Source organism: Akebia trifoliata, chromosome 8, assembly GCF_017979445.1.
Source record: "Akebia trifoliata isolate Shusen 1 chromosome 8, ASM1797944v1, whole genome shotgun sequence".
NCBI lineage: Eukaryota > Viridiplantae > Streptophyta > Magnoliopsida > Ranunculales > Lardizabalaceae > Akebia > Akebia trifoliata.
The window spans coordinates 6,753,301-6,824,619 of NC_141382.1; the positions used below are offsets into that span (position 1 = coordinate 6,753,301).

Below are 71,319 nucleotides of genomic sequence, written 5' to 3' on the forward strand. Positions count from 1 at the left end.
CTAAAGTAAAGTAACCTTGTCTTCAACCTTTAGTCAAAATTTTGTAATTTTTTCTCCAATAAAATCTGTCATCTTCAAATTGTTGACTTCCAGGGTAAAATATTTTTTACCTAATCAATCTCATTTCCAATCCTTGATTTTTCTACCCAAAATCCATTGTTTTACTTTCCCAAAAATTCTATATTATTCTTGATATTTGAAGTTAGGAGACCGAATGTTTAGATTGAAGACTAGTTTACCTTATAAGTCTTTCATTTTCTAATTGTCAAACTATAAGAAATTATTTTTAAGCTATTCAAACCCCGTCTTTGATCAACAATCTTCAAAGTCTTGTAAAGACCCTTGATTTTCTTTCCCAAAAATCTATCTTTCTACTTTGTCAAAATTTAAATCTTGTTCTTAAAGTTTGAAGGTTTTATAAAATAGAATCTTAGAGTTGAAAGTGAAGATTTAAGATGATTAATTTTGGGAGAAGATCAAGGAATTTGAGTAGAGATTGAAGGTTAAGGCATTTATGTTAGACTCAAAGAAGAAGACCTATGTCAAGGAGACATGCCATGAGTTTGAAAACACAAAGGGTTTCTCTAAGATTGACCAAAACGTGGAGTGGCATGTCTAAACTTAAAAAAAGAAAAAAGAAAAAGAAAAAAAAGGATGAATGGGTGAGAATAGTCCATGCTTTCACTTTGGAAGAGAATGTTGGACTCATAACCCATTTTTTTCCCTTTGGTGGTGAAAAATCGAAGAGCATTGACATCGAAGAAATCGAAGGACATAGGTGTTATTGAAGTCGATATCAGATGTGCAATGCTTTTAGAGCATAAAATACAATCAGGAGACAAGGAAAATTGTAAAAATAAAATAAAATAAATCAATAGAAATGGCTATGTGAAAAATGATTTTTTTTTAAGAAAATCATTTTGTATATTTATTGTTTATCGGGGTACATGACTATTTCTGATTTTTATAGAAAAAGTATGGTAACGTAATTATTAACTGTCGGTTGACTATAATTTCCCCCTCCTTCAAGAAAATTGTGGTTTCATCTCGACTCTTGATAGAGTTTAATGATAAAATAAAATTTACATCACATCCTAATAGTTAGAATATATGTTGACAACGATGATGAATATGATTAATATTCAAGAAAAACGTACAATTAAATTATTACATTAAAATAGATTATGAATTATAAGGCATATACTAATATAAAGGGTTTGGAGTAAGAATCGATGATTAAGAGGTACTTAATCGAGCCTAGGTTGACCCTACTTGGTGTGATACTAAATCATTGTAAAACAAACATTTAGAGTTGTTCAATGCTACAACACCAAGTTGCTGAATCCATTAAAAACCTACTTACCGCCATAGTAACAAAAAATGACATTTTTTTGAAAAATAAAACTTGTCTTGTATCTCTGACGATTAAAACGATTAAAAAACATGACTTTTTTCATTTGTGACAAAAATATTATTTTATTTCCATTTTTTTTTTCACAGGAAAAAAAAATTAAATTACTTTCTTGTTTTTTTCAATATGGGATTTGATGCTAATAACTTGATGTTATGTGATCGATTGTAAAGCTTGCAATAAAGATGCAAAGATAAAGATTTGAACTAAGACTTTGGGCAAGTCGAATTCGCTCCACAGGGACAATGAGGATTCAAGGATTCATTCGGATAAAAATGCCAAAACAGAATTTAGAAACAAAAACAGATTAGTTTTAAAAACAAAACAAAGTTGTAGTAGAAACTAAATTGAAATCTAAACAGAAAATAAAGATTGAAATTCTAAGAGAGAGGGATTAGAGAGGTCAAGTAAACCTTTGCAAGTAATCCATAGTGTAGATAAATTCTGAAATTAACTCAATCCATGGAGCAAGTCATTGCTCATGGATCGGAAGATGGATCAATTAAATTTTTGAAAGAAATTAGAAGCTATTCATGAAAATCCTAATATGATGGAGATTGCCCAATTTATATTCTGATTATTCACATAGCATAGCCATTCTTGAACTTATCTAAGTAATGGCTATCTAAGTTGGATCAGAATTATAAGTTGGATTACCTTAATCAGAATAGAATTTTCAGAATTAAAACATGTAAGCAAAGCAAGAATTTAAATCTACACTAGAGGGATTAATTTGCTATGGTTTCCTTAACTTCTCTAATGAGAATTTAGCCAATCATTGCAAGCATTGTAATTGCAGAAAAATAATAAAAGAGAAAAGAGAGAATAGGTGAAGAAGATGAAGATGATGATCAATCAGAATTCTTCTTTTATAGCTCTCCCAACAATTTACAAAGAAAAAGAATTGAGCACTCTTGATGTTCTCACTACACTCAAGAGATCTCTCAATAGAAAATTACAGAAAATTAAAGAGAGGAACAATCAACAATTGGAGAAGAAGAGAACAAGGAGAGGGACCCTTTTCTAAAATCAACCCTTCAATTTATAACATTTGTATTCGGGTAATCGGGTCAACTTTTCGGATGATTTTCTTCGAACTACCCATTCAGTTACAACCACCGAAGCAATTGGAAGCTTCTGTGAAAATCTCGAGGGCAAATTCCTCGAGATGACCGCGGTGCGGTGACGTGGCGCTCAAATCCTTCAAGGTTTTTCTGGATGCTTCCTTTCGGCTCGTGTATTGTAACCGTATTTGTTTCGCGATTTGTTAGCTTCCACGTGCGCTACAATTAACACTAATATATCATTAGCTCTATTAATTTGGATAAATAAAATAATTTTGCAATTATTTAAAGGAACTAACATTTATGCAATGGTAATCTTAATGCAATTAAGGTCTAAAAATTGAATAATTGGGACCTTATCATTATGAATTTTCATTATATATATTCATTACTTTAAATATATATACATAGGAAACGGATCAAGGGACATATGTAAAAACAATGTAACATTACTAAATTTTCAAAATATGGGTTAGAAGTTTCGGATTGAGCTGATTTTTTGTGAGGATGATCTCTATGATGGGAAGATTATCCACAAAAAAAAAATCAGTCCAATCTGAAACTTCTAACCCCATTAAAAGTGATTTAGAATGTGGACCGTTGGTTTTTTGCCAATAATTTGTAAATCACTTTGGATGGATTTAGAAGTTTCAGATTGAGCTGATTTTTTGTGAGGGTGATATTCTCATCATAGTGACCATCCTCGCAAAAAATCAGTTAAATCCAAAACCTCTAACCCATGTTTTGAAAAACCATTGTTTTTATATATGTATGTACATATGTCCCTTGAACTACCCCCATATATATATATATATATATATATTATCTTTTATTTTTATCGTTTTCCCCCATTTTTTTTCCTCTTTTCAACTTTTTTTTTTCAAAGTTTTCCTTTGCCATTTTAAACCCATACCTCCGACTTTTGTGACTATGCTTACCACTCATAAATAAAAAAACAAATAATTGAGCTTAGACTCATGGTTGAGTTGGTTTAAAACATTCCAAAGAGCCTTCAAGGTCACGACTTCAAGCCATCACAAAACATTGCAATGTTTTGCATCGCCGCATAAATTTTCTTAAAAATGATGTTAAACTTGTCTATTAGAAAAAAAAAAAAAAAAAAAATTGATTTAATATACACCTCCACCTTTTGGTAAATATTTGAGATACCTTATGTTTTCAAATAAGTAACTTAAATGTTGTCACTATCAACATGTAGTTAAAAACACTTCGTTTTTCTCTCTGAAACTAATAACATTCAACTTTTGGGTAAAATTAATTTAACTTTTGAAGTGTTTGAAGTAAACATACTTTTAATAGAAAATCAAGTATAGTCACTTTTAACATCTCACGTATTCATATTTGGAGTATTAAATTTACATTGTGGGAAATCAGACGAAATATCTACACTAGCTTCACTAGAAAAAAGATGGTCTCAATATGATTCCTGCAAATGCATTCTCATTGCCATCTAAACAATTTGAGTAATACTATTAACCATAAGAATCAAGAATCTTACAAAAAAATCTGCTGAGCAACTTTCAGTAATACATTTTAGAGAGTTGGATAGGAACGAAGTTTCTCATATATTTCGGAATCAACAACATAAAAAAAAAATCAAGAGAGACCAATCCAATCATAAAAAAACGACCCCAACTTTTACAAGTGAATTTGTCACTTTTATAATTTACTAATTCGTTGATAAAATACTCACAATTTTGACATATCAACGATCTTTGTTGGTAATTTATCTACGAATTCGTTGATTATACAAGTGCAAAATTCAACTACAAAAACATGTTTTGAGAATAAAATGATTAGTGTATTAAAACCAGATTTTTGACATAAGTTGCACACATCTTCTTTTTACAGAGAGTCTATCCCACCACCACAAGTGTACTAATTGTGCTAATTATTTTTGACATAAGTGTGCTAATTATTTGTTGATTTACATATGAATTGGATTGGCATTAGCATAAGTTGGGGTCGTTTTTTCTACAAAAATCAAGATCCAAATAACAAAACAAATCAAGAGACAGTAAAAAAAAAAAAATTGTTCAAACAGAGGAATTCTGTAACAAGTAGAACAAAAAAAAAAAAAAAATAAACCTAATTTTTTTCAAATCGTTTGAGTCTTAAAAAAAAAAAAAAAAATCCATCCATCCACATTATCTTTCAAGTTCAAGAACTACAATAAATAATAAAACCCCAATCGATTTTCCTAAAAAAAAAAAAAGAGTTAAATATATACTTGATCGACCAAAATAAAGAGGGATTGACGGTGACGGCAAGAGAGGCTGAGAGAGCTCCGAAGATGATGAGATGCGTCGGGTCGTTCGATCTAAAACTTGAGAGAGAGAGAGAGATGGTTGAGAGAGCTCCGAAGACGAGAGAGTGATGGGAGCTGTAACTATAGAGAAAGAGAGAGAGAGAGAGAGCACGAAGAAGACGTTCGTTCTGTTTGAACGAAGAAGATGGTTCGAAGAGATAGAGAAGTGATTTGATAAGAGAGAGGGAGTTAAAATAGAATAAAAGAATTTTTGAGGGATCTGTTAATAATTACGATACGTTTTATAATAAAAGTGTAATATTAGATCCGAACCATCGGATGCGTTATAATCTAACGGCTTGAAAAGCTTGGCAAGAAGCTTGGAAGACATTAGGGCTGCTGAACCGCTCCCATATATATATATTATCTTTTATTTTTATCGTTTTCCCCCATTTTTTTTTTTCCTATTTTCAACATTTTTTTCAAAGTTTTCCCTCGTCAATTTAAATCCATACCTCCAACTTTGTGACTATGCTTACCACTCATAAATAAATAAATAAATAATTAAGCTTAGACCCATGGTTGAGTTGGTTTAAAACATTCCAAAGAGCCTTCAAGGTCACAACTTCAAGCCACCCCAAAACATTGCAATGTTTTGCATCGCCCCATAAATTTTCTTGAAAATGATGCTAAACTTGTCCATTAAATTTTTTTTTTTTTTTTTATTTAACATACACCTCCACCTTTTGGTAAATATTTGAGATACCTTATGTTTTCAAATAAGTAACTTAAATGTCGTCACTATCAACATGTAGTTAAAAACACTTCGTTTTTCTCTCTGAAACTAATAAATTCAACTTTTGGGTAAAATTAATTCAACTTTTGAAGTGATTGAAGTTAACATACTTTTAATAGAAAATTAAGAGTTTTTGCTAGAAGTTGAAGTGAGAGTATTTAAATAATTTTTCATCACTCTACAACAGAAGGCTAAGGTCAATGATCATTTCATCAACGTGAATTTTTGAGTTGTGATAAACATACACGACTGACGTGAATCATAGATCTTTTCTTCGGGATACACAAAGACAAAGATCTACGGTTCTATGCCCTTGCCATGCAAGTCACCTACAAACTGCGTATGTATCAGCGCATCGTTTGATCATTAATCAATTTTTTTTCCAAAAGCCCCAAAAGAAATCATCCCAAAGAGACCACACACCCCCAAAAAAAAAAAAAAAAAAAAAAAAAAAATCTTTCCTTTCTGTTTTTAACCATTGAAAGAGAATATAATTTTAGGTGGGCCTCGAATATAATTTCGTGGAGGATAGGAGAGGCATCACTTGAATTATTGTAGTATCTTTTCGTATCCCGTACTTCCGGGAGTTGAATTTCAAACATCACTCTTGAATCTTGTTGATCCTCTTTGACAATCAAGAAAGGTGGTAATTCTTTTTTACACGTTCACATAAATAAAGCTACGACATCAAAAAGTTGATGTCTACTATGATTTCTCACTTGTCTAACTTGCGCCATGTGATGACAAGCACTAATCATGCGCATAGGGAGAGCATAGGTGTAGCAAGAAGAAGAGGAAAAGTCCAAAGCGTAGAATAATCCAATTCATACGGTTTTAGAGATTTTCTTTTACTCTTTCTTTTTCATTGGTTAGAAGACAAAGTAATAAAAAATTATAATAAAAAAAAAGATGATTAGAAATGCACCTCCACACTTTGGTCAATATTTCTTATACTCCCATGTCAGTGTTTCAAACTCATGACTACCCTTTGAGCTAGGTCTCATTTGGTAGACTAAGGTAAATGACATATATGCCCTTACTTTCATTCTCTTGTTGATTTACCATCCTAGACCAATCATCTTTAACATTAGGGTAAGGGTTTTTTTTTTTAAACTAAGGTATCTAGGTCTCTTAGAGCACCAAACCACTCATCAAGGCTGTGCAACCCTTGCCCCCTCCCCTCCCAACATGCACCAAAAAATTTTCTAGGATAAATATCTGAGGGTGGCCCATAAGAAGGAGGGAGGGGGAGGGGGGTGGATTTGAACTGAATACCTTAGCTTATGGTTTTTATCTTCTTTTATGAGTTCAAGACATTATCTTATTAAATTTTCATATCATAAAAATAATATAAGATTTTTAGAGAAATAAAATTTCGATGAAATTTTGGTAGAAAATCAAGGATTTCTACGAGACATTAGAGACGAGATTGAATAAGTTAAAAATAGTTTGACTTAAAATTTAATAGCTCAAAGATTAAGATTTTTACCTTTGTCCCCCCAACCTTAAGATTTTATCTCCTTTAACCTCCAAAAGTCAAGAACAAAATAGGATTTTAGGAGGTGAAACAATTTTTGGGTAGAATTTTTTATTTATTTATAATCAAGTATTCCTGTGGATAGTCGACCATGCCTGTATTTGTGTTTTGCCCAGTTCATAGACCATAGTCTCGTCCAAGGATTAGTCCCGAGTCATGTACAATACCTACACATCATATACATAAGATAAGTGAGGGTGTACCCTCATGGGTGGCCCCCGAGGAATTAATGCTCATACTGGGTATCAAACTCATGACCTACGTGCATTAATTGTTTATTGGTATGAAATTACCATTGAACCAACCCCCTCAGGCTTAATTTTCTACAATACATTGACGACGAGGTTGAATAAATAATAAATATTTTTTTACACCAGAAGTTAATAATTGAAAAAATGCAGATTTCCTTGGAGAAAAGTGAAGAGGCTTTTTGCTTGAGGTTGATGACAAGGGCATTTAAGTCATTTTACATCAGTCTCTCCTCCTAAACCTAGGTCAAGGGGTATGCATCCAGTTTGAAAACACAGAGGTATATCTCCAATATTGAAAAAAAACCTAGAGGGGCATTTCTAAATCACCCATAAAAAAACATAAAAAGAATTCCTTTCTTTTGACTACTACTTTTCTTTTCCTAGGGTTTCTTCAGCTCTCTTCTCTCTTTATAGCGAGAGTTCTCCCTCTCAGTTCTTGATCTCTAATCTCTGGTTTTTTTTTTTTTTTCTTTCGATTTAATCGAGCTTTCTTAATGGAGGATTTCACTTCTGCGGTTGAGAATCCAGTCACATCGATGGCAGCATCTTCAGGAACTGATCAAGAAGATTTCGAAGATGGCTGTAGTATCTGTCTCGAATCTTTCTCTGTCGAAGATCCTTCAACTGTATTTCCATTGATGACCTTTACTCTCTCTATTTTTGTTTTTTATGTTTTTACTTAGTTGAATTTTATGAAATTAGGTATTTAGATGTTTTGATTTTGATACAAAGATGTGAACTTTTGTAAAAGTTTTGATCTTGCTTTATAATTTTTTTTGGGTCTAATTTAGAAATTAATATTTTGATTTGTGGGGATGTGGGATTCTAATCTTGTTATTTATTATTTGATCTTTGATGACCATGTTATGTATTCTATGGAAATTTACAAGATTAGGATTAGCGAACCAAATACGAGGTGTGATTTTAGGATATTTGATCTTTTGAACTATTGTTTTTTTAAATATATTTCAGTCGGCAGTTTATTATCTTTGTTTCAACATCAGTGCCGGCATTGGACTGCTTTCTAATATTGGGGCACGTTTGGATTGCCAAATTTCCCCATATTTTTTTTTTAAATTTAGTTTGTGGATGAAAAGCTTGTAAAAATATCCTTTTGTGGTGAAAAGATGGTGATCCAAACAGGACTTAGTTTTTTTTTTTGTTGTGTGTGTGTGATCATTTTCTGTACCATCTGACTGTTAGTTTATTTTTTTATATTTTGTTTAATCATTCAATAACAATTTCTTTATTTAGAATGTGCAAAAAGCACATGTATTGAAAGGGCTTATTTGGAATTTAAAATATTGATTAAAACGTTTTTGAAAAACTATCCAACATGTTTGTAGTGATGGGGGACTTCAATTTTCTTCATTTTAACCAAAACGCCCCTAATTATATTCTTTTTAAATGTAAAAGTAGGGGCATTTGTGGGAACCCTAGCACATGTATCGAAAGGGCTTGTTTGTAAATTAAAATATTGATTAAAGGGTTTTTGAAGATTTCATAGTAAAAAGACGATATGTTTGTCATTTTGAAAACTAACCAACGTCATTTTAGATCATGTGATTGCAATTTTCTTTATTTTGGGGCATTTGTGGGATCCAAATTTTGGTGTTGAACCTCTTCTATTCCGCCTTCTCTCATTATAATAGTAAAGAAGAAAATGATGATTATAATTTCCGAGAGCAACTATTGGCACCCCAACTTTTTCTTGTTACATCGCAATTAAAATAAAGAAAAATAAATCAAAGAATTAAGTAAAAGTTGTCATTCCTATATTTAGGATGCCTGTCTAATGGAGAGGCATGTCTTTAAAGAGAAGGATGCCTGGTCTATATGCCATGTCTCTAAAGAAAAAGATACCTGTATCTTCCTTTCTGTTGCGAACGGGTCAATAGGTGTCTTCGGACTTTGGTTTTATAAGAAACTTTAACGATTGAGAGATTCCAATGGTGACATCCCTTTTTCGTCTTTTACCTTCTTTTGACTCAACTATACCTTCGGAGGATTCCTGGATCTAGGTGGGCACTACCAATGAGAATTTTAGTGTGAAGTCGTTGTATTCTCTTCTAGATGTGCTTCTATGAACAATCTTTTCCCCGTCGAATCAATTTGACTGTCTTTTCTTCCTTCAAAAGTTTCCCTTTTCTTGTGGTTAGGGGTCTTGGATAAGCTTCTCACCCATTTCCATCTTAGAGTGATGGGTGTGGTCCTTGTGGATTTTTGTTTTCTTTGCATGTTTAATGGAGAGTCTGTAAACCATCTCCTCATTCATGGTGGGGGTGGCTCATCAGGTTTGGTCTTACTTTCTTTCCTTGTTTAATGTCTCCTAGTGCGCCCTCGCTCGATCTTGTTGTTGCTACATTGTTGGAGGTCCACAAACTTTGTTGGAAGAGAGGATTCTTTGGAATTTTATTCTGTCGGCCATTTGCTGGGGTCCGTGGAAAGAAATGAATGGGCGAATCTTTGATAGGAAGGAGAACTTCTTCAAGAAATCATCTTTAGCACTTTGGGTTTGTTGTTCTATTGGTGTAAGTAAGTTCACGATTTAGGGGGTTCAGGTTTGAAGATTTCTTGTTTAGGTGGGAGCTTGTTTGTTGTAGGTGATCCCTTTGTGGACGTTCGGTCATCAAGGATTTGCTTGTTTTTGTTTTTCTGTGCTTCTTTTCTTGCCTTCTTCTTAATAAAATATTTGGTTATGAAAAAAAGGATAAGTAAAAGTTGTGGTGTCAATAGGAACTCTCTCTCTCTCTCTCTATGTATATATATATATATATATATTTGTTTAGATTTCTATTTGCTAGATTTAGGATTATATATGAGCCTAATCCCAATTGTAAACAACTGAGGTAATAACTTGAACCAAACTTTTGTATGCTCAAATGGTGTGTTTTAATCTTTACTTAGGGTATGATAAATACTTTAAGAAATTGGGGTGTAATAAGTAAAAGTTGGGGTGCTAATAGCAGCTCTCCAATTCCCATTGTTTGGGCCATAAGAAGATAAATTAGTCAAAACAAAAAAAACAACTGACAAATTCTAACAGTTTAGAAATACACCAACATTTGCAAGATTATCTCCACCGCATTCTGTCTGAATGAGTTGTCGTTTGAAATCTTTTTGCAATTGTGCCCAAGTTGTATCACCTCGGTCATAACTCATGACCCTGGCACTGAGAACTTGTTCAAGAATAATTTTTTCCATGGGTAATTGTATAATAAACAGTTCAAGTTGTGGTATTGAGTGTTGATGATATTTTGAATCTGGCTTATTTCAGGTCACCAGTTGCAAACATGAGTATCACCTTCAGTGTATCCTTGAATGGTATATCCAGTAACTATCATGCTCATGTTATACTTGCAACATACATACATACATGTATGCAAAAAAATTACATAAATTGTTTGTTGAGATCTCAAGTTGATGAGTTTCCTCCAGGTCACAAAGAAGCAAAGAATGTCCGATATGCTGGCAGTTGCTTGTCTTGAAGGACCCTGCAAGGTATTATACTTTCTAGATGTTTATTTATTTTTGAATATTTCTAATGGCATCCTTCAGAACACTTAGTGGTAAACTCTTGAAAAAAGGTGGAGTTAATTTTCTCATCATATTCATGCAAGTTTAATCTATTTTTTATATAAATCTATTGTTTATCTTTATCTGTAGCCAAGAGCTGCTTGCGGCAGTGGAGATTGAAAGAAACTCAAGATCAAGGCGTGGATCTTCCAATACATCCGCATTTGCTCGCATTCCTACCGAGGACTTGGAATTTGACCATGTCAGTCTTTGGGTTTGTCTAGAATCTGAATAGCTTCAAATTGGTTTATACTGAATTTATTTGAAAACTAGCAATTGGAATTTTCAGGATGCACCATATATAGATGATTCAGATTTCGATGACCATATCATGCGTCAACTGGCAGCCTTGAACAGAGCCCATCATTTTAGTAGGAGGCAGAGGCATAGATCTTCTGGGATGGGTCCGTCCCAATTCCTTGTGTTTGCTGCTCCTTCTGATGGATCTGATGCACAGGAAACACATACAATTGCACCAATTGAAAGTCAAAGTTTGGGAAATTCGGCATCCCCTGAGAGGAATTTTCCAACAGCCGGTGTGTCTTCTGAAGCATATGACCAACCTCCATCATCTGTGCCTTCGTCTCGTGTAAATACGTCCCCAACCATAGCACACAACATACATGGTTCTTTCAATACTGGGTATCCTCCTCGCAAACTACTTTATTTTTATATAGATGTTTACTGTCATAATTTAACCTAACAGCTTTGTATATATTAGTTATTTATCTCACATAAAGGACCCTGTATTCATTGGAAAAAGATATTGTGTGGTGTCTATTGGCATGATAATTAGTAATTCAAATTATCTTTCTTGTCTTTAGTGGCTTTGAAATTATAAAACATGGATTTACAATAATATGCCTATGCATTCTATGTGACATATGCATAGCTTCATGCTATACATTTCTGATCCTTTGTTTCATATACATAATTTTGAAACAAACTTTTGTCCATGTAAATGTGGGTGGTTCTTGTGTTTAGAAGTTAGCATGATGTCTATGCTTGACATGGGCAGTTGTATTTAATTTATGAACAAAGTGCCAATGTCAATAAAACATATTCTATGCAATCTGTTATCATTTGATTTGCATTATTTTCACAATTTTGATCTTAAGTAACAAAGGGAGATCTATCATCTTCTGCCAGATGGAGTCTATAGATGTTTTGTCATTGATAATTTGACTAAAAAAAACATATTCAACCGACGTGGCATGTACACACAAGGAAAAATCTATGGTTCTTTGCACATTCCACGTCAGTTGAGTATATTTGAGCATCTTTTTTTGAGTCTGTCTATCATTATTCATATTATTTACTGTTTGAAAAGTTGGTTGAATGTGAAACCTCTTCTTTTTCTTTATCTGTTTTGTGGGTGTACAAATGCATTCAATATCTTCTTCATTTGTTCAGGAATCTTGCTAGAGAGACACAACCAGGCAGCCCACGGAGATCACGGCCATCAGAGTTGCTTTCTTTATCAGAGTCTCTAAAATCTAAATTTTCTGCTGCCTCAGCCAGGTAAATAAATGCAGATCAATTTTTCTTTGGAATGTTTGTTTAGGATCTTTACTGGTCACATGCATGCATCCACCTCTTTTATCAGATACAAAGAATCAATCTCAAAAAGCACTCGAGGTTTTAAGGAGAAGCTGTTATCACGAAATAGTTCAGTTAAAGAGCTGAGCAAAGAAGTTCAGCGCGAGGTTACTGCGGGTGTTACTCGAATGATGGAGCGCCTCGATCCTTCCTCAAAGAGAAGTGGAGTTTCTGGTCCTATTTCAAGTGGTGCTGCTGGAGGGACGACCTCATACTTATCTCCTAATGGGAAGGGTGTGCAACAGAACATTATTACCCAATCTCCTAATGAATTTGATGGGGAAACTACTGCACATGGAACAAGTTCAAACTCACCCATCAATGCCTCTGGCACCCCTTCTTCGGTCTCAGGTCGTGTGGATGTTATTTCTGTACAGGTCTGAAACTATTCCTTAGGTTTATTTTCAGCTGTACTGTCCTTTTGATCTGCATTGGGATTTTCCAGAGCTTATTTCATGATCACTTTTTGGATATTTCAGGCTACTGCTGTGCTATTTCTGAGCAATGTGTCCTTTGTTTATTCTGTTTTTACTAGAAAATATTTGTTCTGTAAAAAAGTAAAAAAAGATGTAGATTTGTAGCTTTTATATTTTATTTTTTGGGTGGATTAGCTTAACTTGAACCTATGACCTCAAAGTTGAATTACAATCTATCAACCAATCGAGCTATGGGTCCAGGCTCAAAATATAAATGGGCTTGCTTATACTGTTAATGGTTCACCTTGATGGGAGGAGGTGCAGCTGGATGAAGCCATGAGGGGCCAAAAATAACGGAGAACCATATATATATATATTTCAAGAGATGAAATGTAATTTTAAATTGAACTAGAACACATCTAGAAATCTAGCCTAGGTTGACATTTGTTGAACTATGGCATCTTGTAGCAAAACCATAAGTTGGGTGTTTGACAAGATTGACAATCTGCATGCTTTATGTTCATTGGACACCACTTTTTTTTTTAGTCTGAACAGGTTAAAGTCTCCAGGAAATAAGATAGAAAGTAGGAGAAAGGAGAAACATCGGTTTGAACTCGTGTGTCACCTTGCCACCTCCATTCACTTGACTGTATTGTGTTTGACATAAAGACCAATCCATTTGTTTCCATTGTTCTTCTATAGATGAAGCGTTACGACCACAGATGCCTAGCCTTTTAACAATCTACCAGATCCCAATCTTTATAAAAAATACTGATCTGCTAGCTCATCATTGTAGACCGTGTGACACTACTGACCACCTGTAATTGACATAATGTGCACCATGTGTTTGGTGTCTACTTTTAACACAATTAAACTTTGTTCCCCTTTCATCAACATAAATTTCAACTAAAATTGATCTTAACATCATCTAGTTCATCTTTTATAAATTTAAAGGAAAACATCATCTAGTTAACATTCTAAAATCTTCATAATTCTTGGAACATTTTTTTTTTTTTTTTTTTGCATCTTGTGGTCTCATAATAGCTGATGTGGCAATGTATTGGCAGGACGCTCCCTGATGCTGTGGAGACCGTAATCGAGGCTAGACTGTTACAATTTTATATCTGACAAAAGGGAAGGCATTATATTGTTGATGTAACCCTAGTAAATCAATCCCCCATATTCAAGAGGCGTGATTGGTCCGTCCATAGTTCCCACTTTGAACGTTTGAACCAATCATCTTTAGAGTATGGGTGGTTTATTTACTGGGATTGAGTTATCTTTGTTTCTGCAAATATATATGTGCTAGCAATGTGAGGAGATACACCTCTCGAACAAAACTAGAGGAACCCCTACTCCCCTTGCTTTTTTGTTTTGAACCTTCAATAACATGATCAACAATCCTCATTTGCCTTATCCTGTTGCCTAGTTATTTCTTTATAGAACTTTGTTGGTCTTAATTTTTATACATGTGGAGCTTAATTGAAAATCAGTTACTTAATGCCTTTGCAAGCCCCTTCACTAGTGGATCTACACGTGTTTTGAGAATTTCTGGTGAGCTTTATCCATGTTTTTTGTGCAATTCAGATTGATGACCATGTATGGATTTTACCATTGAGGGGGAACAATTCTAAAACCTTTTATGTTTCTGCATATCGACTCTTCTTTTCCACCACAAATGCTTTTTCCAGACGTGTCGCTCAAAGCATGAAAGAAGTGGTCTCGTGACCTAAACTGGTTGGGGGTCGTTAATGTGAATGATTCTCATGTCCTGCCCCTCGACCTGTCTCCCAAAGCATGAAAGAAGTGGTCTCGTAGCTTAAACCTGTTCATCTTGTCTACAATCTGCTGTCATTGGCGTCTTAGTCCCACATCACTGCATTTCCTAATTTTCTAAACTACCACCATTCATGTGCCGACCCCAGTAATTGGAATTATGTGTAGTTAGGGGAAGAAGTCAAGGTTAGGGGTGAAAAAAAAAAATTCAAGATCTGTTAAAAAAAAAAAAAAAAATGTTTTTACGATTATAGAGGTTGAAAGATGACGGGCTATTCCAAAACAGTTCGATTTTGATCGAGGCTTTCAGGTAGGGGCATTTCGGTCATTTTTATTTTCTCATTCTAGGAGACAACAGTCAAGTGTTAAAACGTTTGGGTATTTCAATGCTCAAATATTGACATGAGATATCCCTGAACGAAATCCCCTTTACTTTGGTCTTCTCTGATTATTAGTTGAAAATGACCTAAATGCCCCTGCTCTTCACACTTTAATCGAGAGTCCTTAATTTTTTTTTTTTTTTGAATCCGACTAACCTTACTTAGTAGGGGGGGAAAAAAAAGCATTATTAAGGCTCAATAAGAGGTTTTGTTTTTGACTGTGAATGAATATTAATAAAGTCTTTTTTACTTACTAAGTCACGAAAACACCAATCATTGTCAACATTAGAGTGAATATATTTTTTTTCTCTTTTAACCTTAAAATATCTTCTTCAACCTCATGAACAAAATAGGATTCTTTGAAAAGCGGAAGGCAGATTAGTAAAACAAGTTGAGGGTAAAAAAAATAAATGGTAAGGTGGATTTTCTTGGGTTGATGATAAGGGTATTTGGGTCAATTTTTATTGATCTTCTTCCATAGACTGAAAGCTAGGGATGTCCCATCATTATTTTTGAGGTTTCAGTTGGATGGACCCACCCACTAAATGATAAAAAGTTGGATTCAGTGATAAATATATTCTCAAACCTATTAACAGGAAATTATTAATCACGTTAAATGTTTATATATAATTCCACAATCAATCATTAAAAAATAAATTTCAAATCTAACTATCAATCATCAATAAAGTTGAATGTAAATGGTTAGTGGGCCCAGAAATATTTTAAAAGACACTATACATCAATTTTTGTTTGTTTGTTTAGAAATCCAACAGATTTCTGACTATGATGAGCTGTGCATGCCGATTGCCGAGGATCCCGTTAAAATAGTTTCCTAATTATGACAGTTCAAGAGTTGAGATTCGAAATAGGATCCCGTTAAAATAGTTTCCTAATTATGACAGTTCAAGAGTTGAGATTTGAAATTTAAAAAAAATAAAAAAAAAATATAAATATATATATATATATATATATATATATATATATATATATAAGAAATCAACCTCTTTAACTCATTCTTCTGTTCTAAGCAAATTAGTGGTTTGTAATCAAAGAATCATTCTTCTGTTCTAAGCAAATTAATGGTTTGTAATCAAAGAAAGAGAAGTATGGGTCGAAAAAAGATCTCAATAGAGAAAATAAACAATGCATCTTCCTTACAAGTCACCTTCTCCAAGAGACGAAACGGACTCTTCAAGAAAGCAAGCGAGTTATGTTTTCGAGGTGGTGCAGAAATCTCCATTATAGTTTTCTCACCCGCTGGTAAGCCTTTCTCCTTTGGTCACCCATGTGTTGATTCAGTCCTGAATCGGTTCCTAAACTCACACCAACTCATGAGTCCTCTCCTTCTAGACAACAATAATGGTTCTACTAGTGTTATAAGTGTGGAACAACAAGAACAGTATAGTGAGGTTGTTAGAAAATTGGAAGAAGAGAAGAAGAGAGGAGAGAGGATTAAAGAGTTGAGGAAGAAAGGTGAGTGGTGGGAAGCACCCATTGATGAGATGGGGTTGGATGAGTTGGAGGAGATGAGGGTGGCCATGGAAGAGATGAAGAAGAAAGTTGTGAAGAAAGCTGATGAGTTGTTGGTGAGAGGTTTTTTGGCTGATAATACTTTAGATGATGTGTTTGATCATAATGAGTCATTTTTTGGGTCAGACAACGCTATTTACTAGTATACAAGGATGCCTGTAGTAGTACCAAAATTTTGTTGGACCGAATGAGTATTAGATATAGTCTCAAGAGTTAATTTGTTGTTGTAAAAAATTTCTTTCTAATGATTTTGATTTCTGATTAGAGTTTTTTTTTTTTTTAAATTATTATTTATGAGGGAGGATCAATTTAGTTTCTTAAAGGAAGTTCATATAGTGTAGAAATGATCAATTTATTGATATAAATCCACTCTTCTCATGTCCTGCTCCTCGACCTGTCTCCTGAAGCATGAAAGAAGTGGTTTCGTAACTTAAACCTGTTCATCTTGTCTACAATCTGCTGTCATTGGAGTCTTAGTCCCACATCACTGCATTTCCCAATTTTCCAAACTGCCATCATTCATGTAATTGTAATTATGTGTAATTAGGGGAGGAAGTCAAGTTTAGGGGTGAAAAAAAAAATCAAGATCTGTCCAAAATTTTTTTTTTACGATTATAGAGGTTGAAAGATGAGGGGCTATTCCATTGCAGATCGATCAAGGCGTTTCAGTCATTTTCATTTGATCATTCTAGGAGACCACAGTCAGGTGTTAAAACTTTTGGGTATTTAAATTCTCAAATATTCACCTGAGATACCCCTGAATGAAAAACCCCTTTACATTGGTCTTCTCTGAATATTAGTTGAAAATGATCTAAATGCCCCTGCTCTTCACACTTAATCAAGAGCCCTTAATTTTTTTTTAGTTCAGCTCATCTCGAGGTTTTGTTTTGACTGTGAAAGAGTATTAGTAAAGTCCTTTTTGCTTACTAGCTTAGTCACGAAAACACCAATCAACATTAGAGTGAAATTTTTTTTTTTTTTTTGGCTCTTCAACTTCATGAACAAAATAGGATTCTTTGAAAAGGGGAAGGCAGATTAGTAAAACAAGTTGAGAGTAAAAAAAAAAAAGAGGCTGTACAGGTTAAAAGTACTTTTACCTTAATGATCGAAAAGCTTGTGGAAGGTGGTTGATGATAAGGGTATTTGGGTCAATTTTTATTAATCTTCTTCCATAGACTGAAATCAAGGCATGTCCCATCATTATTTTTCAGGTTTTAATTGGATGGACCCATCCACTAAATGATAAAAACTTGGATTCAGTGATAAATATATTCTCAAACCCATTAACAGGAAATTATTAATCACGTTAAATGTTTATGTATAAATCCACAATCAATCATTAAAAAATAAATTTCAAATCTAACAATCAATCATCAATAATGTAAATGGTTAGTGGGCCCAGAAATATTCTAAAAGAAACTGTACATCAATTTTTGTTTGTTCGTTTAGAAATCCAACAAATTCTGATTTTGATGAGCTGTGCATGCGATTGCCGAGGATCTCGCATCAAACACTGATTCGTACGTGTGGCAATCAGTTATGACAGCTAAGTACCAACATCAACAATGGGATCCTAAAGATTCTCTCCTCCATTAAAAAAAAAATGACACGTGTTTTTGAGTTGATTCGGAAAGTTTATTATAACTAGAAGTATTAGGGAGAGTCAGCTAGAAATGATCGAGTTTCGATTCCACTAAGTTGAGTTTTGAGTTGACACAACGAGGTATAAAAAACTATGGCTGGACTCATTAATTTTATTGGGTCACGAATTATAACCATAGTTTTATTGGAGGGTTAGTCCATCAAATTATGATATAAAATTTTGGGATTCACATTACTGGTAGGCACATCCTCTAATAAGCACATGCTAACTCCCATTAACTAGATTTTGACATTTTATTGACATATAACTATTATATGATAACTATTGCACACCACATTTTATTTAAAAAAATATCTCAGAGTATGATTAAAACGTCACGAGTTATTATTAACCATTTTGAAAACCTATAAAAATACATAAAAACAAAAAAAAAAGCAAAAAGTATGTAACATCATGTTAAAATTCTTATGTACTCTGCAAAAATTAAGACTTACTTAATTATTGTAATGTACTCGTAAGATTCCTAAGAGAAAGAAATTAAGGGTAGGATATCATTGGCATGTAGGGCTTAAAATGGGTCTAGTTCGAGCCGAATATGAGTATATCTATATCCAAGTTTTTATCCGGATCTAAATGTGACTCGAATCCTATTAGTTAAAATCATATTCCGAATCATTTGACTTTCACTAAATCTATATCCGGATCCGATTTGTTTGAATTAATTAATTTGGATCGATCGAATAATTTCAAACTATTCAAAGTTATTTCAAGCAAATTGTTGGTCAAAAGGTGATTTTAAATGAAGATTTCTTCCTTTTTAAAGGGAGGTCTTAGTCATTGTGCCTAACACTTTTTGGTTGGAAAAAAATACTTTGAAAAAAATAAAAATATAACTTACAAAAATAATATATCATTCAGATTTAAATGAATATAGGGATGAATCCGTCTTCAACCTGAATCAAGAGACATCAATCCATATCCAACCTAAATTTGGATATACTTAAAGAAACCAAACCATTATATTTGGATTTGGATCACTTGGATTTTGGATAAAATCCAACCCATTTTAAGCCTTATTAGCAAGAGAAGTTCATAGAGACAAAGGGTCGAGCGACAAGGTTCACAATCCACTATGAATCATGATAATTTGAATCACCAGTTGGCATACTCAAATGACTCCATGATGTGGGATCTAAACACCTCGGGATACATGATTTCACTTCCTGATAAAATGTGTATCCCGAGGGTATCAAATATCCCAAGGGTATCGTGTATCCCGATGCGTACATATCTACGGTTCTCAAACTTGTCCACATCATGGAGCCGATTGAATATGCCACGCGGGTAGTTATATTATCAGGACTCATAATTGAATAACTCAATCGAGTGTCTAACCCAACTTGGTGTATTTTCAAATAGACCTGAATGAGTTGACAAGTTGACTTGATTAATTCCAAACTGACTTTCCAAATTGGTTAATTTGTCCGAGTTTTGCATACATGTCACCTCATAAACCAACCTGTTCAAGTCGATATAGACGAGTTTTGAGTCCAACCAACGACTTTTAAAACTATGTTCATGAATTATGATTTTATGACAGCTAACACGAGAATGGGATCTCAAAAGATTTTCTCCTTCCCGTTAAAATATTATCTTTTACTTCCTAATTATGACACTTAAAGAGTTTAGATTTGAAATTAAAAAGAAAAAAAAAATCATATAAAGAAATAAACCTCTTTAACTCTGATTCTTCTGTTCTAAGCAAATTAATGGTTTGTAATAAATAAAAAAAAGAGAAGTATGGGTCGAAAAAAGATCCCAATAGAGAAAATAAACAACTCATCTTACCTACAAGTCACCTTCTCCAAGAGAAGAAACGGGCTCTTCAAGAAAGCAAGCGAGTTATGTTTCCTATGTGGTGCAGAAATCTCCATTATAGTCTTCTCACCAGCTGGTAAGCCTTTCTCCTTTGGTCACCCATGTGTTGACTCAGTCCTGAATCGGTTCCTAAACTCACACCAACTCAGTCCTCTCCTACCAGACAACAATAATGGTTCTACTAGGGTTATAAGTGTGGAACAACAAGAACAGTATAGGGAGGTTGTTAGAAAATTGGAAGAAGAGAAGAAGAGAGGAGAGAGGATTAAAGAGTTAAGGAAGAAAGGTGAGTGGGGTCAGTTTTGGTGGGAAGCACCCATTGATGAGATGGGGTTGAATGAGTTGGAGGAGATGAGGGTGGCCATGGAAGAGATGAAGAAGAAAGTGGTGAAGAAAGCTGATGAGTTGGTGGTGAGAGGTTTTTTGGTTGATAATAATTTGGATGATGTGTTTGATTATAATGAATCCTTTTTGAGTCAGACAACACTGTTTAATAGTCGACAATGATGCCTTTAGTCCCAAAATTTTGTTGGATCGAATGCGTATGGTCTCAAAAGTTAATTTGTAGTAAAAAATTTCTTTCTAATGATTTTGATTTCTGATTGGAGTTTTTTTTATTTTTAATTATTATTATTTATGAGAGAGGATCAATTTAGTTTCTTAAAGGAAGTTCATGTAGTGTAGAAATGATCAATATATTGATATAGAACCATGGTTTTAAAACTCTTTTTGACATCTCGTCCATGAACAAGATTAAGTCATCTTGGACGAGTTTTTTGATACGTTTAAGTCATCTCGTTCAACAATGAAAAAAAAAACCTGTTTTTAAATCTTATCTTATCCGATACGTTTGACTTATTTATCTGTCTTGTTGGTGGACGATACCAAGACATATCGGACAAGTCGTCTCAGTCTCAAACGAAATTTAAAACCATGTATAGAACAGGTCTTAGAGGACTTCTTAAAGGGCCTACCTAAATAAACATAACTTGTCCTGAGAAAGATGTGACTTTGTGATGTATTATCAAATTCTAATCTCTATATTAAAGAAATATTTTTTTTTATAGACAAATTTCAGTTTGGAGTTGAAAGTTACTATTTTTAGTAATATTTTTAACTAATTTTTAGATTTAACAATATTTTGGAAACTAGTCTAAAGTGCATTGGTAGTATAGTCTAAAGTTTGGTTTAAGAGATTGAAAATATATATTTGTATGGACTTTTGGTTCAATAATATTTACCAATTAAAATTTGTTGCTTAAAGAATTTCTTCTCTCATTCAAGGATTTGTTACAAGGACGGACAGTTTGTCCATTTCACCATGTTTACATAGGAATCTGTTTTCTAGGGAATCTCTATTAAATATCTTTACATTGATCTATACTATTCATCTTGAGACTACAATTCCTATCTAATACAATTTGCCTTTATGTTAATTTCTTTTTATATAATTCAGCCATATAACCCAAGGATAATGCTGAAGTGACCCAAGATTGTGCCTCATATCTAACTTTCCTGACTTCGAAGATTGTACAAATGATAGATATGAGGTACAATCTTGAGGTCACTCCAGCATGACTCATATCTCAAATATGGGCATCTACGCTCGATAACTTGACCCTTCTTTTAGCATGTGCTATTTTTGGTTCTAATTCTCATTATGACGTTTTGGGAACTAATCCTTCTCCGATCTTGAGTGTATTTTGGGAACCCACATTCACATTGGTTCACGTATATTGAAAAACACCCCAACCTAATCTAATATGGGTATTTTTGTAAATTTGAAATTCTTTTTAATACATGTGGACTAAGAGAATGTGGGGTCTCCAAAAAAAGAACTCTCCAAAATTGGCTTCTCAAACTTACAATTTCGAAATCCATTCCCCATGAACAAACTTGCTCCATCATCTTTATGAGGTATATTTTTTTTTTAATACTTTAAATGCTAAAAACCAATTACTCTAATGAAATATTTCTTATTGTAGCTAGTAGAAAACAAGGATTTTATAATAGTAAAAAAAAAAAAAAAAAAAAAATGTTACTGAAACTACATAATTTATCCAAAACATTCAAAGTGGAAGAAATTTTAATTATTAAAAATATGTTAAAATTAATCAAGAATTATTTGGTTATAATTAGTTGGAGGTTCTTAGTAGAATCTCAACTCTTGTAATATTATGTACTAACCAAGCTAATTAGTAAGTTTTTTGTTTGACCAAGAAGTCAAAACAATTTTTGACTAATCAACCATCAAATATATCTACTTTGGTCTCCATGAAATTGATTGACATTAATTATCTTCTATTTAAAAAATAGTTTTAATCTTTCCATTTGACTAATCGTTTATTTAGGACTAAGTTGCACCAAAATACATGTATATGCGGCAACCTTCTTTTCTCAGCCGGATCAATTCATCCATTCAGCTGAGATGTATCCATTCGACACCATCACCTTCCATGTCGGATCCATGTTTTTACCGAAACATCTCGACAAGACTGCTGCATGTAATTATCTAGTTGACACGTACACATTGAATTTTACAAGTTAAAGAACCGTGGATCGTCCATTTTTTGTAAATCACTTTTGATGGGGTTAGAAGTTTCGGAATGGGATGATTTTTTGTGAGGAAGGATGATCTCCTAATCATCTCATTCCATAACTTCTAACCCATACATATATATATATATATAGCGTTTGAAGGCCCTATATGTTCATGCTTAATGTTTTTTTTTTTTTTTTTTTTGTGTTTTTTTAAATTTTTTTTATTTATAGGATTAGGGTATTTTAAGGATGTGATTGCGAATATGATGTATGCTAATGCATGATATTGTCATCCCATGAATAAGTACTCCGTATGCATGTTCAAATTTAGAGGACGCTTACATGTATGCATTACCCTTCATGCCGAAAATGTGCTAAAAAATGATTTGTTAGGTGCAACATATTCATGCACCTACATACATGCATGTATTCCAGGATCCAGGATTGCTAAGCGGCCAAGGTGCGGGGTCCTTTGGTTTGGATTGTCAGATTTTAATTCTAGTTTCTGATTTTGGATTGTAGAACTAATTTATATAAAATGATTTCAGAATCTAGAATTTAGAATTTTCTTTTCCTGACCATACGAATTGATGAACTAGGAAACATAAGGAGGACACCATCCTCTTCAAAACCTTCATTCTTTTTTTTTCTTCAAAAATCTTATTTAACATTCTTTTATTTTCATTTTCAAAATAAGAAAGAGATAAGGAATTTTAGGGGGGATGAAGATGGATATTTGGGAAGAAACCTGAAAACATCAGTTATATAATCCCCACAAAAAATTCTCGAATTTTTCCCAAACTATTCTAGATTTATCTGAACTTAACCCAACTGACCCCACCAAATAATTTCCAAATTTGGTCGCATTGCAACTAACAGGAGAAATTTCACAGGGGAAGGTGGCACTAGTGACTGGTGGGGGTTCAGAATTAGGGAGGGCAGTGTGCCACCACTTCATGCTCGAGGGCTCGACTGTGGCCTTCACTTACTTGAGGGATAAAGAAGATGGCAATGCATTGGAGACCATCAAGGTGTTACTAGGAGCCAATAACCGGGACACACAAGGCCTAATGGCTATACCAATCGAACTCTTGGGCTGTGGAAGAATTTTATAAATTATTATAGTCGGATCGATGTTCTAGTCAACAATGCAGCTGAGTCCTCTTCCTCTATAGAGAATATCGACGAACATAGGCTCTAAAGGCTCTTTAGAACTAACATCTTCTCTTGTTAATGGTTAGGTAATAGTGATCACTTTTGTGTTTCCACTTTCAATAGAGAGTTTATTTTGCCTCACCAAAATTTTACCATAATCTCCCCAATTAGAGAACTTATAGAGAACACACCAAACAAAGATATTGAGACACCATAATCAATCTACTGAAATTCTAGAGAACGCATAACAAATAAGAAACACCCCTACCCAATAATTATGATGATGTTTTAGAGGAAAGTGTCAGTATTTAGTCTAAAGAATTGAGTGGTGGTAAAAAAAAAACAGTCATGGTACATGGTTGGGTATGAGGCTGACACGGCAAGGGCAAAGAACAGCACATCTTTTTCCTGTGTATCCCTGATGAAAACGATATAAGGTTCTGTGCCCTTGCCATGTCAGCCGCGTACCACCATGATCGCGTGCATTCATCATGACTCAAAAAATAAAGAATGGCAATCCTCAGTCCACAGCCTACAAGTATTAGGAACTGGAGGTGTCAATGGGTCGGTTTTGATTTGGTTCTACATATACCAAGAATCGAAATCTTAAAAAAAAAAAAAAACTAAGATCCTTGAAACCATTACCCGGCCTTACAAAAACTAGTTACCCGCTGTCTTAATTCGTAAGATGGACAATTATGTCTGAATGAAAAAAAATTAGAACTTAACAAAAAAAAATTGTGTAATTACTCACTTGACAGTTCATACCAACAATGAATTCTTCAAACAAATTGAACTCTTGAAAAGAAAATCTTAGAAAATTAGCTTAGGAGTCTTTGTTTGTATTTCAGATAGAGAAGGAATAGGAATGTAAACCAATGTTTGTGTTGAAAGAAAGTAAAAAGAAAAAAAAACCAAATACTCCGAATTCTCTTTAGATTGTAATTTTAGCTACAGTATATTTACTTCTAATTACCTCATTAATTAATATTAGATAAATAAGATACAAGTAAAACAAATCCACTATTAGGTCTCCAAGATGGCTATCCAAAACTAAATAAAAATAATAATTGATTCTTAATAGTAGATCCAAAATCGATTAGATTATGAATACACGGGGTAATTGGGTAACCATTAACAACCTTATTTCAAAAGAATAAAAAATGGGTACGTAGAGAATTGAGTGATTGCTGATGGAAGACTCTGAGAAACCGATTTAATTTTAAGGAACGCCAAACTTTTAATTAGAACACATCAATTAAAATCTAACAAGAAATGAGTGGTAATGCAAGCCTTTTCTTATTTATGATTGAGATGTCATAATAAAAAGATGGTGTGGTGATATAAACTGTCTTCCAGGCTAACCACTGTTAACCTCCTTGAGTCGACTCAGTCAATCATCAAGTCAACCCAATTAAGGATAATGATATATAGGAATGCTCTGAAACAAATGAAGGGAGGGAGCTCCATCATCAACACAACATCAGTGGACGCATACAAGGGTAATCCTAAGCTGATAGACTACACATCAACCAAGGCTGCAGTTGTAGGGTTCACTAGAGGCCTGGCCCTAGAGCTAGCCAATAAGGGCATACGTGTCAATGCTGTAGCCCCGGGGTCCATCTGTACCGGGCTGAAACCGGCCTCATTTAGGGAGGAGGGACGGACTCACGTGCCCTTGGGAAGGGCTGCGCAGCCACACGAGATTGCACCATCGTATGTCTATCTAGCATCTGAAGTGGACTCATCTTACTACACTGGCCAGGTCCTCCATTGCAACGGTAGGGATTTCATGATAAGCTGCTTTGCCATGTTTCTTATTAAGTTGGTTATGGATAGCTAGATCACATATGTTCTTACTTTGTTTTTTATTGGCAGGTGGGACTGTGGTGAACAGTTGATGTGTATTTTGAGCTTCTTTTCTAGTATGATATGGACGTGTGTAAGTAAGCGATCGTTGCGACAAGGAACACCTGATCAATGATGGGAATTTCTATATTCAAAGAAAAATATCAAACTATGTACTTTTGGATTTCAAGTCAACCTTTTTATGCGTTTATAGGAATGCTTGAAACATTGAAACAATTAATTTTGTGATCAATTCAATCAGCTAATTGGTTGGGCCAAAGTCAAGAAATGGGTCAGCTAAATCGATGGTGAATATTATTCAATTTGATTGATTATGGGATCTCCCTAGGTGGTTTAATGTCGGATTTTAAAATCAATGTTTTTATTAACTTTTGGTACGGTTAAGATTGTGACAATGCATTGTTGAAATTATAGAGTTTTGATTTTAACTGAATCTTCCTTTTGTTATTAATTTAGTGGGGTTCTCTATTTTTTTTTTTCTTTTTTTCTTTTTTCAATTCTCCGTTTGATGTTTAAGGGGTTCTCTCCATTTATTTATTTATTTGTTTTTTTTTTAAATTGTCGAATCTCTCTTCATTAATAAACTCTGGAGATTCTCACTCATTATGATGTGTTCAACATCTATTTCTTCTATGAATTTTCATATTTGGATTCCATTTTTCTGTCTAAAACACGCTCTATTTACTCTCTTGTTTGATAACAATTGCAATGCCACTATAAAAGAAACAAGTATTTGATTCAAGCAAAAAACCTTTGTTTCAAACACCATGATCGATTTGCAAAACATAAAGATACCAAAATAAAGAAACCACGAAGTTTTACATTAATCAAGAAAACAATATAACATTTGAATTAATATGCAACAGTGAAAAAAGAGTGGCAAAAGTTTACACCACCAAATTATTTGCCATTTGCGATTGAATCATTGAAACATACCTCGACTCCTTTCCCACCAATTGCAGCTATGAAGCACTGGAATCCACATGACTGGAGCTCAGCAATGACTTTGTCGATAACTGTTCCTGATAACACTGATTCATGTGGTCAAGGAACCCACTGTCAAAGGGAATAATTTCAACAACAAAAAAATGACAAAAATATAAGAGCATGAAATTGAAATATATGACATACATATCGTCTCCGTGTTTCAACATAATCAGACTATTTCAATATTGCCGTCAATTATAGCTATTGTTTGATAGTTGTGATAGTTAATATGAACTTTTGGTGCCCCTATTCTCTCCAATGTATTGAAAGGCCTAAGCCTCAAGGAGATAAAATAAGCAAAAGTTGTTTTGAGATGGTTTGGGTATAAGCAAAGAAGACAAATAACAGCACTCGTGAGAATGAATGCTTGGTGCAATGAACTCTAAAAGGAAAGACGAATTGCCAAGCCCCTTACTGGAGATAAGGTGTAGACGATGATAACCGGAACTGAAGTATTTTAGGAAATATACCTCTCAACATGTGACTCAGACAGTATGGCATGTCCAAGTATAGGGTTTGGTTCCATGTGCTTGATCGTCGTCGACAAATGTGAATCAAGGAGGGTCGGGTAAATAATTTGAATTTCATAACAAGCCTTGTCCCAAAGATTTGGATTTAGCTAAACGAGTCTTGTTCATTCATTCCAATCTATTCAAAGCCAAGTCTTCTGTTATTGAAAGTGAGTTCATGTCTGCTTTCATTATCTCCAACCACCTTTTGGGTCTTCCTTTGCTCTTTCAGGACCTTCAACTTAAATATTTTATCTAATTGGGGTTGTAATTGGTCAATATTGAACATGGCCAAGCTATCTAAGTTGACTTTCTCGTTGCTTATCGCCTATTGGAGCTACTCCTACATTTCCCCAAATGCGTTTGTTTCTAATTTCATCTTCCCTAGCACTACCAATCATTTATATCAACATCCCCATCTCTGTCACACTCAATTTATTAACATAATGCTTCTTGACAGCCTGAGATAGAGCTCCACAAAGCATAATTAGTCTTACCAATGCGTTATAAAATATACCTTTTAATTTTATTGGTATGCATCTGTCACATAGCACTCCTGAAGCGCACCTCCACTATAAACACCCAGCTCCGATTCTATGGGCAACATCTTCCCTCAATCCTCATATATAATATGTCTGAGACAGTGAAAGTGGTCACTTCGAGGTATTTTTAGACACTCAATTTTTAATGGACATTGAGTATCAATATTAAATTTTCATTCCATATAATTTGTCTTGGTTTTACTTATTCTAAATCCCTTGGACTCCAACATCTCTATCCATAATTCTAGTTTTGCATTGATTCCATCTCACCCAATGCAGGATGTTAGTGTTAGTTTGTTGGACAACCTAGTAGTACCAGTCCCAAGTATCCCACAACTAAGATCACCTATTTCTCGGAACCAATGGGACCTGCACCGACTCTAGTGCATATAATAGAAATGTTTCAGTATTGGACCCACAACTAATAGGAACCTAAAACTGTTGTATAAGATACCTATTAAAAAAACTGTTGTATGAGAAATGATTCCAAATATGCTTGATTAAGTATGATAATGATGATTTAATTTTGAGATGCTCATGTGCGCATTTTCTGCAAATTAAATTTGACAATTTGATTTTTCTGTTGTAATTTTTTATTTCATTTATAAAGGGAGAGTAGAATAGTTCAATGAAAAAACCAAAAACACATCCAGAAATACCCTATTAAGCGTACCATTATTACCTAATCAAACAATCCAGAATAAAGTTTAAAACAATAAAGAAAAGTATATAATTAGAATAACAATATGGGAAAAAAAGAAGAAAAAGGAACATAACATACACAATAACTAGTTAAGGCATCTACTCTATACAAGATCAGAAAATATGTTATGGTTATAAAATATAGAATCTGAAACTAGGAACAAATGAAAACGATAAAAATTCATAAAAGTAAAATTTAAAGATGCATATTAACTGAATACGAAAGTGGATACGTGCTGGTAACAATGTCAAGACACAGCCTCCGCCCCCAGCTCCCGTTAACTTAGAAGCTAACTTATACTTCAAAGTTGTTCGAAGAACAGTTTCTATAGAAGCATGACTAACACCCATACATTGGAGCAGACCTTGATTCATCTCCATCAACTCTTCTAGTTTCTCTTCATTCTCAGTTATAGATAAGTCATCAAGAGCGGTCGACTGTATAATGGTAGATAATTCCTTGCTTATAGAATCAACCGCACTGAAAACAGTAGACATAGCGTTTGGATGCCTCAATGTCCTCTTGGAAATTCCAGCAACCAATGCCTTTGTGTTCCTCCCGACCTTTGTGTCGGTGATAAGCATCTTGAGTGGCATTCTGGACTTAATAAGAGTCAAATTACCTGACTTGAACATGATCATGTTCCCTGTTACATAAACTCATGTCACGATATATCTCCAAATACAAAAATTCTCTAGCAAATTAGAGAAATCTCGTACGACTCAAATAATAAAATTGAGAAGAAAAATAAAAGAGCTGCTATTGGCAACCCTACTTTTACTTATTACACCCCAATTAAAAATAAAGAAAATAAGTGAAGGGTTGAAAATAAGTAAAAGTTGGGGTGCCAGTAGAAGCACTCTCGTTTTTCTTTTTTGCTAGATTTCTATTTTTTGGGTTTAGTATTTTATATGAGCCTAATCATAATTGCAAACAACTACAGAAATTGTGTGAACGAGTGTTGTAATGTTGACATTATAATCTGAACCAAACCTGATAAATTTTGAAGAGCGTGTTTTAATCTTTAATTGGGGTGTGATAAGTAAAAGTTGGGTGCCAATAACATCTCTTAAAAATAAACATTTTGTGAGTGTGTGTGTTAGTGAGAGATGACTTAATTCTCTCAAGTCACAAAGATCACATACCAAATGTGCTTACAGTGTTGTCGATTCCAGAGGGCTTTCCATGAATTACTTTTTCACCTTCGAAAGCCCATTTGTTCACTAACTGAAGCTCGTTCTCCCCGAAGGATAACCAACCGTGGTGGCTCAGATCCAAATTTACTGCATTTGACAATGCAAGTAAGGCAGCTGAGAGTGACACACAAAATGCAGCGGATGAACCCAAACCCGAACCCAAAGGAAGATTGGAAGTGATAACGGTTGTTGAAGGCTTATAACTGACAAATAAAACACCAAATCGAAGACCAAAAATAGTTAGAAAGAATAGATGAGATGAAGAAGAAAACCCGAATAATATATTTACCTGTGGATTGAGGTGTACATCCAAAGAAAAGTAGAAACTCCAGCAGCCACTCCAATTTTTTCCTCTGGAATACTTTGTTCGTCGACTAGAACAGCAATTGATTTCATTGATTGTGGTGTGCAGGGTGATGGTGTTGAAGCAAGAGGAATGTCTAATTCGGGAAGCAACGCTTTGATTCGGCCAATTGGCCATGAAAGCTCTAATCCCATATCCTTGAGATGAAGTTTTAGTGACCCATCATCACTCTCTGCCACCAAACAAAAAACATAAAAAAAAGATTTAGAAAAATTCAGTGAACACACACACACATTCATTAATATACAAACAAAAAAGAAAAATGGAGGCAAAAGTAATTTAACTCTATGGAAGAAGAACAAATCACACACACACACACACACACACAAATCATTAAAAAAAAGAACAAAAAAGAAAGAAAATTGGCAAGAGTAAATGAACTCTATGGAAGAAGAACAAGGGTACACACACACACACACAAATTCATTATAAAAAAAGAAATAAAATCGGCAAGAGTAAATGAACTCTATGGAAGAAGAACAAGGGTACACACACAAATTCATTAAAAAAGAACGAAAAGAAAATTGGCAAGAGTAAATGAACTCTATGGAAGAAGAACAAGGGTACACACACACACACACACACACACACACACACACAAATTCATTAAAGAAAAGAACAAAAAAGACAGAAAATTGGCAAGAGTAAATGAACTTTATGGAAGAAGAACAAGGGTACACACACAAATTCATTAAAAAAAGAACAAAAAGAAAATTGGCAAGAGTAAATGAACTATATGGAAGAAGACCAGGGTTACACATACAAACACATTCACAAACAAAAACAAAACAAACAAACAAACAAAAAACAAAAAAAATTGAAGAAAATTGGCAGAGTATAACTCTATAGAAGAAGACAACAAAAAGAGCAAATTTTGCACAGAATATCTATTGGATATTTAGATTTTCCCACAAATGGCCAACATTCGATCATTAACCACCATTTTCTACATGCTTATACGAAGACTTGTAAGACTTGTATCATTCCCATTACCGAGGGCCCATATTTTTCAGTTAAATTGGAGACTTGGTATCAATTACATAACGGACACATAAAATGTCTTTAAAAAGGAACATTTTTTTTATGTGTTAGATTTGATCTGTTTTATGAAGCTGTGGGCTGCTCTCCAAATCAGGAAATCTCAAATGGGTATCTTAAATTCATCATTTAAAAAAAAACCAAAATCACCTCAAGACCCAATTTTCAGTAAATAGGATCTAAGAGGTTTGATTCCTTAACTATCTATCTCTACTCGCACAAACAACTAAAAAAAGAGAGAGTTTTCGACTAAAATCTCGAACCAGAACAAGATGAAATCCGGAGAGAAACTTGGGTGTAGAGATCAATGGATGCAGCGATGGCCGTGGATCCATGAACGACGGCATGCTCGCCGGAAAGTATGATTTTTCCGGGGGCACGAGCTCTGACCTCCATTTCCTCTCTGGTGACTCCGTGTGTCTCTCTTACTCTTCTTCATGTGTTTAGAGTGTCCTATGAGTAGTACCGAACGAAGATGAGACAAAATCTTTGCAAATTCCCAGAGCAAGCAGGTCTCATGGGCCCACTAAATATCTAAACATTTTTCATGGGGACCATTTAGGAGGACTCATCTACTTCTAATCCATAGGGACCATTTAGGGGGACTCATCTACTTCAGCTGTACCTACCCCCAAGATTAAATAATAGGAAATCCAATGATTACCAATCAAGCGAAGAAAAAAGACTAATCAAAATCATGAAGACCAGATCATTCAAGTACTTAGAGAACTTTAAAAAAAAAAAAAACTAATCAGATATTTACTTTATATCAATAAATATTAGTTTTGTTCAAGAAATATATACAACTTTTTCAATTACTTAAAATAAAGATTAATGTTAAGTGATCTCAGTGGGGGACACATATGGGAAATCTTGATGTGGTGGTGTGCACATGCTTGTAGATATATTTTCTCCGAGATACAAGTAAAATATATCTACCGACATGCATACGCCACTACATCAAGGTGTCCCTCGTTGAGATCACTCCAGCATGACTTTAAAATGAAACATTGAATTAAAAATCACATCTGTGTACGTTCATACACATTAGAATAATATGGAAACAGTTAAGAGCCGTGATGAATGCACATGCTCTTGGTATGAAGTTGGCACGCTGTCAACATAGCAAGAACACAAAATCATATATCGTTTTCATCGGGGTATACAGGAAAAAGATGTGCAACTCTATGCCCTTTCCACATCAGTCGCGTACAGTGCATTCATCATTATTCAACATTTAAACATTGGGTATTTTTACTAATTTCTCCTTCTTCTTAATTTAACTAATAACTTGAGTGTTTTGCACGTGGAGCTCTGAAGTATTGAGTTACTCTCAAGTTAAAAACGATAAAAACATACTTAGAATCCACCCATTTACTTTTGATATTAAAGAGAAAAATTTCAAAGAAGTTGGAGTTTCGTCATCATTTCATTTCAATAATAAAGAATAGTGAAAAAGAAGATGAATAAGATAATCAACCGATCGAACCCTAAAATAAGGGTATTTCTGTTATTTCATATATTGAAGGTATTTTGTTATACTCCGTTAATGGAGAAATAGTAGATGACAGCTTGCCCGGGTCAACGAAAGCCCAGGGGCAGACCCATCTTGTAGGCCTTTAGTTTTTCTTTGTCTTGGTAATAAATGTCCGCTCTTTTGAGTGAAAAGTTCACTAAAAACAAGTAGGAATTTATCTTTAAAAAAAAAAAAACGTGTAAGAAGGCGATGTGGGTTGGTGACATAATTAAGAGGGACCCATCTACTTGTTGTGCATAGGGACCATTTAGGGCATTTCTTCTTCAGTTGTACCTACCCCAAGATTAAATACTAGGGAATCCAATGATTACCAATCAAGCGAAAAAAAAATAATAATAATCAAAATCATTATGTCTAGATCATCCACGTACTTAGAGAACTCTATAAAAAAAATAAAAAAAAAAACCCTAATCAAATATTCACTTTATATCAGTAAATTTTAATTTTGTTCAAGAAATACACGCAACTTTTTCAATTACTTAAAATAAAGATTAATGTTGGAGTGATCTTAGTGGACGACACATGTGGGACATCTTGATATAGTGGCATGCATATATTAAAGGTGCATTTTCTCTAAGATACAAGTAAAATACATCTACGGACATGCGTGTGCCACCATATCAAGGTACTCTCTGTGTGTCCCTTGTTGAGGTCACTCCAACATGACTCTAAAATGAAACATAGAATTAAAAATCACATCTATACACATCCATACAGGTTAGAATTACATGGAAACAACCAAGAGCTGTGATGAATGCACATGGTCTTGGAATGAAGTTGGTACGCGACTGACATGTCAAGGGCACAGAACCATAGATCTTTTTCATTGGGATACACATCAAAAAGATGTGAAGTTCTACGCTCTTGCCATGTTAGTTGTACGAAATCATAGATAGTTTTCATCAGGATAAATAGAAAAAAGATGTGCAGTTCTATGCCCTTACCACATCAGCCGCATACTAAGATCGCGTGCATTCATCATTATTCAACATTTAAACATTGCATTTGATGCAGATGATTGAGAAATCTTTATTGTTCAATCAAAATTTAAGTTCAGGTAATATGATCCTTTAGTTTGGACTTTACTTTCCCCAAGCCTTGGTGGTGCTGAAGTTTTGACTTTACATTATGCAAGGCTGGGATTCAAATTAAGCCCAGCCCAAATCCTGCCCAATAATAAAACCCATTTCTCCCATTAAAGATTAAAAGACACTATAACCCCTATTTAAATAATTTTAATTGTTGTTTACAATTATGATTAAGCTCATATAAAATTTTAAAAATAAAAAATAGAAATCTATTGGCACCTCAACCTTACCTATTCCCAACCAGTCACTTATTTTCTTTATTTTTAATTGGGGTGCAATAAGTAAACGTTTAAGTGCCAATAGCAGCTCTAAACCAATGTAGGTACAGAGAGAGAGAGGGCAAAATGGTAAAGGTCTAGTAGCGATAAATGATCTGGTGTATCGCCCTTTTTACTTCAACAATAGTCACCTTCTTTCCATTACTATTCTCCTTCACCTGAAAAATCAAAAATAAAATAAATTATCAAATATCATGACTTGTAGTATATGATGGAGAGAATCTGGAGCTGATGGTAGACACAGTGATCAGATGGTTCAGTTGTACCTTAGCCCGCAACTCGGCCTCAAAGACGCCATCAGTAGATGAAGAATGAACGGCTGTGATCTCCATCAGAAGCTCCCTAAGTGTCTCCATAACATCAATCAGTATCCCTTCCCTATACAAACATTTCAATTCCACTAATGCATCACATTCAATGATCGACACCTGTACGATGTTCCCAACATTCGGTACTCCATCAACCACCTTAGCCCTTCCACCATTAATTCCGTCTACTATCCTCAACTTCCTCCTATTCTCCACCGTCACACTTCTCTGCTTCTTCGTCCTACCAATCTTCAGTGCATCCCCACCTTTCAACAATCGATTACAATCCTCGAGATCATCAATCCTTCTCCTTAACTGTTTCACATACTCAATTGTGTCACCAAGGATTGACGCTTTATCCATCTTGGTGACAAAAGGGACAAGAGAACGTAAGATAACAAACAACTCGTTTAACTTCTCTCGTCTTCGTCTCTCAGCGAGGACATGGTTCGCACATAGTTCTTCTTGCTTACGTAACGTTATTTCTGTATCGGCATATGGGGATTTCGGGTAATTTTCGTCCCGATATTTGTTGTGTAAAAACGGTACGTTAAAGAGAATGGACTTAAGGAGCCATTGTGACCTATCATGTAACGGTGGGTGCTCGTAAGGGAAATTCAGGTTCGAGAATGCCGATTTTGACGAATACCCAATGTGGCGGATTGGTGAAGATTCGGACTTACGGACGAAATTCTGTTCGAGAATCTCCGAAACTGTTTGGGAGTAGTTGGTACCCTGTGCTAATTCTTCAATTTGAGGGGTTTCTGTGAAAATACAAAATTAAGTGTAATTTAGAAATAGACCTCCACATTTTGAAAAATATAAGAAATACCCCCTCAGTATTTTCAAACTTATGATATGCCCCCTGACACCCCCATCTAGGAGTTAGGAGTCAAGTATCTATTAGGGCACCCCTATGGGTAGCTCTCTCTAAAAGAAGGGTGAATATGTCTTACGGACCCTTTCTACTGCAGCTAGGGTTAAGATGTCACTGTGAAAATCTTCACTTGGAAACTGCTTTCAATGACTGAGTTCTTAGATAATAACCGTCTTAAAGACTTTTTGTGCAAAGAAAGAGGATTTCCGCTTAGCCTGCCCCTAGCTCTCAATGCAAAGTCTTTGATTCTCGATCTACTTTTGAATATAATGACATGGCCCTTGATCTCAGTCACCTCTAGAATCTTAAGTTTAAAAATCAAAGATAGAATCTAAAGTTTAAAATGAGGGCAAAATATACCTGACCATGATGGTTTGGCGGAGAAAATTAAGGGTGTGTGGGTAGGGGTAGAAGTGAGGCTAAAATCAAATAAGAATCAGACTAACTTAGTAAGATTTCAAATTTTAATAAGGGTCGTGAGCTGACATTGCTACGTCAAAAACATGATCCAATGCCATAAAGAAGTAGAATACAAATTATAAGAACTTCGAACAAAAAATTATTTTTCAATGTTAAATTTAAAATTTAAATTTAGGAAAATAATAGTCATTTGTTTTCAATATTTAGGTGCAAGTTTTTAATTTAAAGATTTTTCATGAAATCTAGAAGGTTGTGATGTTGGATTACTAATGTAATAATTCATGTGAGCCCAAGTAAGATTTGAAATGTTACTAAGGCCCTATTTGATAACATTATCACTTTTTACGATAAGATTTTACGACTAAAAACAGTTGGTAAGGTCAATTTGAAATGATAATAAGAAAAGTGTTTTTATGATGTAATTGGTAATGTCAATTTTGTCTAGAGCGTCTTTGAGTCACATTTGGCCTTGTGGGGTGACACAGTATTTACTGTGATTCTTACAATTCTGACATGGACATGCATACATAACTGTAGATGGTTTTTGCTCGTATCATGAGAAAACACATTTATGATTATGTAGACATCCCATGCCAGACTTGTGAGAATCGCAATAAACACTCTTTGTCATTCGAGCATTTTCCTTTTATCAATATTAGAGATACCCCCTATGTTTCCAAACTGTTAGCATGCCCGTTGCCCTTGCACTTGTTTTGTTAGACAAACTTAAATGACCTAAATACCCTTATCTTCAAGCTCAATGAAAACACAAGATTTTTCTACCTAAAAAATTCTCTACTTCTCCAAAAGAGCTATTTATTGAGGTTTGAAGGTTGAAGAACTCACGGTACCTGAAACTTGCAGCTCAAGATCATTGCATAGCTGGCTTTGCAAGAGTGGCCACTCATGATGATCCGGCTCAGCTCGACTCTGGGTGTCCACTTGGCTGCCAGACTGGCTCAATGCGGGCATGTGCTGGTCAAGTCCCATGTTATTCGAACCATCGTCTGGTGAACCAAGCCGAATCTCCTCTGACAATTCGAGTTGCATAAGCTCGCTCGGTTGATCAGCTTCGGCTTGAGCCATTTCAGCACCATGAATAATCGGGTCACCTAAGTAGAGTGGTTCTTGTGTAGCAGATTGGTGGCTATTTTGGCCCGTTTCAGTTTTGGAGTCGGACTCCGCTTCTTCTTCATCATCATCTTCTTGATTGGTATTTGATTCAAGTGGGTCCACTGCAGAGTGCAAGTGGGGCCCAACTGACGTGGCAAAAGGATCAGAAGATGATTGCTCTGAGAGGGCCAGATTTGGTTGGTGATCAATATTGAAGATGCTCTTAACATGTTGGATCAGCCCATGATCCTCCTGAACCTGAAGTTTGAATATTAACGTATTAAGTTTTGGTGTAAGTCATTCATACTGAATCTCAGTGTGCAATTGAATCAACACCAATCAAGTGGGCCCTCCTGTTGAGGATCCCACAGTAGAATTTGATGTGGAGGATGACTCACCCTTTCGATGGTGCCAAGTTCAATGACGCCGTCCAAGAGAGGAATGCACACAACTGTCTGTACATCAGCACTCTGATGCATCATCATGGCATTTGCATTTGAGAAGGAGAAAAGGGAAGAATATATATATTAGTTCCTTGACATGGAAATAAGGCTAAAATTAGAAGCACGAATTCCTTTGATTTTTCTAATTTAATTCAAGAAAATATTCTCATATTTTATTTTTTAAATTTCAGAACTATTAAAGACTACTCGATGGATATCTCGTTATATGACAGGTGCAAGACAAAGGGTATGATTTATGGTTAGATTAGAGTGTTATTTAACATTATTAGCGGACTACTTCACAAAGAAGTGCTCATGGCTCATGGATGACATATTATCAGACTTGAACTAATAGGTTTTGACGATCTCCGTGTGTTTCTGAATCAACGATAAGGCTAGCCACAAAGTTGGATTCATATATATATATATATATATATATATATATATATATATATATATATATATATTCTGATAAATAGCATTATTCATGAAAAAAACAGAACTAGGGCAATCGAGATGACCAACCTAGCAGGACCTTTCATGAGACGCTACCCACTAGAAATACAAAGCATCCCATCCTAGTTATAGATAAAATCCTTGAAGAAGATCCCCTTAAATTCTTTAAAAACTTTGGACCAACAAAACAAAAGGCCCAAGATGGAAATAATCATTTATGTGCCATCTTTTTGTTTCCCCTAAAAAATACGGTCTTTTCTCTCCCGCTACACCCCCCAACATATTGCGAATGATGTAATACTCCATAGCAATCTCTTCACGCCACCGAACGAAAATCCACTTGAAGACCAACATGTGAAGAGGTCTTTTATTGTTTTGGGCAAGCAAGTTAAGAATCCAAATAACTTAAAAAAATGTACCCAAATTTCATACGTGAATTTGCAATGAAGGAGAAGGTGATCCAAAGATTCTCCATTGTCCATACATAGGACATAACAACTTGCCCCATACCACCCACGGTACATCAAAAAATCTGTCATTTGGATCCTTCCTAATGAAGTTGTCCATGTGAAAAAAGCAACCCTACTTGGCACCTTCGGACCCCAAATCGAGGCGTAAGGGAATGAGTTATTACCATCATTACACAAGGAATGACAAAAAGAACGCACCGAGAACCTACCATCCTTGCTTGCCATCCATACTCTCTCATCCTCCCTTCCCCTGCGGAGCTCAATGCATGAAGCTACATCGATTACTCTTCCAACTTCTACCAATTCTAAGCCGTCGAGACCACTTCTAAAACCAAAGTCCTAAGCCCATTCTTCGTCTACTAATCTTCGGAAAGATGCGATAGGAAACCCTTTTTTTGTGGAAATAGAATACAAAGAAAGAAACACTTCCATAAGGGGCTGATTACTGCACCAAATGTCCTCCCAAAATCTTACTTTGTTCCCTTGATCCACTTTAAATTTAAGTCTTGACTTGAACAGGAAAATGGTCTTCATGATGCCTTTCCTCATCCCACAGCCATGAGGGTGTCTAGCTGGACTTCTCTCTTAGCGCGTTCACCTAGCACCGTATTTTCCTTCTATGACTTTTCTCCACAAGTTGTTGCTATCAAACCCAAATTTCTATAACCACTTCCCTTCAACATGCATTATTAATAATAAATCCTCTGGCATTAATTATCGACTCATATGTCATGGCCATATGATGTGCTCAAGCAAGAGATTGGCTTGTCCTATAAGGGGTACGCCAGGCAGATTTAGTGGTGAACTAACATGATTAGTATGGTGGAACCCACATGTCTAGAAATGCAAGAAAATTGAGTGGCCAACATTCTAGTTAGTTTATTTAGATATGGGTTCAAAGCAAATAAAGATTAATCATGAATTGAAGTAATCATTAACATGAATGTGCCAAAATTACGAATGAGCAAAAGCATATATATATATATATATATATATATATATATATATATATATATATATATATATATATATATATATAGATCATGATCAAGCTGCTTTGGTTCATTGTTATGCCCTTCACACTTGTATCATCACCTAGATGTAATGTGATTGTGATGGTCCTGGCGCTTGCGCCACATGATTGATAGTTTGATGCCCGTGAAATCTTGGTATCCAGATTCTTATATCTAGGATCTTGTGACCTTACATTCTTCCCCCGATATCTGATCCTCTATGATGCTCCAAATTCATACCAATTTGCTACGATAGTCTACACCAATTAAAGATCAATTGGCTCATTAGTGCCCCATGTTCCTCAACTCAAAAAATGTCCAACTCAATTTGATAGAGGATCCCATGTTATCTACATTTTTTAAAGCATTGCCCCCATGCTCATGCCTTGTTGGTGCTTGCTTGGTTCCCATGTCACCCATGCATCATAGTGGTTATACCTATTGCGCCGAAACAAACACCCTCCCAATTTAAGTGATGTTGGCACCACCTCTCTATTCAAGGAGGAAAAACAAAACCAATAGAGAGTATATATATTTATTTTCCAAGGCACCATGTTTATCACTTGTCTACAGTTGTTCTTTTATAATGAACAAAAAGTATACATTCATCATAGTGAATGAATAATTCGTTTAACTGACCTACAAAATAATTTCATGGGGACTCATATGATAATGGCATGTGATATGTATGGAACAAACAATAAAGGTGTTTCAGCCACCAACCAAAACCTCTTGACGCATGCACCTTTGATCAAACGTCATGACAACGTTGTTAAAATATAAGTGGTAAAGAAAGAGGAGAAATAGATAAAAAATTAAGAAGGAATTATTTATTGCATACATATCGTTGAAATGACAAAGGCTAAGTTTTGGTTTCTTGAGGAATAGACCAACTACAAGTACCCTACCCTTTCAATGGCACTATTTTCACAATTGGCAAGGGTTATTAGGTCACTTATGAAGGATCTCATGATGTGTCAGTCTTGGGAGACTTGATAAACCAAATTCACATTATGTCATAAGTCCCATGAAGTATCAGTATCAACAAGAATAGTTATAACATGTCGAGGGAATCATTATCCTTTTACACCCTCCATGCTTTCACAAATTGGATCCTATCGACAAATTTCTTTTTACAGAATCTACATTAAGATTCGTAAAATAAGATTGCAAATGATTTTATTTATTTTGATGAAAAAATAAGAGTACAAATCTCAATATTTCCCTCTAATTAACAATTAAGTACACAAATAGTGACGTATGTAGCTTTTCTTCTCTCCAGACTTCGCGTTTTATTTGTTGAGATAGTTACTTTGACGATGACTTTGTTTGTGTTTGATCTTCTGTAAAGGCTTATGTAGATTTTCTTCTCTTCGAACTTCACACTTTATCGGTTGAGAAGGATTTGTTGACATTTGAAAAATGATTTTTGAGCTTGATCTTCTTTAGAGGTTTATATAGATTTTCTTCTCTCTAGGTTTTGTAGTTTATTGACTAAAAACGTTTTCTTGACTTCCAGAGAAGGGATTTATGTTTGATTTTCGCTTTAATCGAAGTTCGAATATCTAAAGAACTTTACTTTGTCTTTAGAGGGGGGCTTAAGAGCTTCTTCTTCTCCGGAGGAAGAACTTCTGTCTTTTGAGAGAAAGTGATCCAGATCCCTTTTCAAATGCGGGAGACTCTTATATTTATAGACTTAAAGATAATTTAGCTTTTCAATTATATCCTAACTTAAAGAGATTTGATTGGTTTGTTTAAAGACTAAACTCGTCCAAATCAAATTTTATGGATTTTATGTATTGTTGGTGGGCCATACTCATTAATTTGAGTGTAGGGCCTGATAGTTATGTGGATCACTTGGATTTATTAGAACATAGGTTTTATCTGAAATACCCAAAATCTTAATTATAAGAGGCTTATTCCTAATCAATCAATCGGCTTAATTTAGATGTATGGCCCATTTTATAATTTTTAGGATCTTTCTTGTGATTTGTGAAAGATGTAGGAGCCTTGTTAAAATTTTGATGTTTACAAATACCCTCTCAAGGTGCATTGTGGAATGCATATCAGATGACAATGCATTCTTGATATGTTGACATGAGTGATTATTTGGGGAAAAGTATTTTTCTTTTGGCATTTCCCTTTTTTTAACCCTTGTTGAGTGTTGGGATTTACTTCTCTTATTCTTTTTTTCTTGATATTTTATATGAGATTTACTTGATGGAATGTGAGGACCGACAATGCAGGTATTGACAATGTGCCACTTGATCTTGTTATTTTGTGGCAATTTTATTGTGTGTGGAAAGATGTCAAATCTTTTATGACGCCTCCTCTGAAATTTCAAATATCAATGGCCACGTACCCTTTTTGTCTTGTCTTGTAATGCAAATTTGAAGTATCATGACATAGATTAACTCAAATTAACCCAGGCGTAAGCCCATTTATTTTAATCCCATGAGTACAATACTCATTTCATCATCAAGATTGTACCAATTTTTCAATGCATGACAAAGACCTTCGTTTAAAAAAGTAGTGTCGTCACTTTCACTTGGAACGCCTCCCTTGGATAACATTTCAAAACTTTATTGAAGATTCAATGAATCTCTAGAACATTAAATGTTTTGACTAGGCTAAATAACTTTTCTTTAAAGAAAAGTAGTAATTTTATTACTTTTTCAACAAAATTACACAACTCCCTTGAATAGTTATCCAAATTCTTGTACAATGAATCCCCAACCATCCTATTGTTTGACTGAGGTAAAGAACCTAAACTATATTAAATGTTGCTCTCTTTGATATCCCAACACTTTTATTAGAACATGTTCTGATTTCTATGCGTAGTTGGTTTCCTTTAACTGACTATCTTCTTCCCATTTTGAATAGGAATGAATCTTTAAAAGAAGTAGAAGGTAATTTGGGGTGGAAGAATTGCAGGTTGAGATAAAAGAATGGCTTGAAGATGATTGGGTTAGACTATAAGCTATCCTTTCTTCAACTTTTATTATTCAAGAGCTTTTTCACTGAATGAACGTCATCCCATCTATTGATTTCCTCAGTTAGGCACAACTTTATAATATTCTGAAACTCGTGATTGATTCCATCACGAAAAGAGCTTTCGTTGCGAGATTCAAACTTTTTGTGGATTTTGCAAGCACCTAATAAGGCACCCAGATTCCAATGTGATCCAATACAAATCGTGCACTATCGATCATCTTCATTGTCCCTTCGAATTTACTTAATGGAATATCTACTTCTTTCTTCAAGAAATTGCAGCCAGCTTTAAACATATATTGAAAATGGTGAAGTTTTGGGGCCGAAACTTTTAAGATTTTGATCGCATCCTTTGAGTTGAATCGTCCAAAAGTTCGAGTTGAGTCATATAGTTTTCACACGTGAGTTGTGATTGAATCACTTCAATATCCAACTAGGATTAGGAGAAGTGACTCGTAATGACTCATGTATTACAAAACGACCTAAATTGAGTGCTTTCCTTCAAATCCACAATGGTTCACGAACTTATATTTGAGAAACTCTCTAACTCTTCTACCATTATGCATACATGCTGAGTATTGCCATCAAGTAGTCTTTCACTGTAATAGAAACACGCATAAAAGATAACAGAAATATGCATAAGGGATTTTGTTCTTCGACCCAAATAAATGGCGTGCTCAAGAAGGACTCTTAGCATTCTTTTATAAATAGAGCAAACTATGGGTTTGGGATTTGACGTTGCAGTTGTGGAGGTAAACCCCTGCCATCTTCTTTATCTCTTTCTTCTATGCTCTTTATTTCCTTCTTTTTTAGTTAGACCTGAACTCCCCCCCCCCCCCTCCCCCTCTTTTTAATATTCAATAACAAAGTTATTACAGATTTTAAAAATTACTGCAATTTCCCTTTCTTCATCATGCAACCCAGACTCAAAACACAAGCACTCAACAAGTACGTCTTATTTCTTCGTTTCTCCTTCCTCCTTGTTCTTTCATTTTTTTTTCTAGTTTCTGTGTTGCACAATTGCATCTTTTCTTTAATATTTTTTTTTTATTGCAGTTTAGATAGCATCCATTTTGCATTTTGGGGATTAACAATTTCAATTATTGTTATTACGAAAAGGTAATTTCTCAAACTAGATCCCCCTATTATATTTCCTTTTTATCCATGATGAACTGTAACATGAATTATAGATTGGAAACTTATGTCCCTTATTAATGAGTCTTCAAATCGACTATTTATTTGCTGTGCTCAAGGGCAGACAATACCAATTGACTAGAAGAACCACGTGATGGAAAATGTACTCACTAGTTGGCCAGTCTCAAAAGCAGCTGTTTATCAGTGGTGCTTAAAGGCAAATAACGCCAATTAGTTAAAAGGACCACGTGATGAAGGATTTGTACATGTCGATTAACCACTCTCCAAAGCAATTGTTTATTAGTGGTACTCAGGGATGAACAATGCTAGCTGGTTAAAAGAACCACGCGACGAGAGATTTATACACATAAGTTGGCCAATCTCTTAAGCTTTTATTTATCAATGGTACTCGGGGGCGAACAACATCAACCAGCTAAAAGAATCACGCGATGAAAGATTTGTACAAGCTGATTGGTCAGTTTCTAAAATAACTATTTATCAGTGATACTCGAGGGCGGACAACGCCAACTGGCTAAAAAAATCGTGTGATGAGAGATTTGTACATGTCAGTTAGCCAATCTCCAAAGTAACTATTTATCAGTGGTGCTTGGGGGTATACAACGCTAATTGGCTAGAGATGTCGTGTGACGAAGAGCATTGTCGAACAGTTTAGGCTCGTGTTGATGAACGTCACCAACAATTTAGACTTGTGTTAAGGAGTATCGACAACAGTTTGAGCTCGTGTTGAGGAGCATCGACAACAGTTTAGGCTCGTATCAAGAAGCGTTGTCAAACAGTTTAAACTCGTGTCAAGGAGCATTGTCAAACAATTTAGACTCGTGTTGAGGAGTATTGTCAAACAATTTAGAAAGGGATCACTTCTTTAGACAAGGCCTATTCCATAATTATAATGCTCTCCTTAAATATATCTTTTGTGCTAATCTTGTTTTTCTCCTACTTTCCTAACCTTAATTGTTACTTTTGCTCTTTAATTTTTCTCAATGTTGTAATTATGATCAAATAACTATTGACTTGGGTTACACAAAAGTCAAATATTGACTTATCCAATTTATCTTTGTTTTACAAGATTTAGGTTAACTCCTCCAAACATAATTTGCATTTAACATTAACATAAAGACAAAAATAAATAAATAAATAAAAATTTAGGTACCTTGGCAAGTATGGCCCTAGAGAAGAGTTTGTTGTTGGCCTCATTTGCACCTGTAAGCCACACATGATGTTGTTTGGAAAATGACTCTCCTGGTAACCTACAAAAGTAGCCTGTGTTAGCTATTAAAACCATGGTGGCCACTATATATAGGGGAGCGTTCGGAAGCCCTAAAGAGAACCAAACATTTTTCAATACATGGGTTAGAAGTTTTGGAATTAGCTGATTTTTTTGGACGATATCGATGTTGAGGAGATCATCTTATTATGAAATTTCTAACCCCAATTTACAAGTTGAAGAATCGTGGAGCATTAATTATTTTTAAATCACTTTTGATGGGGTTTGAAGTTTCAGGATGAGCTAATTTTTTGTGAGGATGATCTCCTCATCATAAAGATACTCCTTACAAAAAATAAGCTAATTCCAAAACTTCTAGTCCATATATTGAAAAATATTTAGCACAATGTTTGGCTAAATCAACCTACTTCGTCTCCCATATATATAATGATTTTCTAACTCAACCTGATAGGATAACTCAAAAACTCATCGACGCGACATGTGCAAAGAATCATAGATTTTTTGTTACGGGATACACAACTGCACATCCCCATAAACATGTCCAGTTGTGTATCTCAAGGCAAAAAATTTACAATTCTTTGCACATGTCACTTTAATGAATTTTTGAGTTATTCTATCAGGTTGAATTATAAAATCAACACTATATATAATATGAGTCGAGTTCCGTAGACAACGTGTTTTGTCTTATATAAGCAACAAGTTTCGAAATGGACTGATTCTTTGTGAGGTTGATCTCTATGGTGAGGGAATCATCCTCGCAAAAAATCAGCCAATTCTGAAATTCCTAGCCCCAATTTACAAGTTGAAGAATCGTGGACTGTTCATTTTAATCGTTAGTTTGTAACAACTTTTCATACAGTTAGAAATTGTAGAATCGACTGATTTTTTGTGAGGATGATTTACTTACCATAGAGATCATTATCACAAAAAAATTAGTCCATTCTAAAACTTTTGAGCCATATAAGACAAAACTTTGTCTACAATTTTGTCCACCAAACACTGTCCTATATATGTATGGGGCATGTTCAACACCCTACTATTTACCCTACGTTTTGCCTTACGTGTTTTGTCTTACATGGGTTAGAAGTTTTGGAATGGACTGATTTTTTGTGAGGATAATCTCTATGGTGAGGAGATCATCCTCACAAAAAATCAGCCCATTCCGAAACTTCTAACCCCATAAAAATGGATGGGCCATGATTCTTCAACTTGTAAACATGGGGCTAGAAGTTTTGGAATGAGCTGATTTTTGGTTAGGATGATCTTCTCACCATAGAGATCATCCTCATCAAAAATCAACTCATTCCAAAACTTCTAACCCATGTAGGACAAAACACGTCGGGCAAAATGTAGGGCAAATAGTAGGGTTCCAAACATTTTCCTATATATATGATGAATGCATGCGGTCTTGGTACGCGATTATAATGCGACTAATGTGGCAAAGGCATAGCACTGCACATCTTTTTCCTGTGTATCCCGATGAAAAGATATGTGGTTCTTTGCCTTTCCCACGTCAACCGTGTACCAAAATCGTGTGTATTCATCACGAATCATATATAATAGAATCATGATAATCTGACTACCCCATGTGGCAAACTCAATCGTCTACCCTAACATGATAAGTTTGGGAATCGTAGATCTGTGCTCCTCGGGGATACACGGACGCACTTCCCCATAAAGAAAATGTATCTCAAGGGAACCATGTATCCCAAGGAGCATAGATCTATAGATCCGAACTTGTCATGTCAGGTAGTCAATTGAATATGCCACGTGGGGTAGTCAGATTATCACGACTTTATATAATATTTTAGGTCTATTATACCCCTATATCAAAAATTGAAATTGTGAAAAAAAACACAAATTGCATTGGAAAAGCTTCATGACAGCAAAATTCAGTGAGCCAAAAGTCCCATTATCACTTTTCTATCTTTAAGTTGACAAAAAAAACAAGTTCAGGTATGAGAGCTTTACTTGGCTACCATGCAAAGAGAATCCTAAGAGCTCCTAGGCTACACTAAAGACGAAGAATTGAATTGGCTCTATCTGTCTCCTACAACTTTGAAGGCTAAAGACAACCACCACCAGCATGGAAATTTGAAAGCTGTTTAGCTTTGCCATAGGAACTGATTTAGAAATCCAAACAACATATAAATGGGATGCTTACACATTGATGTGGATTTGCATTATCTACACATTTACTATCAAGAAGAAAGAAAGCATCCCAACATAGACTCATTAGTACTCCTGACATATACTTTAGATACCATCACTTTAGGAAGACTGCTTACCTGTGGAGTTGTCCTTAAAGTGGTGCAGAGAGAGAGAGAGAGAGAGAGGGAGGTGGGGGGTAGGGGCATGACATAGATATCAATCTATTATTTATTTATTTATTATATTGCACTGATATCATCATCACAATCATGATACAGCCTTATCCCAAATCAAACTGTTTTATTGAAACTGTGTTCTTATAATCATATATATTTACCTCCATTCATAATAATAAAGAAAAACTAATTATTAAAGTAAAACAATAATTAAACCCATTGTTAATTGGAGATCAAACTAAGTTAAAAAATACATTTAAAAATAAAATAAAATAGCCAACACTTACCCTACTCCAGGGGGGAAAGAAAAGGAAACAGACATAAGGTAGAACCATTCTGACTCCGTCAAGTCCTCCGGCAGTAACGCAGCGGAAGGCCGACAAGTTGGCTTGTTCATCTCCTCGGCCAACAACGAATCGTAAAGCTTTCTAAGCTGTTGACTCCTTTGAAGAGATGCCTCCTCAGTACTCTCCTCCATTGGTTGCACTGTTTTTATAGTTTTTATAGACCCATTGTAGTACCCATCTCCCCAAACTAAAATACTGGATCACCCATTACACCAAAAAAACAAAAACAAATTTAAAATAATCAGTAACAATATAGGTGGACTACATCGTAAAATTATAACAATAAAATAAAACAATCAACATATAAAAAAATAAAAACTTGGATGATTTGGTCACCATAAAATTATGAATTAAGATAACTAACTTATTAGTAAAAATAACATTTGATTACACCACAAACCCAAAATAAATAAGGCAATCACAATTAAAAACTTTGGATCATTGGGTCACCATAAATTTTTAAAACTAAGGAACAAACAAAAATTATATTAATCAGTAACAATAAAAATGGATGAATGGATTTATTTCTTTATTGATGAAGTTACCCTTGTTGTGGACAGACTTTCCAAAAGAGACCATAAGTCCATTGAACAGCTTGAACTGCAGACTTCAACATATGTTGTAACTGACTACTAGGTGAGGGAGCAGCCATTGTTGAACTCAGTGACAGACAGACCTTCTTCTTTATTCCTTTCTCTCAAATAAATTCTTCAAAAAAATAAACAAAAGAAGAAGAAGAACTTTTAGCTTTTGGGTAAATCAAATACTTGAACCAACTTTAAGTCCTCCCCCCAAAAATATCTGATGAAATTAATCCATTAAGAATTTCTAAAGAATAAGAGGGGGTAAAAACTTAGAGAAATTCTAGGGGTTGGTGGGGCCTATGGCTCTGACTCTGTGAAAGATTCTAAGGTCAAGAATCAAGATGGTTTTTGCATGGTTGTTTAGACGAGAGAGAGAGAGAGAGAGAGAGAGAGAGAGAGAGAGGTTGTTCAGATTTAGACTTTAGACAGTGAGACAAAAGAGGAGAAATTCCCCTTTTCGGTGTTCAGAGAAAGAGTGCTGATGGAGAGAGAGAGAGAGAGTTTTGACTGGTCGCTTTACCTACTGTAGTCTTCGTACTCACGTGGATAGACTCACTTGATTTGTGGAATAGTGAAAAAGTGACAAACAAATTGCACCCCAACTTTTACTTATTACACCACACTAAAATAAAGAATATAACAATAGAAAGACATTTCCCAAAACGTGAGCAACTTATGTCAAAATTTCAGTTTTTAAACACTGTTAATTTTAATTCCCAAAACATGTTTTTTCAGTGAATTCGTCACTTTTATTATCAATGAATTCTTAGATAAATTACCAGCAACATTGTTGATATTGCAAAATTATTCGTATTTTATTAGTAAATTTGTAAATTATAAAAGTAATGTATTCTCTCAAAAAACATGGTTTGAGTTTTAAAATGAATAATGTATCGAATTCAGAATTTTGTCATATTTAACACACGAAATGGAGAATCACCCTATAATATAAGTAAATGATTGAGAAAAAGTAAAAGTTTGGGTGCCAACAAAAACTCCCAATTTTTATAAAGTTTCTATTGGCACTTCAATTTAAAAAAAAAAAAAACAAGTAAATGATTGAGAATAAGTAAAAGTTGGGATGTCAATAGAAGTTCTTTTTGTTTTTATTTTTTATTTTATTAGATTTGTAGTTTTTGTGTTTAAGATTTTAAATGAGCCCAATCATAGTTGTAAACAACTACTGAAATTGTTTAATCGAGTGTCATAATATTTTTTAATGTTAAGATAATAATTTGAGCCAAACCCTTGTAGTATTTGAATGTTGTGTTTTAATCTTTAATTGAGGTATGATAAATAATTAAAAACTTAGGGCTGTGAGAAGGAAATGGTCACTATGTGAAAAAAATATTTTGACGGACTAAGGCTATTGAAAACTGTGGTATTTCTAAATTCGACGGCTCTAAACTATCGAATTCCTCCCATCCTCCATTAATTTGATGGCTTTGATATGTAAAAAAAAATCAACAATACAAAATTTGATGCCACAGTCCGTTGAATTTTATGAAATTCGATGACCTTGAACAATCAAATATGGTTTTTTTTTTCACGTTGTGGTTGGGGTTCCAATAACAACTCTTTTTTTTTACTAGATTTCTATTTTTTGGATTTAGGATTTTATATGAGCCTAATTGTAGATGGCGATTTTGTGATAAATCGAACTCGATCATGATTTTATCATTTAAATCCATAAAATAATAGAAAGAACATGAAAAAAATAAAGAAAACAATGATTTTTTACGTGATTCGATAAATGTGCCTATGTCCACAACCTCGGGGAGCCATTTCATTATAAATCTCATGGTTACATGACCTCCTCATCTCCCTTCAATTTTTTTTTTCCTTCTTTCCCTTCTTAGTTTTTTCCTTAATTTTTCTCTCGTTCTCTACAATAGCCTCAAGGCCTTTAAATAAAAAAATCCTAAAAAATATTATAATCTTAATTAAATTACAATTGATCATATTACCCTTTATTCAAATTAATAATTACATAAATAGTGAAAGAATCCTATTAAATTGGGATTATTCTTTAATAAGATAAAGTAATCTTCAAATGATTCCACATGTCAATCTCGAGATGTATGTTGATGGTGCGAATGGATGATCCAAATGAGAAACGATTTTATCCTTCTACACTTATCATATTAAATTGTTTGGATGAGTGTTATAATGTTTTGTAATGTTGAGACTATAACTTGAGTCAAATCTTCTAAAAGTTTGGAGGGTGTGTTAAATTTATTAATTAGAGTGAAAAATAATTTAAGAAAGTGGCGTGTAATAAGAAAAAATTAGGGTGCCAATAGCAACTTTAAAGTTGAAGATTTTCTAGGAATCCAATCCCAAGGAATTTTCTCATATCATCTACCACTGGTTTTTCATTCTTCTACGCACATGTTATACTCATCCTTGACAATATTGGTCGGGAAAATATCTTGCTTGGTTTTGTTTTTTATCGTACAATATTGACTTATGATAAATTGATGTGGCAAAACATACACCGATTGTATGTGGATGACGTGGCAAGGACACTAAATTATTGATCTTTCTTCTTGTGTATCCTGGTAAAAAAGATCTATGATTATGTGCCCTTGTCAAGTCAGTCACGTACAAACCGCATGTTTTACCATGTTGATTGATCACCCCCTCAAACCTTACTTTTAAAAGTTAGGCTTGGTAGCTCCGCAAAACCTGTAAACTTGCGGAATTGGAGAGTTTTACAGTATTTTGTAAATCTCGTGTGCTTAGCAATAAAAGACTTATGTGGGCAACAGAGAAAGGAATGATTGTTCGCTTACAGCTCAACATCAATTTGACATGTGACAGTGATATGTAAGTAATAAGAGAAATTTTCTCTTCTTCCCGCACAGCCACCACGCTCACAATCTGCTAGATTTTATGGAAAAACTCATGGTAAAAAAAAACTTAAAAATAAAAATTTGAAGTTTTTCAAATTTGATCATAGGTGCTGAAAATGGACGGTTAAGATGAAACAAAAACTTTTTCTTTTTAATTTTTTTTTTTTTTTTAATTCAAAGAATTTCATCATCTACCACACTGTGGTATTGTATTATGTTTTAGAATGCCTTAAGGTGATCTAATATGGAAATTTTATTTTTTCGCCATGGAAGGAGAGAGAAAAGTTCTCCTCTTATTGTTTATATCATCAACGCCACATGTCAAAAGGTGTTGGGTTGTTAGCAAATAATCACTCACAGAAGAAAGGAAAAAAAAAGTCAATATAACTAAGGAATTTTTTTTTGCACAAGACAATCCAACAACCATTTGACATGTGGCACAAATGACATCAATAATAAGAGATAAAATTTATCTCTCCTACCTAAGGGGGAAAAGGGAAATTTCCTGGTCGAATCACCTTGTGGCATTCAAAAACATAATTCGATGCCATAGGATTGTAGAGGACAAAATTTATACTTTCATTGTTAAATTTTAATTTTAAGTTTGGGTACTTTGTAATCGTCCATTTTTCAATTCCATGGATCAAGTTTGAAAAACATTTTATTTTTATTTTTTTGGAATGAGTTTTAAAAAAAAAATTAAAAGACTATCGTTTTAGATTGACAATTTTATAATCCACCTGGTCTCAATGACCCATTTTAAGATTTAAAAGCTTAAAATTGAAATTTGTGGGTAGAAGACGAATGGGCGAGAGAGAGAAATTTTCTCTCCATTACTAATGTCATTTGCACCACGTGTAAAAATAATTCAAGTTCGAAAAACTTTGTTTCTTTTTTGGTCATTTTTGTTTAAATTGCAAATATCAAGATCCATGTGGGCCCAAAGGCTCTTAGTAAGATTTGAAATCTTACCATGTTAGTAAGGCTAGTCTTGAGCTTTATATGCTTACCATGATACACGTATGCCCCATTATTTTAACACACACAACTGTACCATGGCCATTGGGACATTTTACATCCCCTTATTAAAAGGGCAATTTGCTAAATAATTTTGCTAGCCCACACAATTTAACTGAGAGATGATGATAGAATAAAGAAAACTGAGACGCCTTCCTATCCAACCCAATATGTATAGATTTATATTAATATCCTCCTCTTTCTCTTGCTTGCTAAGAACAATTCTCTCTTATTCTTTTTTTTTCCCCTCTCCTTACCATTATATATTCCCTCTCTAAGGTAGACAATCTTTATTTAATTGGTTGAAAAATTCATTCCAATAATTTCCACATTTAATCTTATTTAAGTGAAAAACAACCTATTTAATTATACTCACCCTCACTCTTTTGAGTATCTATTCCTTCCCAAATAGAACTACATTCATTTTCCTACTTTCGTGAAGAAAACAATTTACTTTCGTTCTTTATTTACTTATAAAATTACTTCGTTATAACTTACGATAAATAGAGTGTTGATAATATCTAGTTTGACAACTATGATTCAGGGAATTAGGAAATAAGAAAGCCTTTTCGTGAATGATAAAGGTGGTGACTTTGATGTATTTTCTCCTATAAATTGTTAGAGAAATTAGTTTTATTTTTTAGGTTAAATATTGCCAAGATTTCGGTTTTTTTGAGAAAACTTTTTGACAAAAAATATTTAAGAAACATTTCATATGTTGACCCATTTTTTTTAGAATTTTGTAAAAAAAAGATATATAAATATGATAAATTTTTATTTTTATGGTTTTTGCATTTTCAATGTTTAAACAAGAAATTTTGAAGTTTCACGATAATTTTCTATAAAGTCTACCAAGCACAAGTGATTTTTTGAAAAACATGTAGTGTAAATGATATAAGCAAGCTCTCTCTTGCCCACAATGAAAAAAGGAAATTTTCAGATGGTATCACCTTGTGACATTCAAAAACATGATCCGATGCCATGGGGTGTTGTAGATGACGAAATTGTATGAACTTTAAAAAAATAGTTATTTTTCACCAATGAATTTTAATTTTAAATTTAGGTCCTCGGTAGCCGTCCATTTTCAACACCTTGGATCATACTCAAAAAAAAAAAAATATATATATATATATATATATAGTTTTATTTTTTGAATATGAGTTTTTTCACGAAATGTAGAAGGTCGTGTTGTTAAATTGTCAATCTCATAATCCATGTAGACCCAGTTAAGATTTGAAATCTTAAAAAATAAATTTGTGGAGAGACGACGTGCGGTCAAGAGAGAGATTTTCTCTCAATTACTTATGTCATTTGCCCCGCATGTCAAATGGTTGTTGTGTTGTGAACAAAAATCACTTGTTGTTATGAAGTTTATGTAAGGTGATGAAGTGATGGAAACACTCCACGAGTATTGAAATTGAAATCGTTCTGCTTTTTTAGTACACATGGCATAACGCCATTGATTCATCAGCTTAGCACCAAAAAAAAATTTAATAAAAAAACTATGCTCTCGAAAACATGATCCGATGTGACAAGGATGTCCATAAAGAATTTCTAAGAATTTTGATTTCCTTTTTTAAATAAATTATTTTTCATCATTGAAATTTTAATTTAATTTGGGAGTTTGGTGGTGGTCGGACATTTTGAACACTTGGATCAAGCCCGAAAAGTTTTTATTTTAATTTTTTTTAATATGAGTTTTTCCATGAAATCTAAAGTCTGGAGTGTCGGATTGCCATTATGGTTGGTTGTGTGGGCCCAACAATCTTTACTAAGATTTAAAATCTTACTAAGTTAGTCAGGATAGTGTAACTCTTTATTTTTTAATGAAAAATTACCCTTGTTTACATGATCACATCAATCACGAATACAAATTGTAAAAGGCAAATATATTATTATCTTTTTTCTTTGTTTTTCCTTCACCCCCTTCAACATTATTGTCTTTTCTCTTCTCCCTTCTATTTTGTTTCAATAATATCTCGTCAATTTTACTACATTTCTTTTTTTACATCATTTTCAATACTACTCATATAACTTTATTATCGTTTCTTTTTTACCTGTATAACTCATTTTATAGTATTTCCTCATCTCCCCTTTTTCGGTAATATTTCTCCAATTTTATTAGCTTTTCTCTTTAACCATGTTAGGCCCTGCTTGTTTGCATCGCAAACCATTGTAAATGCAAAATTTTATGATTATAGAGTTTTACATTTACTTGATTTTACGTAATTTAGCAATTAGAATGCTTGGTTGTGTCCAATGCACAATTTTGTGCTTACTTGGTTATTTCGGAAAAAAAAAAATGCAATTTATGTTTTCTTTGAAAAATCCTATTTTTCTTATAAAATCCTATTTAAAATTTAAAAAAAATTAAAATTTGACCCCATCATTTTTAAACAAATTGAAAAATTACAAACCAATTCATTTTTATAATGGATTAACATTTGAAAGATAATTACCCATTTGAACATTTGAAAGATCTTCCAATTTGAACCAACCAAAAAGCTAAATTAATAAATAAAATAAATCTCAAACCTTCCATTGTCATTAGTAGAAAACAAATACAAATAAACTTTTAACATAAGCAAATGAGCTTATATTTAACATAATTCATATTAATGGGTTGATATTTAATGTGTCAACTAACTAAGCTTTTTTTTTTTTGGCTAAGCAAGCAATGGATTATTGGTTAATGAGGATTTGAACCTTAGGTCATGGGATCAATTCTCCTCAAGATATACTACTTAGCTAAGTGGTAGCTTCATTGTCAACTAACTAAGCTATTCATACATGGTGAATCATACCATCAAAGGTTTGTTGAGATGGTAAGGACGATTAGGTATGCTCCAAGGTCACACCTTTAAATCTCTATAGGCCACTCCACTTAAAAAGTAACTATATTTAATTGCTAACACGTGTTAGGAAGGTTAATATGTGCGGTCCATCAAAACAAAACAGAAATAGGGTGAATTACTATTTTGTGAGCTGAAAATGAGTTATTTATGATTTCAGCCACTTTTCATTTTAATTACCAAAACGTGAACAACTATGTTGAGAGAGAGAGAGAGAGAGAAAGATGAGCTTTAATTGTTTTTAGATCGTGTGAAAAAGAGGAAAATAAAAATGTAAGTTTTGTGGAGTTTTTTGCTCCATATAATTTGTGGTGTTTGTTTACATCCAAGCAACCGCATTTGGCAAATTATTGTAAAAGTTTCTATTTGCGGCTTTTTGCAAGACAAACAAGTAGGGCCTTAGTCTCAAAGATTTTTAATAATACTCTCAATTACACCAAAGAGAATGTACGAACACCGAATTAATTGATTCAGGTCGATTGGGTCAAATAATGTCAAACTATTCAAAATTATTTTAAATAAAATTGTTAAAATATGACTTGAACTCAAAACCTCTCCATTTTGAAGAGAAGCCTTGACCATCACATCTGTAGACATGAAATGTTCACAATGAACCTCAATACTACATTGTTTGGAGTCGCCACCATTCTTTTTTGGAAATGGGTGTGAATGGGCACCCGAATTGATTTTTTGTTGAAAACCATTTTTCCATGGCATTGTAGTGACTCTCATATGTTGGAAAAGGGCAAGGTCTACCTTAGATCTAGGTAAGGAGGTTCGGTTAGAGAATGGGGAAGGTGTTAAGCACCCCATCCTCTCCACCAAAGGTGGTTACCTTGTTTGGCCATTCTATTTTGTAAAAACTTGAGAAAACAAATATTAAAAAATGCATGAGAATGTATGATAAGAGTGGTGTGTGCATTAAGTGGAATGTTTCCTTAACAAAGGGTTTTGATTTTTTAACATGACATTAGGGGCATTCTATAGAAAAGAATGACCCATGTAGCCACATTAAATTTATGAATATGAATGTAGGTTTGAACTTTTAGAGAGACTCCATGATGGAGTTCCCTTAAGGCCACAACCATGATGCATGTATGCATGGCTAGAAACTTAGTGTTTCACCCCATCAAGAGGGTGACACATTTCTTCATCATTGCCATGCATAGGTGAGTGTGTGCATTGTGTACAATATGATGCATGAGATTGAGGTGAAAAGGGCTTCAACCCCCATCCTTTCGATCGAACCTTAGTCCAATCTACCGGGGATGGGAGAGGGTATACATTACATCCTAAGGCTTTCTAAAAATAAAATAAAGAGAGGGTTAGAAGAAGAGAATGCAAACTTTGAAATAAGTAAACTACATCTTAAACCCTACCTTGTCCCTTGATGGTGAACTTGGACCTTGAAGAGTAGGCTTGAGAGATGAATGAAATGGTTAAGGGTTGAGTTGAAGTTTAGAAGATGAGAGAATGAGTAGGAATTTTTGTAGAGTTTTAGGTTGAGAGATGGGGGCTTGAGAGCATGAGTTGTTCATGGAAATTGAATGTATTTATAGAGTTTTTGGAAGACTTTTGGGGATAAAGTGGTCCAACCCTAAAAATGAAGAAAATGGACATGAGATTTAGGTTATTTCTTTTTGAATTTTTCATTTGTATGGGGGTAAAGATGACATTTGTGAAGAAACCCTAAAAGCATGCTTTGATCCTTGGTTTTTTGGTAAATAGAGGTGAGAGAACAAAAGTACTTTTGGGAGGGTGAATGGGGGAGTGACATGTGTAAAGGTGGAGTGGTAGGTAAAAAGTAGATCTTGGTTTATTTGTAAATAACTCATAAAGCAAGGGTGGAAGTGTAGTTTTGAAATGGACCAATGGGAAAACAAAAGCACATTTGGGAGGGTGAATAGGAGGATGACATGTGTAAAGGTGAAGTGGTAGGTGAAAAGTAGACTTTGGTTCATTTGTAAATAACAAATAAAGTAAGGGTAGAAGTATAATTTGAAATTGACCAATGGGAGAACTCCATGTATGTACTTGAAGATTCCCACCTTTTGAGGGTATAATGGGAAGTTCCCTCACCTTTATGGAATATTACCAAAGACCAAACAACCTTTTTGGTTTGACTAAACCTTTTGAGAAGGGCATTCTTGAGTTTTCACAAAGGGAAAGTTGACCCTCCAATTAGATGATGCATTGGGTATTGGGGGCTTATGAGGTATCAACATGTGTCATCATATAAGGGGTGAGAGAATGGACTTGGGTTTGGGTTTGGGATATGGACTTGGATTTGGGCTTAGGATGGACTTGGATTTGGATTTGGATTTGGGTGATGGGCATAGGTTTAAGTGGATTAGGGACAAGGCATGGGCATGCAATGATATGAGATGATGCATGTATGCATGAAAATGATGCAAAATAGCAATGTGGGTCCATCGAAGAACTTGAGTTCTAAATCGAAATTAATTCGAGAAAATTTGGATTTTCCTATGGGTTCGTGCAAATTGGGGTGTCTACAACATCCAATTATTGTTGGTTAATGAAAGATGACCTGAAAAAATATAAAAAATAATATATCATTCGGATCTTGACAGATATAGGGATGGATCCGGATCCAACTTGGGTCAACAACATCAACCCATATCTGAATCATATTTTAATTTGGATATATTTGATGGAACTAAACCCGCTAAATTCGGGTTCGAGTAAAAAATCATCCCATTTTAAGCCCTAACCCCAACTACAATTATGAGTAGGAATGACATTCTCAACACAACTCGAAAATGACATGAAGTTTGTGGGTTTAGGTCAAGCTTAATTGGGTTTGGGTCATAATAGTGTCAACCTGTCTAACGCGATTATTAAATGAGTTGGGTTTGGGTTCTAGGTGTCAAACCGCTTAACCCGTTTAATTATTTTGTCTTTAACGTGTAATTTTAAATATATCAACAATTATTTAAGAATTTTTTAAATTACTTACTTTTTTCTAGAATTTTCAAGAACTTTTTCGTAGTACATTTTTTTATATCAAATTCTATAAAATATAAAGGGTATTTTAAAATATTTTAAAATTTATAAATGGTTAAGTTTTAGTTTAAGAAAGAAAAAACACTTTTCTTAATAAGTTTTATATATATATTTCGTTAAAATCTAGAGCTATGTAGTGTTTGATTCTTGATATTGGCAAAATGACTCTCACCAAGATTTAAAATCTTACCAAGTAAGGTTACTATGTCTCATGTGATAATGAAATGCACTTTGCTTGCAAAATAATAATAGTAATAGTAATAATAATATTGAAAAACACTTTCCTTACTAAATTAGTAAGGAAAGTTTTCTAACCACATCAACTTATAGCATCCAAAAACATGATTTGATGCCACAAAGTTGTAAAGAAAAAAATTCTACGAACTTTGAAAAAAAAAATCAAAAGAAAGTAACTTTTACCATTGAAGTTAGTTTACGGTTGTGTGATTTTATTTTTAGTAATGATATTTTATTTTTGGTGTTGGAAATAAAACTTATTTTTTCAATAAAGATTAGAATTTTATTAACTAGGTTATATATGGGTTGAGTCAGGTATACCTATTTATAAATCGGTTGGGTTTGTGTTTAAGTTTTTGACACAATTATTAAATGGGTTGAGTTTGGGTTTAGTAAATTTTCATAATACCCTTACCTCAACACGACCCGACTTAGCCCATTGCCACCCCTAATTACGGGGGGATACATATCTCCTCCTACTATAGTGGAGTAAGGTCCACAATCCCACTCCACTTTATTGCACTTTCTCTTCACTCCTTCAACTTTATTGTCTTTCCTCTCCTACTCCTCCTTCTCATTTTTCAATAATATCCCTATAATTTAACTATATTTCTTCTATTACCTCTTTTTTCAATAATATCTCTATAATTTTAATATCTTTTCTCTTTTACCCATTAATCCTCATAGAAGTTTAATCCTTAAAATTTTTAACAATACCCCTCCAACTTTATTATTTTTCTCGTTTACCCTCTGACCTCAAAGAGGGTGCCCCCGAACTCTAGTTTTCTTACATTTTGGAAGTTCAGCGACATGAAAAGCTCAAGATCCATTTTTAGTAATCATCACATGGATTAGGGACGACTGGCAATTACGACATAAGGGACAAGGACACTTAAGAGTTATGAGCTTCAACTTCTTGTAAATAATTACATGAAATATGGTACCATTCATGACCATGACATTAATCCACAACCATTTATTTTATCTTTTAGAATAGAAAAATAAAGTGTTTTTGTAGTAACTAACACAATCCGACCAGACCCATTGCCACCACTAGTTATGGATGGATAAATATCTCATCCCGCTATAGTGGAGTGGGATCCACAATCTCACTCCACTTTATTGCACTTTCTCTTCACCCCTTCAACTTTGTTGTCTTTTCTCTCCTACTCCTCCTCCTTCTCATTTTTTAATAATATCCCTATAATTTAATTATATTTTCTCTATTATCTCTTTTTTTAATAATATCTATTTAACTTTAGTATCTTTCCTCTTTTACCGCTTTAATCCCTATGAAAATTTAATCTATAAGACTTTTAATAATACCTCTCCAACTTTATTATTTTTCTCTTTTACCCCTTGACCTCAAAAAGGGTGCCTCCGAACTCTAGTTTTCTTATATTTTAGAAGATCGGCGAGATGAAAAGCACAAGATCCATTTTTAATAATCATCACATGTAGTAGGGACGACTGACAATTACGAAACAAGGGGCAAGAACACTTAAAAGTTTGGAGCCTTCACTATCAAGCTCAAATCTTCAACTTCTTGTAAATAATTACATGAAGTATGGTACCATTCATGACCATGACATCAATCCACAACCATTTATTTTATCCTTTAGTACAGAAAAACAAAGTTTCTTTTTATTAATTAACACTTTTTAGAAATAAAATTTAATTTGAACTCCATTGATTATTGACAACAAAAATAAATATTACTTCTTCATTTTTTTTTTTCATTTAAAGACAAAATAAGAAATTTTGAGGATATGATTTGCTCAAAGTTTTCTTTCTCTGAATAAAATATTTTCTTCTGAAAATATTTTATGAGCAAACAATCAAATTATTTATTTCTCTATTAAAAGAGATAATGAAGACCAACGAGATACGATGATACACCGAATTGCTCTCTAACCAAAGCCATTGTTTTGTTGGGGTCGTTCATTTAGTAGATTAATCATGTATAAACCCTCTTTGATGATCCCAACCTATGTTACCTGGTTTCCCTCGGTTCGAACACGGGTTTGTGGTTCGCCACTCTAGAATGAACCTGGTTTGTTGGGTAGGTAGAGATAATTCATTTCTTGATTTACTTTGATTCCCTTGGTTCGCTTGTGCATATCCATATAATTCAAGTATGTAAGTTGCAACTACAATAATAATGTTAAAAAATTGTACGTTAAATAGAAATAAGTTAATATAATTATTTAATTTTAAATATGAACAATGAAAAATATATAATAAATTGGTTTGGCTCACTGAACCAATTAAAAAATTATTGCGAACGGGCAAGCTTTAGTTGGTCGAATCAACATATTTTGGTTTGTCAAATCCAATCAAAATTCGATGGGTTCATGGTTTGTTTGATTTTATGAACACAATTTGAATGATACTATAGCTATGTGATTTTCGAGTGAAAAATCGACACTACGTGTTTTAGGGTCGCTATCATTCATTTTAGAAAATGGGCGTGAATGATCACTTGAAAAGATAATTTTGAAAATTCGATCTTTGGCATTGCAGTGACTCCCGTACATATAAGGGACATTGATCTACCTAGAATCTAGGTAAGGGGTTCCGATTAGAGAAAGGGAAAGGTGTTAGACACCCTATTTTCTCAAATTTAAGTGGTGGTTACCTTATTAAAAACTTGGCTATTTTAGAAAATTTAAAAACATAAGAAAACAAGAAAAAAATAAATAGATTGTACTCTCATTGCAATGGATATTAATTTATGTTAGATTGTGAGGATCTCCTTATTGAAAAAGGGACCCTTATACATATCTTGCTTAAGAGTTTCAACTCCTATACTTTCGATCGAGCCGTGACCCAATTTATCAAGTGTAGGAGAGGGTATTCACTACATCTTAAGACTTCTCTAAAGCAAAATTAGAGAGAGAGAGAGAGAGAGAGAGAGAGAGAGAGAGAGAGAGAGAGAGAGAGAGAGGAAGTAGAAGAGGGAGAGGGGAGTGCAACTTTTTTTTTACTTTTAATCCTACCTTATTCTTGATTGTCTACTCTTCTTAATCTTCAAACGAGAGTTTTCTTGATAATCTTAAGTGTAGAGGTTTTAGCTTGAGGGGTTTGTGGTGTAGAGGTTTAAGATTGAGAGATTTGTGGTGCAGAAATTTGAGATTTGAGGAGGGAGAGTTCAAGTATTGACCTTTTTTGTGTTGAGAGAGGGTTGGTTTGTTTTGGGATACCTTTTAGGATCAAAAGGATCCAAAATAGAAGGAGAGTAAAAATTGCTGTGGGATTTTAGGTGAATGTGATTGGAATTTGGAATTTTAGAAGAGATAGGTAACATAAATCCTAACCATATCCAAAATTGATCTTCTTAACCATCTATCCAATTAGTATAGAAAAAAAATACTATTTGTTCAGATGGATAGAATTTCATGGTTTTATACATCAATGCAATACCACTATGGGTTTATTCACACATAAATGAAGCTTGATCTTCCATTTAATTATGACCAGAGCCAAATGGAGTGCAAAGGTGAATTTTTTAGGGGATGGAGTGCAATTGGTAATGTGTGGTGTGCAACTAGTCAATCCCAAAGAAATAGGTATGTTTTTCAGTTGGAGTGCAACTGGCAACTTGACATCTGCAAGTAGTTGGTACCTATGGCTATGATATTTCATATCACAACCCAATAATAGAGTCGATAAAATATGTCTCTTCTTCAAGATTTAAAATCAAAATCACTTTTAAAAGTAGTATAGTTCATTAAGATTTTAAATTCTGAAAATCAGTTTCTATAATATGATTCTGGTAATCCAAATCAGAATCTAGCTTACCCAAAATCAGTTTCATCTCAAAAGAACCATGCATCATGAACATGGGGTGGTGCAAGCCACTGACATTATTGATCCTAACAAAATTTCAGTCAATAAGACTAGTGCCAAGTGTAGCCAAACTAGTAATTAACGAGTAATTAAGCACGTTAATATAATTATAAATATGTTTAAAGATATTGTACCTCATTTGCTTTCTTGAAAGCAAGGTTTCCTTACAGTTAGAAAACATATAAACTTTAAGAACATAACAAAGAAAAAAAGATCTAGCTTATGTGTTAAAGGACTTACACCTTAGCATGAATGGTACAATGAGACCAACTTAGCCAATTTTCTCTGCTGCTTCAACCTGTTCTTGAAGCGTACCGTAAAGGGTCTCAACAAGATTAAGTAGAAACCCATCTGCACCATGTTTTGCTAACAGAGAAACAGATATGGGGAGGTTATCATACATCCCAAGTGGTATGCTTACCTGTGATTAGGAACAATATACAAAAGAAGTAAAGTATAGTATTCTATATGTATGTATGTATAATGTTAAATAAAACAAAGGATGATATATTGATCACTTTGTGTTGTTGGAAAGAAAGAGAATACCTGGCAAAACCCAGAAACTCCAGCAATAGATAGCAAACTAAAAGCTCTAACACGAAAAGTTTCTAGTGCACTTCCTTCCATTAGTAGTTTTGGTGGAGGCCCGGGAACTGTAGGGATCACAAGGACCCCAGAATCCTACTTATAGGAAGCATTTACCAAAAAATTGAAAACTGAGATTGGCGAAAACATGAAATATATGAGCTGTTATTAGATGTACACCGTGAGATGAGATGGTTAGTTCAAATTGATACAATTGGTCAAATCTAAATTTGATCATACGAAAATAATAAAGATTTCGGTGGATGACTAATAATTAAGAGGACCAAACATTGAATATGAAAATTTCTTCTTTTTTCTAACTCAAGGTGGATTTCATAACTATATGCCAATGTATCTTTCTCTAGTGATCTTTCTGTATTGTTTCAGAGAATGCTAGATGAAGTACATATGCATGTATGTAAATATTTGATTTTTTATAACGCTAAGCTTTCTTTCCCCAAAAAAGAAGAGAAAAACACCACAGAGAAGGAAAGAGTACCTCAAGAAGAGAATTAAGGGCAGTACGGAGTTCATTCTTCACCATTTGAGTAATGTCAATGTTTTCATCTGATGCCCTGATTGCCTCCCAAACCCGTTCTGATATTCCCGGACCTAAATTAGGTTTGACTGTAGTGACCCATTCGCCATGGTTAGACTTGAATTCATGCCTATGATTTCAAAGCGAAAATTATTGGAGTTTATATATAACTATGGATTAATGTTGCTAAGCATTCACATACATTGTTCATTTGTCCACACCTTTGAAGAGTTCGCATGGCACTTGAAAGGGCTATCAAGGATGGTATGTATCCTTGATGTTCGTTGCTTTTGTCCATGAAATGTTCCAAACTTGGAACACTGTCCCTAACATAATCCCCAATATTTCCATGCTTAATAACTTGAGCTGTGGACAAATTATGAAACAATACATCATTAAAGATCAATCAATAAGTAAGAAACAACATTCAAGTACTACATGATCAAGTACTTACACCCAAACAACTTCTCGACAGATTTAATAAGAACCTGAGTCACTCGGTCACTTGGAATGTTTATAAGTTGAAAAGAGTCGTCGGCAATAATAATATGACTAGGTTGCACAGGTTCCACGTCGGGTAATTGAAGTAGCACTCGCCCGACTCGATTCAAAATTACAGGATCCCTAGAAAACCATCCTGCAAAACAAATGTGGATGAGTTTTACCAGCTTAATATCATTATTAAGGACATCAACTATTATAACACACAAACAGATATAAGATTGGAAGATGATAAGATTAGGAAAAATAAATCAAGTGTAATCGGGGAAAATTAGGAATAGCTCCAATATGAAATAAAATAAAGGAAAATTGGTGAGATGGTTTGGACATATAAACCATGAATACCAAGACAACACCAAAAACACTTAGATTCAAGTCATCACCATTGCTGTTGTCATCTCACCCCTTATCCCAAATAGTAGGATCCCTCTCTATTGTGGGCGGGGCATTATCTTAATTTATTTTTCTAATACCTTCATCCATGAAAATCTTGGCTTCCCTCATGGCCCTTTTGATCCCAAAGGGATCATTCTCACTGATATTTCTATATTCTTCTTCGTATATGACTAAACCATCTCTAACAATTAGTTTTGATTTAAATTGAAGTCTATAAAAAGGTGAGATGAATGCCAAAAATGATGTAGATGTTGTAGGAAAAGTATGAAAACAGATGCCTTGACTGAAGTAAGGCTCAACATAGAGTTGGATGAAAAACAGGATTTATGATGACAACCCCAATATTTCGTTTCTGAAGTCCAACCCAGACTAAGAATAAACATAAATAGAAGGCCAATTCCACATCAAACAATATAATAGGAGTAGCAATCATAACAGAATTAAAAGGTTTTAGTAAGTGTAAAATGAGGATGGAGCCCGGACAAGAAGTTAATTTTAAGGATTATGATGTTGAAGTGTTCAACCCAACCTAATTCACACATCAAAAGAAAGCTTGATTTTTTGTTTGATCAAATAGTATGGAGACTCATATTGATTCTTACCAACAGTATCAAAGCTTTGTGCCATAGGAATAACACCAGTTGTAGAAACAACAGCATGTGAAGGCCGAAACCCCAAAATTCCACAATATGATGATGGCACTCTTACACTTCCTCCAGTATCAGTACCTGTAAAAAAAGAGCCGTCACATGAACAGCCTTTGAGGGGAATTGTTGGACTAAAACAACAGAATCAGATAATTTAGATTTTTCGTAAGATATGCATATTTCATTCACCAAGGTACTTCATCATGTGATTATGCTAACTCTATTATTCACAATGAATTCTATTTCCGTTTCCTCTGCCCATCCAACGTTCTTGCCAAAGTGGAAGAAAATTCACATATTTGTAAACTGATATAATATTAGCCAATTTAGGGATATAGTTATAGTTATAAGAAATATGTGACCAGACTTCATCCTTATTACTTTCTTCTTTATCCTTATGTGATTAAATTTTTTTGGTGTTGCTACCGGGTAAGCATTTTTAACAAAGATAAGTTACTTGAAGTTGGGGGTTTTGAACCCATTTCTCTGGTACCAATGATTGATAGTCTTTATTGGATTAGCAAGCTCAATTATTCTTTGGTTTGGTGTCGCCAACAAGTATTCCTGTCTTAACGAGAACAATAACTTAAAGGTGGAAAGAGTTGGTGAATGCATGCACCAACCAGACAAATGGGAACTTTAAAAAATGAATTTTAGATGATAACTTGTTGTCATTGTACTACAAAATGGTGAATCAAGTATGTGAGCATTTATGTTTTTTCTTAATCATTAAAGATAATTTGGTCAAAACTGTAACTTTGTAGGAAAACTCACCTAAGGAGAAATCTACAAGTTTAGCTGCAACAGCCACAGCAGATCCACTAGAAGATCCTCCAGGTACCCGATCTGGAGCACATGGGTTTGTCGGAGTTCCATAATGTATGTTTTCTCCATTTATACTGCCACAATAGTTGTTAACATTGTAGAATAATCATAAGTGGAAATCCAATACATTTGAACATCGAAGAAGTGGTACTCAGTGAGTTTTAAACCATTTACGTACACATGCAACCAATCCAGACCATTCACATAAATAAGGTGATCCTCATCATCCCATTGATGGGCATATGTGGATACTGCCCCTAATTTTGATTCCAAATCCAAATCAAGCAAATAATCAGATGGTTAGTTAACCAACCAACTACTCTAAAAAACTGGTCTGTTGGAGAGGGGAAGAACTCTGAATATAAGAGGGTCACAGGGCTGAACTTGGGTATGACACACCCATGAGTGGAGGAAAATATGCACTCAATACTCCCCCTCACCCATAAGAGTGGAAAGAATTGAACCAATGACATATATGAACCCAACGCTCTGATACCATGTTGACCAACCAACTACTCCAAAAGACCGATCTGCTGGAGAGGGGAAGAACTATGAATATAAAGGGTCATGGGGCTTAACTGGGGTATGAAACACCCAAGAGTGGAAGAAAATATACTCTCAATAGTAAAAGACTCATAACGAGCTTTTCTCCGCATATGATCCTGATAAGCTTAGACACTTGGAACCTATGGTAGCAGAAAAAATGCTACTTTCCTGATTAATTTCCAAGTCTCTAGATATAAGGAAAAATCTAGATAGCTTCAATACTCATAGGCATATCAACATACACGATGCACACATCGAACTATTCAGAAAAGAGCCCATAGAAAATCTATGGAAGATAGTAATTATTTTTCAATAAGATGGTGTAAGATACTGGTTAAGGTCCATCAAATGGTGATCAAGTTTCCACAACATCAAAGCTCGCATGAGGGCTATATATCAGCCTAGAAAAAAACTATAAGAAGTCTAAATTACGCTCAAACTCAAAGTGAATTATATGAAGCAAAGATCAATCCTACCAAGAATTATTCTTAAATAAGTAAATTAAATTCTTCTTTTTGTCATAAACCCAACCTGTAGGCCATCTCATCCATGACAGTTTTACCAACACATGTGGCACCAGCCGACAAGACAGCCAAAACTGCTGGAGCTGTTGATATCGCAGCCGAATGAGTCCTTGCCCAATCCGGATTACCAAATCCAGTAACATAGCCATCCACATCAAATCTGCTTCACCATTGTTTAAATTCAGAACCATTTTAAAATCAGAAAGAAAACAAATAAAATATACTTAAATTGAATAAAACCCATTTACCAAGATTTAATTGGGTGTCATAAAATACATTAAAATCAGATAATAAACAACAATTAATCAAAGCTTGAGATTTGAGGAGAATTAAGCAAATATAGTGAAAGTTGTAGTTAGAACTGAATTGAGAGGGACTTACATGTCTTTGACTGCAAAAGTGAGATCACTTAGAGGGAGTTCTTGAGGAGAAGAACTAGGTGGAGGAAGTAAATGGAGTTTCTCCATGAAAGCTCCGAAGTCTGAGACATTAGCCATCTCTGCAAATTTTTTATTTATTTTTACTGAATAGAGACTGTCATAGGAGACCAACGGTTTATTTTGGGAGCTGATATTGGCACTCCTATTTTACTTATTACACCCCAATTTCTTAAATTATTTATCACACCCCAATTAAAGATTAAAACACTCTTCAAAACTTTAAAATGGTTTGAAGCAAGTCCCGCAACTATAATCTGAACATTACAAAATATTATGACACTCGTTCAAATAATTTCAATAGTTATTTATAATTATAATAAGACCCATATAAAATCCTAAACTCAAAAAATAAGAATCTAACAAAACAAAAAAATCTATAGGCACCCCAACTTTTACTTATTCTCAATCATTCGCCTATTTTCTTTATGGGTCTTGTAAAGGGCAGACCTTAGAGTGCAACAAATATACTTTGGATATTAATTTTTATTAAAAATACCCTTTAAACAAATCATTTTTTACAAAACTACCCTCCTATTATTGCACTTTTAAGTGTGCCCTTAAGGCATAAATTAACAAACCCCATAAATTACAATTGAGTTGTAATAAGTAAAAGTTCGAGTGCCAATAATAATTCTCTTTATTTTTCTTCTTTATCATATAATACGGAGTTCAGATAAATATTATAAAATTTTGAAGAATATAGCATTTATGTTTTCGAATTTCTTACTAAAATCCACAATCTTCAATCTTCAATTTCATTGATTATATCACCTTATTGTGACTAAATTTGTAAATGAAAATAATTAAAGACCAAAATTACTTTTTCACCCTAATATTTTTGGGGTTGGTGAGTTAGGGTAGAATTCTTTTAGGGCAAAGTGAGTAATTTGTATATGAGATTAACGGTAATTAAATAATGTCCACAAGTTTGTGAATGTTGAACTGAGGATAAAATGTCACGTGGCTTACTCCTTTGGCTCACCACATATCCCCTACAATAAATAAAAAGAAAACTTATTTGTGAGCCTAATTTTTATGGTACAATCTACCCTCCCACATCACCCTCAGTAATATTTTGTGGCTCTTTGAAGCCATGGATGCCATATCATGTCAGCAGCTTTGTTGGTTTCCCTTTAATCATGGATGAACTCAATTCTTTCGATGAATCAATCCCCTCATTGGTCTTTTTTTACATATATCAGTCTTGGTTGTTTTACTGAAGAAACGATTTCTTTGGGAAACGAACATGTACCATTTGTGTTACAACTCGAGGAAAATGATTTCCCTTTAATGCATCTCAAGGAAGAACAATAGACCCCAGCTTTAATCAAGATTGGTTTTGATTACTTAATATAGAAGCTACATCGAATACTTATGAGAGAAGTGATACTTCAGATTTATATTAATAATGTTTCGACGTTTGTAAATTTACTCAACATCTGAGTCTTCATTGAAAAAATATAAGAATGGAACTTGTGTTGTTTCATTTTCGGCATCTTTACAGTTAACACGAGGAGTAACTAAAACCAAACTCTGCAAGTAAACTTCATCGTAAGCTTCGATGTTTAAACCTGAAGTAAGAAACAGTTCCAACTCATTCACAAAGTGTTCTGTTCTTCCTATTAGAAAAGGCTTTGCAGCATCAGAGATCGATGTCTTGAACTCTTCTCTTTTTTGTTCAGGTGTTCTCTTTGAATGTTCTCGCTCGTTCCTGCAACAACATTGTACCACAAGTATAAATCTTGGTGTGCTTATAAACCCGATCTATTGAAATATTTTAGATTCGATAATACTCTCTTCTTCTGCATCAAAAGAACGTAAATTTTTTACAATTGGGTCATGACAAACTTGGATTCAGATTTTTTTTCGGAGCAAACAGTGAAACTTACAGTCTCCGGAACGACTCAATCAAACCAAGTATGTGATGCACAATAATGTCGACATCCTCCTCCTACAAATGGCAGGAAACAAGCAGAGTTAACCAATTAAAAGCCAATTGAATTTTTAACATATGGTACAAAATGGCATAATCTAGGTTTCATCTTTCAGTAGAGTTGCACATATACAAGTGGTGTGAGACCCACCATTTAATTAATCAAAGCTCGATATCTCCTACACTGAAAAATTAAAATTCGTCAGATGTCATATCTATCTGACATACACATTTTTTTTATATTAATTTTTTTTTTTTTGGAAAATAAATAACTTTACATCTTAAAAGGAAGTAAATATGCATGAATGTACGACCATCTAAGCACGAAATTGAGTTGCCCTAACGAAACTCCTACATCTTGATGAGCTTTGTCGAACAAAACAAATTGGGTATAGATTAAGAAAATGTAAATGAGGGCAAAAAAGGATTCCAAATCTACCTGAATCAGAGCTTGGATTTCCCTTCTCAACCAACTTTGAAGCCATTTATTTGGTTGAAGATATCTACGGAATTTCCAATACTGTAGAACATTGAATTTCTCATATATGGGACCTGTTACAACCACAAATTAAATAATAATAACAACAACAACAACAATGGGTATATCTCTAAAAAACCAATTCAGGTAATAAACAATAAGATTAGAAATGACACCGAAAAATCAAAATGAATACCAGAACGATACCTCGTTCACGGTAGTAGCATTGCAGTCTATATTTATGGGCTTTTGAAAAGAAAAGGCTGCAAGTCCAAGCATGAGATTAGTGAATGAAACCCCAATACTGACAAGAGAAAAACACACACACAGCATATATGTACCTCTTTTCAGGGTCCTGGTTCACAAAATGCTGTTGAAATGAATCCCCAATGCAATCATGTATTATAGAAAAATTATCACTCTGCACATAAGAAGAGTTCAAGCAATTTAGCGAGAGAAATTGGGAGGATGAGAATAATAAGAGCTAGAGGTCTGAACCTCAAGTGAATGCGATCTTACAGATATCGGAGCTAGTTAGGAAAAGATCAAAAAGAAAAGTTTGAAGGTTAAACCTCGGACTCTTCCCTAAGCTTATGATGGTATTTCTCTTCTTAATGGCAATATTTACACATTTTAATTCTAGAGAAGGAACAAACCTGCATCCAGAGGGAAGGGAACCTACCGTAGTCTGATAGATGAAGAACAATAATGCTAGAATTACTACAATTAGAACAAATTATTTAAACATGATAAGATACAAGGTATAATTGAAACTTCTTGAGATGTATCTTATACTTGTTCTTTTTTATAGAAATTTTCAAATCAGTAATTCAACATCCCTACCGCATAATTTCAATTATGCACACTCAAAACACAAGATTTCAAAATATTTAGCTAACGTAAATTTTATTAGTGAAATAAGTAAGCAGCAAAGAGAACAAACAATCACACACAAAACACAAGGATTTACGTGGTTCGGCAGTGTGCCTACATCCCCGGATTAGATCAAGAACAATTACTATTTTCTTTCTAGTTTTACAGCCCTCTAACAAAAACGGGAGTAGAGAAAACGTGTCTATCTCCTCAAAAATAGAAATCCCTTAAGAAATATTACATAATTTACCATGCACCCTCGCAACTCCGCGTACCCCCAATAGAATACAAAACATTTACACAACATTATTTCTCCTCCTGGTTCCTACACCTCCATCCAACCATCCATTCATTCATCACCAAAGTGTGATCCATAAGCACGACAGAAAAGGCTTCACAATGAAAAATGACTTGGGTTGCATTGTTAACGACATAAGAATTATGTTTACGAGCAAAATAAGTTAGGACTAGTAACCAACCTTGCAAAGAGGACACTTCAAAGATGAAAGTGGTTGAGAATGCTGGCTAGCAACGAATTTGGCCCAGTGAGCAATACAACCGTAGCAGAACTTATCTGAAAATTGAAGTTAAATGCAAAGGGTGAACTACAGAAACAGCTTAAGGAACCAATGTTACTAATTACAGATAACATAATAGTTTAGCTATATCTAACTCAAAAGTTTCTTTCCACTTGTCACCTTAAATATCTCTTGATCATCAATACTCTTTTGAATTTCAATATCATCAGGTTTTTTCTTATAATTAATTCTCTATTTTGTAACTGCAATTATTTGAAAATATTTGCCTGAATTGTAACTGGTCAAGTTTGACATGTGGCTTCATATGCATTAGCCCCACTCAAAAAAAAGAAAAAAAAAACCCCTTAGATATATAAGAATTAGATTGATAATAAACCTACATACAATAGAAAATGTATATCTAAGCCTAAATTTGTCATAAAAAAACAAAATCCAATTGGAAAAGGAAGAACCCATAATCTACTATAAATTCCAATTAAATGAAACAGAAAGGAAATTGGAGGATGGAATCAGATACGTGTCTGACAGGGGTACTTCTCCCCTCTTAGAATCCTCCATGCAACACATACGGATTATAAAGATTCATAAAATAAATCCAATTTTTGAGTCAATGGGTCTTAATAACCAAAGATTCAAAAGGAACCCATGAAGTAAAATTGGTTGGTAATTATAAAACTGATGGATTCTTGCAATAAATGCAGAAAATAAAAGAAAAATATATTATTGTGAGAAAGAAGAACTTACGGAAACATCGATCCAAGTATGAATCTTGCTTTATGGGTCCAAGACAGATGGCACATGGATTGAAATCGTTGGACGAGGAAGAGCTACTCTTGTCGTCCTTCATGTCTGTTTCATCTTCCATACCAACTGTGCTTCGGCTCGGGTATTTTTTGCTCTGCTTTTATGGTTTAGAGACTGTAAGGGCGGTTTATCAAAGAAGGACAGGCGTACACGTGGCAACACATGAAGGTTTCTTTTGTTAATTAGGCCTTTGGCCCACTAACCTGGACCGTCTTTAAAACAAGGGGTGTGGGT

General features: G+C 34.2%; 6 protein-coding genes, 1 long non-coding RNA gene and 2 pseudogenes across 9 annotated transcripts; 5 read left to right on the forward strand and 4 right to left on the reverse strand.

Annotated features, from left to right (window-relative positions):
• Window positions 1–7,699: 7,699 nt before the first annotated feature.
• Window positions 7,700–14,420, forward strand: LOC147395789 (E3 ubiquitin-protein ligase RHF2A-like). Its single transcript, XM_086450646.1, has 8 exons — window positions 7,700–7,954; window positions 10,606–10,652; window positions 10,767–10,829; window positions 10,995–11,106; window positions 11,194–11,546; window positions 12,318–12,425; window positions 12,511–12,880; window positions 13,987–14,420. The coding sequence occupies exons 1-8, from the start codon at window positions 7,823–7,825 to the stop codon at window positions 13,996–13,998; spliced, it is 1,197 nt and encodes a 398-aa protein (XP_086306772.1). The 5' UTR covers window positions 7,700–7,822; the 3' UTR covers window positions 13,999–14,420.
• A 1,761-nt stretch (window positions 14,421–16,181) lies between these two features.
• Window positions 16,182–16,748, forward strand: LOC147395790 (agamous-like MADS-box protein AGL61 pseudogene; annotated as a pseudogene).
• A 3,245-nt stretch (window positions 16,749–19,993) lies between these two features.
• LOC147395791 (agamous-like MADS-box protein AGL61) lies at window positions 19,994–20,593 on the forward strand. Its single transcript, XM_086449347.1, has one exon. The coding sequence runs from the start codon at window positions 20,009–20,011 to the stop codon at window positions 20,591–20,593; it is 585 nt and encodes a 194-aa protein (XP_086305473.1). The 5' UTR covers window positions 19,994–20,008.
• Window positions 20,594–25,232: 4,639 nt separating this feature from the next.
• On the forward strand, window positions 25,233–25,683 carry LOC147395792 (NADPH-dependent aldehyde reductase 1, chloroplastic pseudogene; annotated as a pseudogene).
• Window positions 25,684–26,424: 741 nt separating this feature from the next.
• On the reverse strand, window positions 26,425–31,454 carry LOC147395793 (mevalonate kinase-like). Its single transcript, XM_086451161.1, has 5 exons — window positions 31,254–31,454; window positions 29,878–30,124; window positions 29,538–29,791; window positions 28,625–29,038; window positions 26,425–26,682 (listed from the first exon to the last, which is right to left on the reverse strand). The coding sequence occupies exons 1-5, from the start codon at window positions 31,384–31,386 to the stop codon at window positions 26,552–26,554; spliced, it is 1,179 nt and encodes a 392-aa protein (XP_086307287.1). The 5' UTR covers window positions 31,387–31,454; the 3' UTR covers window positions 26,425–26,551.
• Window positions 31,455–33,736: 2,282 nt separating this feature from the next.
• On the reverse strand, window positions 33,737–48,099 carry LOC147395794 (transcription factor BHLH42-like). Its single transcript, XM_086449966.1, has 7 exons — window positions 47,584–48,099; window positions 46,979–47,233; window positions 44,290–44,386; window positions 37,010–37,081; window positions 36,350–36,869; window positions 34,160–34,965; window positions 33,737–34,051 (listed from the first exon to the last, which is right to left on the reverse strand). The coding sequence occupies exons 1-7, from the start codon at window positions 47,688–47,690 to the stop codon at window positions 33,971–33,973; spliced, it is 1,938 nt and encodes a 645-aa protein (XP_086306092.1). The 5' UTR covers window positions 47,691–48,099; the 3' UTR covers window positions 33,737–33,970.
• LOC147395795 (uncharacterized) lies at window positions 41,849–43,528 on the forward strand. 2 transcript variants are annotated; one of them, XR_015180421.1, is made up of 3 exons: window positions 41,849–42,736; window positions 42,863–42,932; window positions 43,041–43,528. It is a non-coding gene; the product is annotated as an uncharacterized LOC147395795 (long non-coding RNA). The 2 variants fall into 2 exon arrangements; XR_015180422.1 differs by having other exon boundaries at window positions 43,046–43,528.
• Window positions 48,100–61,534: 13,435 nt separating the features above from the next.
• LOC147395796 (amidase 1-like) lies at window positions 61,535–66,559 on the reverse strand. The gene is made up of 9 exons (XM_086450686.1): window positions 66,400–66,559; window positions 66,026–66,178; window positions 64,898–65,022; window positions 64,079–64,204; window positions 63,034–63,216; window positions 62,801–62,945; window positions 62,541–62,709; window positions 62,003–62,137; window positions 61,535–61,877 (listed from the first exon to the last, which is right to left on the reverse strand). The coding sequence occupies exons 1-9, from the start codon at window positions 66,513–66,515 to the stop codon at window positions 61,728–61,730; spliced, it is 1,302 nt and encodes a 433-aa protein (XP_086306812.1). The 5' UTR covers window positions 66,516–66,559; the 3' UTR covers window positions 61,535–61,727.
• A 1,271-nt stretch (window positions 66,560–67,830) lies between these two features.
• Window positions 67,831–71,190, reverse strand: LOC147395797 (RING/U-box superfamily protein). Of its 2 annotated transcripts, none has more exons than XM_086450687.1 (7): window positions 71,026–71,189; window positions 70,222–70,316; window positions 69,211–69,290; window positions 69,077–69,132; window positions 68,831–68,943; window positions 68,348–68,409; window positions 67,831–68,169 (listed from the first exon to the last, which is right to left on the reverse strand). In XM_086450687.1, the coding sequence occupies exons 1-7, from the start codon at window positions 71,144–71,146 to the stop codon at window positions 67,887–67,889; spliced, it is 810 nt and encodes a 269-aa protein (XP_086306813.1). In that variant the 5' UTR covers window positions 71,147–71,189; the 3' UTR covers window positions 67,831–67,886. The 2 variants fall into 2 exon arrangements, with proteins under 2 accessions (XP_086306813.1, XP_086306814.1); XM_086450688.1 differs by having other exon boundaries at window positions 68,144–68,260; window positions 71,026–71,190.
• Window positions 71,191–71,319: the final 129 nt, after the last annotated feature.

Bases quoted from the DNA above. Each gene is read 5' to 3' on its own strand.
- LOC147395789 (XM_086450646.1), top strand. From the start codon at position 7,823: ATGGAGGATTTCACTTCTGCGGTTGAGAATCCAGTCACATCGATGGCA. The intron at 10,653-10,766 runs GTATATCCAGTA...AGTTTCCTCCAG, and splicing joins CTTCAGTGTATCCTTGAATG to GTCACAAAGAAGCAAAGAAT. The intron at 10,830-10,994 runs GTATTATACTTT...CTTTATCTGTAG, and splicing joins GTCTTGAAGGACCCTGCAAG to CCAAGAGCTGCTTGCGGCAG.
- LOC147395791 (XM_086449347.1), top strand. From the start codon at position 20,009: ATGGGTCGAAAAAAGATCCCAATAGAGAAAATAAACAACTCATCTTAC.
- LOC147395793 (XM_086451161.1), bottom strand. From the start codon at position 31,386: ATGGAGGTCAGAGCTCGTGCCCCCGGAAAAATCATACTTTCCGGCGAG. The intron at 30,125-31,253 runs GTTCGAGATTTT...GTTTGGTGGCAG, and splicing joins CCGGATTTCATCTTGTTCTG to AGAGTGATGATGGGTCACTA. The intron at 29,039-29,537 runs GTATGTGATCTT...TTTATGTAACAG, and splicing joins CAACACTGTAAGCACATTTG to GGAACATGATCATGTTCAAG.
- LOC147395794 (XM_086449966.1), bottom strand. From the start codon at position 47,690: ATGGCTGCTCCCTCACCTAGTAGTCAGTTACAACATATGTTGAAGTCT. The intron at 37,082-44,289 runs GTACCTAAATTT...ATGATGCATCAG, and splicing joins CTAGGGCCATACTTGCCAAG to AGTGCTGATGTACAGACAGT. The intron at 34,052-34,159 runs GTACAACTGAAC...TTGATTTTTCAG, and splicing joins AGGCCGAGTTGCGGGCTAAG to GTGAAGGAGAATAGTAATGG.
- LOC147395796 (XM_086450686.1), bottom strand. From the start codon at position 66,515: ATGGCTAATGTCTCAGACTTCGGAGCTTTCATGGAGAAACTCCATTTA. The intron at 66,179-66,399 runs GTAAGTCCCTCT...ATGGTGAAGCAG, and splicing joins ACTTTTGCAGTCAAAGACAT to ATTTGATGTGGATGGCTATG. The intron at 63,217-64,078 runs GTAAGAATCAAT...TTTGTTTTGCAG, and splicing joins ACAAAGCTTTGATACTGTTG to GATGGTTTTCTAGGGATCCT.
- LOC147395797 (XM_086450687.1), bottom strand. From the start codon at position 71,146: ATGGAAGATGAAACAGACATGAAGGACGACAAGAGTAGCTCTTCCTCG. The intron at 70,317-71,025 runs GTAAGTTCTTCT...TTCAATTTTCAG, and splicing joins ATACTTGGATCGATGTTTCC to ATAAGTTCTGCTACGGTTGT. The intron at 68,944-69,076 runs GTATCGTTCTGG...TGGTTGTAACAG, and splicing joins ATGCTACTACCGTGAACGAG to GTCCCATATATGAGAAATTC.